The 61761-nt window shown below is 40.0% G+C and overlaps 1 protein-coding gene across 1 annotated transcript; it reads left to right on the forward strand.

Moving 5' to 3' along the window:
* The first annotated feature begins 5883 nt into the window (after window positions 1–5883).
* Window positions 5884–48680, forward strand: SH3BP1 (SH3 domain binding protein 1). The gene is made up of 20 exons (XM_063309317.1): window positions 5884–6311; window positions 12759–12801; window positions 16336–16440; window positions 20381–20457; window positions 25809–25920; window positions 27223–27299; window positions 29177–29312; window positions 29930–29998; window positions 30156–30246; window positions 32689–32831; window positions 32910–33021; window positions 33420–33501; window positions 34740–34820; window positions 35054–35170; window positions 37387–37484; window positions 38725–38851; window positions 40207–40319; window positions 41272–41654; window positions 44744–45428; window positions 46974–48680. Exons 1-20 carry the CDS (start codon window positions 6250–6252, stop codon window positions 47297–47299), a joined length of 3039 nt encoding a protein of 1012 aa, XP_063165387.1. The 5' UTR covers window positions 5884–6249; the 3' UTR covers window positions 47300–48680.
* The last annotated feature ends 13081 nt before the right edge of the window (window positions 48681–61761 follow it).

The raw sequence follows: 61761 nt of genomic DNA on the forward strand, positions 1-61761 counted from the left end.
GAGGTTCTTGAAAATAGGGAATATCTTTTAAGGTATCTTGGTACAGATATTCCTACTGTACAGAATTTTGTATGCTTCTTCCATCTTTATTTGGTCTTCTTGGAATCAGTTACTATCTGTCCACTGGCATTATTTAGTATACCATTTTGAGGTTGGAACCTCTTCCTGAGTTCAGAGATCTTTTGGAAAACTGTTCTTGTTTTTTTGTGTTTGTTTTCATCTTTGATGTCTTTACATTGTCATTGTAGTACTGCTTCTTGTCTCATTCAATTGCTCTTTGAAATTTTTGTTAAGTTCCTTCCTCAGATCTTTGTCTTTTTTGGCTTTAACTTCTCTTCTGTTGGCTATTTCCATCATTTCTTCTGACGTCCATTTTGCCCTCTTCTGTTTCTTGATCTTTGGCAATCTCTTTTCACATTCATCCTTAACTTCTTTGATTTTATTTCATAGTTCCTCTAATTCCCTATCAATGAGGTTCAAGATTTTAAAACAATTCCTGATCTTGAAAATGGTAGGGGTATGCCCAAATCATATTGTGGAAACTGATTGCCTTTCCTCTGCTTTAGCTTGATTTGAAATTTGCATGGTTGTAGTTCATGATCTAGAGCCTCGTGTGGTGTAGAGTGGTAGGCAGCAGTATTGCAGCCAAAAACTCTCCCCACGACCTGAGTTCGATCCCAGTGGAAGCTGGATTCTTGGATATCCGGCTCAGGTCGCCTCAGCCTTCCATCCTTCTGAGGTCGGTAAAATTAGTACCCGGCTTGCTGGGGAAGGTGACGACTGGGGAAGGCAATGGCAAACCACCCCACGGCATCCCCCCAAAGGGTCAGACATGACTCGGTGTTTGCACAGGGGACCTTTCACCTTTCAGTTCATGATCTATTCCACAGTCTGCCACATCTTTGCCGTTACAACTGAGCTCTTCCACCTTCTTGTATCAATAATATACTGTAGTCAATCTGATTTTTGTGCATACCATCTGGTGATGTCCATTTAAACAGGTGTCATTTTGGTTATTTGAAGAATGCATTAGCAAGGGAAAAAATCATTGGATTAGCAGAAACAGGTAAGTTATTCTGCTTCATTTCTGTTTCTTAGACCATACAGTCCAACTATGTTTTTGTCCTTACTATTTCCTACTTTGGCATTCCGTTTCCAACCACAAGCTTGCATGTTCTGTCAACTTCAGATTAAATTTGACCCTAAAACCCATCAATCTCCTCCTCTTCTAAGTCAGTGATTGGAGGATAAACTTATATAACCATCATATTAATAAGTTGTCTGCAAAGTCTAATATTATTCAGTCATTGACTGCACTGTACCCAATTACTCTCTTTGCTACAGTATATCCTTCCTGACTATGAAAGCAACATTGTTTTTTCTTTGTGTTTTGTTTTGAGTAATAAACATTATGAACTTCTGACTGAAACAGTCCAATTCCAGAACATTGCAGTTCACTGATGCCTAAGATTTTAATGTGTAATTGATTCATTTCAATTTTAACTGTACTGAGCTTTCCCATGTTCATATTTCTTGTGTTCTATGCTCCCATTATAATTCTGTATTTCCAGCTTTAGTATTTCTGAACATGGCAATATCAGCAACTGGACATTCCAGGGTCTTTAATCTAGCTGCATTGTAAACACCATTAGTACTCTGAAAGATCCTCAGCTCTTCCTCAGGAGCACATTGAGTGCCATCTGACTTGAAGGGCCCATCTTCTGGCACTATATTGTCAATCACTTTATACTATCTTTCCAAGTGGTTTTCTTGCTAAAATACAGAAATGGTTTACCGTTGCCTTCTGCATAGTATGAAATGATGCCTTTGCCATTGTCACTAAACTGATCATCCACCTCCAGTATTTTCCTGTATCACTGATGCCTGCTTGCTTTAGTTAGACAGCTGGGATGATCTTTACACCTTGAGTGACCCTACTGGGTATAAGTATACCCTGCATCCCAATCACATCACATGATTCCCAGCATTCTTCACTCATCCCTTCCAGGAACACCACCACCACCATGATGAACTATTGTAGCATGATTGCTTCAGCAGAGTTGTATAATGGCTTTCTCTGCCTTGGAAGTCTGCTATATAGGTTATATTTCAGTTCCCATAATTCCCTGGTATTATATAGATTGCAGTCCAATAGATGATTGCTGTAAATGATAAGATCAATGACCAGAATAACTGTTTATACTATCTTGAGCTGGGAAGAATACCTTGCTGTTACTTCCTTACACAATTTACAATAATTAAGCTGTCCATCAGTGGATCAAGAGTTAAGTTTAAAATTTTGCCAGATAATACAAAATCTGTAGTTGGAATAGCACAAATTACTGTTTTTAGCATTATATATTTACTATAAAGTACATCACATGCAACACATTTATGAAGAATTCCATGAGAAATTTATTTAGAAAATACACACCCTGCCTTTCTCTTGAAAATACAGTGCAATCCTAAACATTTCAGAACTTAAATAAAATCCATTTTAGGTAATTAACTCAGAGTAACCCATCCCATGCTTGCTTGCTTCACCTGTTTTTAGGAATTTTTACAAAATTGACAGAATTCCTTGGCAAATGCACTGAAAAACTCTTGACTCTGACCACTGTTATATCTCTAGAACTTTTAAAAAATTGTATTTGCAATCAACCTTTATCACTCCTATTCATTTCATAGATATAATTTCAGCAGCAGCAATAATTTAAGGAACTTTTCCCATAGCCTATGAATCAAAAGTCTTGCTTCCACTGAACTGAAACGAATACTACTATGAACTACTTTCTCATAATAAAGTATTACCCTCTGCTTTTGCAAGATACTAAAGGGTATGTGACAGCACTTGGCTAATCTTGTCTAGGCTGGGATTTAGATGGAATACCTACAGAAAATTCCAGGACTCAAAAAAAAAAATGAAAATTTGCTCAATAATATCAGTTACCTATACAATCCAGAACCTGTGTAGCAGTTCTAATTCAGTTCCTTGAACATCTAGATTTAGGACATTGTAGCTGCCAAGGTATATCTTTCATCCTTTTTCTCATTTATGACTACAGGTAATCTTTGTTTAGCAACCACAATTGGGACGAGCAACTCAGTTGTTAAGCAAAGTGGTCACTAAGTGAAACCATGATTGCACTTACGATCTTACTTCAGCTTTCCTTTGCTTTACAGATCTGCAAAGGTCGTAAATGTGAGCACTAGTCATAAAGTTACTTTTTCATCACTGTCATAACTGAGAATGGTCACTAAATGAGGATTCCCTGTATAGAATTGATTTCTTCTTGAGTGGACTGTGACTGCTTTCCTGCCTTGCTTTTCCTTTAGGTTTCCAGCTTCTCAGGCCATAATTCAAATCAAATTCTTTATTACAGGTCAGCAACCCAAACTAAGTAAAACCTACAGAACACAGCTACAAAACAGAATAAGGCATATACCAGATAAAAAATGAACAATCATGCTTGGACTAGTTGCTATCAGCAATATGCAAGTTTTACACGTCGCAAGAACAAATTTTGCATCTGCTAGTAAAAGGTAAACATAAAATTCTTCAGCCCATCCTGGGAAGGCATCAGTAGCTCTTTATGTATGTCTCAGCAGAAGTTACAATACAACAGAATATGTGTTTTGTTTCAATATTACCATCTTTATGAGGGCAGAGCCTTTCTGCATATGCAGCAAGTGAATGGCACATAGCAGCTATCTAAGGGGATTACCTGTAGGTGAGGAAGAGGAAAGCTGGAGAGGGAAGCCCAGTGGTCAACACTTAGGAAAATAGTTACACTTGTTAGAAGGAAAACAATGAAAGGTGTGTGTATTTTTCTCTAATCATGCAATAAGATTCTTGTTTGACTCTCAGCTGAACATGTGAATGACCTCCAGTGAACATAGTTCAGAGATCCTATCAGATAACAAGACATTTTGCTGGAAGTATATAAGCTATTACAGTTGTTCTCACTTACACAAACAGAATTTAGGGGTGGACAGCAGCTGTATGATGCAGGTATAAGTGTTTCCTGAAGTTATTTCCAGTAGCACCAAGCCAAATGTTTCTGAAAGGTCCCAAGCAAAGGAGATTGCCATTCAGTGCTCATCACCAGGATATGCTCCAGACCTGAGAATCATTTTGCATTGTGAATTATTGCTATTGATAGCTTGAACCTTCAGAGTGTTCTTATCTATTTTAAAAGACAACTGGCCAGCACCACATCCTGTAACACTGAATTTCATAATTTAACCAGATGATACAAAATTAACATATTTTATCAGCTCTGAATCTGTTGTTATAATCAGTATGTGGGTGTGTGGATATGTGTGTACACATTTTGATACATGCATATACAGTTCTGTACAAATATTCAGGCACCATTGGTTAATATTATGATTCAGCATTTGGAAGTGGTTATTTCTGCCAAAGATGGTATTACAAGGTAGTGACTGAAAGGACATCCAATCTTTGGCATTTGCCACATTCACTGTTTTCTTATTCTGAATCTGTAAACCATTGCATGTAAATAGTAAGTGTGCATTCACATTTGCCGAAAGTTGTGTTTACCTTTGTAACAGCTTCTATTCATTCAGGGATTCCTTGAAACATACAGTTTGGTGGTGCCTAAACTTTGGCAAACAGCTGCATGGATTCTGGTATATATTGAGATTGCTTGTACACACATTTACATCTGTATTCCTATTGAAAATTGACTGGCAAACTCGTTTTTAAATACCTGCCTGAACCAGGACAAAAAAAGAAAAATGTAATTATAGAAACATTGGAAAGATTGTTAAATAGTAGGAACATTTGGCCCATGTGACTTAGTATTGATAGGAGTGGAGATGTTTTAAAATGAACATGGAAAGATGAAGATGAAAAAATCATACATTACAAAGTTGTATAATTTACCTTCTTCCCCATAAGCATCAAGGTGGCAAGCATGGCATATGCATGGTTTCATTACTGAGGCTTTACTTTAAAATAAATAAACCACCAAGTTGCTAGCTGTTATAGTTAAGAAGGTTTTGGTAACACAGCATTAAATCTCCAAAACTAAGTAGAGATGATGGAGGATAAATTAGGGGGCAAGTGAGTAAACTCCAGGGTACAACAAGATGTTGCATCTTGCACTCTTCAGAACCTACATTTCCTTAGAGGAGTTTTTGTTCTGATGTTTATTTTCTTTCAGCATAGGAGGTTAATTGGTAGTGTTGGTGCAGGATGCAGCTGAACATTTCCAGAAAGGCAGAATATCAATCATTTATCATTATGAATATTTTTGTGTGGTGGCCGAAACTAAACAGAGTTGGAATCATTGCACATTATTAGTCTTGCCTGAAGAAAGAGGTCCAAGCCTTTGAAAAACCTATTTGTATTTGCCTAGAGGTAATATTGGTCAATTCTGTTTGAGATCCTGTTTGGGAACACCTATCAGTCAGATATGCGTGAGTGTGTATTTTACAGCTAGTCTTCTCTGACCTGTTCACACAACATGCTAAGCCATAAGGTAGCTTGTTCAGCCTTGATACAGCATATTGTGTGAACCTAGCTATGATGGTTTATTTAGTAAATCACAGTTAAAAATCCTGACTTAGACAACAGGGGGGCCACTTTGCATCCTATTATAATCAATAGACTGTCATCTTTGCAGAAACCTTTAACTACGTTAATGTGTCAAACATTACACTCTTAAGCACGGGAGAAGGAAAGAGAGAGAAAGAAAGTAGGAAGTGCACCACATGAGCCCTTGCAGATGAGCTTGTTCTGCCTTGTTTCATATTTGCTGCAATCATATTTCCCCTTTAAGGCTTGGCTGAAGTTGTTTATGCTTTTTTTTTTTAGGGGGTGGTGACAGGAACTGAGAAACAGCCACAGATCTTACCTGACCAACATGAAGGAAGGTAGGGCTAGAGGCTAGAAAGAGCAAGAGAGTTAGGAGGCTGGAAAGTTAGCAAGAAACAGAAGTGAGAGACGCACCCTGAAAAAGATGAGAGAAGATCATTAGTGGAAGGGGAAACTGTGAGAAGGAAGTAGATTTGGGAGGAGAGGCATAAAGACACACAGGGAGGATAGGTGGGGAAGGAAAAGGAGGTCAGACTAGGAGATGACGAAGTGACAAGAATAAGCCTGCAGTGAAGGCGGAGAGAGCGACCGATGGCAGCAAGTGCTGCTGGCTTCTACTGAGGAGGTGCTAAGAGCTCTGGCTGGTTTGCCTGTTGTGGTGGTACCATTTCAGCTTGGCCCACAGGATGATGAAGAGGCAGTTTAACCGGATGCGGCAGCAGCTCAGTTACCCAAGTAGCAGTGGACGGTAAGGACTAGTGGTTTGGCTGCATTGCTAGCCTCTCTTTATATAGGTTAGAGCTGTGTTTCTCAACCTCAGCAACTTTAAGATGGGGGGACTTCAACTCCCAGAATTCCCCAGCCACCCATGCTGGCTGGGGAATTCTGGGTGTTGAAGTCCACCCATCTTAAAGTTGCTGGGGTTGAGAAACACTGGATTAGAGTATCAGCATTTTGTATTTAAAACTTTATCCAGACTTCAGATTGTGTATCTCTAGTTGGAGGGTAGCTACTTTGAAACCTGTCACAGGGTAGCTCTCAATGGATGGAGGGATGTTCCTCTGGAATCTAACAGGGAGTAACCCCAGCTTTTCCCTTCCTTGGGATCATTTAATTAACATTTGTTAATGGTTTACAGACCACCTTTCCATGCCACCAGAACCTCCACTCGCCTGGCTTTTAAAAAGCTCCCATGGTGATTAGCAGCGTGCTGAATTTTCCCACCAACTGATAGCACTCCCTTCTGCAGTCCCTTGGGTCTACCATGGGATGGGGGAGGTAATGATCATGTAGCGAGTGAGACATTCCTGGTTGTGTCTATAACAATTTGATAAAGTCACCTTAGTTGTCTGAATCAAGGGACCCCCAAATCAGGGTGCTGATGTATGGGGAGAATTCAAGTGGCCCTAACACAGCTTTCCCTACCTGCTACCTCCCAATGTATTGAGACTTCAACACCCAGATTTTGTGACCAAAAGGGGAAAGAGTTCTGATTCCCAATTGTTTAACAAGAACAAAATGATCTTACCGCTCTTATCATAGAAGGTGGATGGAGAGATAGATCTCACTGTTGAAATTAAGAGAACCATTGTGGTATCATGTTAAGGTGCTGGAGGAGGGGTGGGGACACTCAGGTTCTAGTCCCCCTTAGGTACAGAAGCCAGCTGGATGACCTTGCACCAGTCATTCCCTCTCAACCATTATCAGCATCAGGCTTTGCAACAAGCCAGCTGATAAACACCCTCCCTTGTTGTATCATGCACTGATAGATTCACTGCAAGAACTAGGTGAGTGCAGGGCAAAAATAAGCAGATCCTGCAGGATAAATGCGAAGAACAGCAACTGCTGCAATTAAGACAGCCTGGGCTAATCAGAAATTGATTTTGGGGTAGAAGACGTGGAATCCAGTTCAGCTGTTATTCCTGTCAGATAAGGAGAGAAAGGCTTTTTAATTATAAGTATATAATAAGTATATAATTATATCTTTTCTATCTAGCTCAGTTGATAGTCTCTGGTGTTAGTGAAACCAAAACTAGATTCTGCAGGACTGAAAGCTGCCTTTCCCTGCTGTAACTAAAACTGGCAAGCCCTTCCGTATCTTGTGAACAGCCACGTGCTTTGAAACCTCATCTAAGGAGGCATAGACACTTGCTTGCTCTTTCCTAAAATGAAAGCAGAGGTTTTCAGATAGGGGGTTCTGTATTTTACTTGTGGGGGATGAGGGAAATTAGTACAACTGAGCCTATGGGTTTTTTTTAAAGTCATACCAGTTTCATGTTTAGTAACTTTCTTGAGCTGTTAAGTAACAGCTATCAATCAAAGGCTCATATTGGTGATCCTACGTATCCCTGAAATAAAATCTGGAGATTGGTAGGCTTCTAAAGTAAGTACTGAAAATGCAAGTAGTAATTTAGAGCTGGCAGGGTAGGGAAAATTAAGGCATTTTCAAGAATGCCATAATTCCTGACCTACAACTAATAAGAAAAAGACCAAGGGTCATGTTTGTATTAGCTCATGTTACCAACCTAGTGTTACTAACCCAGATACCCTGCATCCCAATCCCATCACGCTTAAGCAGCATGGTGCATTTAGTCCAACATGCCTGAAAAGTACAAGGTTGGAAACTTTTTCTTGCCAAATACAAGCAAGAGGATTAACAGGCATCTTTGCTCCGAGAGAAGGCAGTGTTTGTTTGACAGAAGACAGATAAATAACTCTAAAATATAATTGCCATTCAGAAGATTTAAATCCATGTTCAGTTTGACTCTTGATTCTTCTTGTATTCTGGGCTGCTTTGTAATAATTCTGTATTATCCAAAATATTTGAAAGGCACCAAGTTGTTCAGAGTGGGTCTGTATTTCTGACTGGTTACTCAGCCAATCTATAGATGGATAGGATTTTACTTTTGGTCTAGCGGTGACAAAGACATTTCACTAGTCCAAGGATGAACAACTTGGTGCCTCTCAAATATTTTGGATTATAATTCCTGTAATCCCTGGCTGTTGATCATGCTGGATGGGGCTTTTGAAATTGTATTCCAAGACATTAGACCAGTGTTTCTCAACCTTGGCAACTTGAAGGTGTGTGGACTTCAACTCCTAGAATTCCCCAGCCAGTTGCTGAGGAAACACTGCATTAGAAGGACACCAGGCTACCAAATCCTGCACTAAACCGTCAGAAGGAGGATTCCATGAAGGTGGGATGGGGGGTCTCTTCTTAACTTTGTTCCTGTCATTTTTTAGGCAGGAAGTGGAGAAAAATTTGACTGTTTACCATACATCTGAAAACCTGGGCATGACATCAGCAGTAGGGTGGGGTTCTCCTCTCAGGTGTCCTGAAGCTGCTTTTCCTGTCTTCCCTGTCTAGTTGTTGTGAACTTACTCATCCTATTCCAGGATGGGAGCGAGGAGGATCTTTGTAGAATTGCTCACCAAGGCTAATTTCACAAAGGACACTTAAGTATCGCTGCTGTTGCATAAAACAAGCAGCTGGGTAAATAACATGTTTTTAGGTTTAACTATTCTTTGTTTGCACCTTTCACTAAAATGCTATTGAGATCAGTCACAACACAATTAAAGAAAATGTGGGAGAAGAATTAATCATTTCCCCAGGATGGTTGAGGTCATTGCATAACATCATGAAAATTCTCTCAACAATGCAGGAGCAATTAAGGTACCAAACTATTAACATTCTGATGCTTGGGTTTTAGCAGTGCATTTATTTAAAGTGGGACTTTTTTCCCCATAGGATAATGTGTTACAGTCATCCCCACTTGGCACCCTTGGGCTATGAGGGGCTAGAGTTCCATTATCCTCATTAGAAATGGACAACATACTAGCTGGGGATTGTTGGAATTGTAGTCCACCATGCTTGGAGGGTGCCAGATTGTGTGAAATTCAACTAGAGCAATAGACTGGGACTAGAGAAGAAGCCATGAAGCACCTTGGGTCATGCTCAATCCCACTCTGCCTAACTGATCTCACAGGATTCTAGTCCAGATAACCTGGATGGGGAAGAGAAAAAAAATGCATTCACTTGAACTCCTTGGTAGATAAGTATCTCTTTTACTTACTAGTTGTTACCAATGTCCAAGAAACTAGATATTATTATGAGAGGGATACCAGGAAGCTCCAACAGTAATATTCACTGCCCACACGAAACTATGGTTCTCACAATACTCTGAAGAATGCCATCACTCTTAAATTGGATTTTTTCTTCTTTGTAATAAGAGTCCATACAGTCTGTTATAACAGTCATTTTCAGCCCATCAACAACTGGTGAATGGGTCCACAGCTTTTAGAGTCATCTTAGCCGTAAGCTGATGCATCTCCACCTTTTCCTGACTTCCGTTTTTCAGAGAGTTAGGGCTAAAAGTTAAAATACAATAATCCACTTCTTGTGTCAGCAGAACACTATACCGGTATAAGAACTGCTGTCCGCACAGGCCATCACCGGTCCGCAGTATTGCTTCTGTACTGGACATGTTAAGCAAAGCAACTGGTTAAACCCTCTGACTTTGCTGCCCTCCCCCTTTCTGAATGTTACCAACCAGTGGGAAATTATCTATCAATCCCAACAGCAATGCAGGGAGGGTAGAGCTTGGGGAGGTGACAAATTTTCATAGATGGCACAACCCACGTCTCTTGCTTTACTGGGCACAGGGAAGCTCCTTGCAAACTCTGCAAGCCCGTAGCCCATGATCTTTTTCATGTGCCCTGAACAGATTTGGAAAGGTGCAAAGTTTTGAAATATAAAATAAGTGTAAAGTTCTTTAAAAAAAAACCTGGCATTTTCACAAGTCCACTGAATGGCATGTGGAGCTTTTGAAAGTGCCATGCCTTCCTGCATGCACTCTGGAAAGCACGGTGCTTTCAAAATGTGGTACCACCACAAGCCTGCTCCTCAGCACTTTCTGCAGGGAGATGGGAAAAAACAAAGTGGAGGCAAGTGCCCAGGGTAAATGATGTGCCCACACCAGACTGAAGGGACATATAGATACAGGGCTGATCCCATCCGCTCCCTACGTTCATCTGATTGGGCTACCAAAAGACAATTGACAAACTGCATCGGATTTTGTATTTCTTGAAACTGCCACAAGTTGCTCTTAGCTTGAAGGGGGAAACATTATGGTTCACCTAAGGACAAAAGAAGGCTATATTACGCATAATTAGGGACAAGATGAAGGCAACATCTTGGGGAGACAACAGAAAAAAGCACATGTCCCACGATATGCACCAGTGTTTCTCAATCTCAGCAAATTTAAGACGTATGGACTTCAATTTCTAGAATTCCCCAGCCAACTCCTAATTCTGGGAGTTGAATTCCACATGTCTTAGTTGCTGAGGTTGAGAAACACAGATATACACAAATGGGGAAAGGCCTTTAGCTTCCATCTTCTTTGGTTTCCTGGTTTCTATTCATTTCAGTTTGCTGTGAAATCCAAACTGAGCATGTAAAGGTACTAAATGACCATAAATTTCCTCCAGATCAGAGTGTGAAACCTGTTTCTAACCAAATACAGTCATCAGAAGCAAGAGGTGAGAGAGGATATTGTCAGGCATGGGGCTAAGAATAAGAAGAAAGCAACATTTTATGAAGGGCCATTTCCCAGACCGTGAGAAAGTGTTCTCTACAATGTTTTCTCTGGTAGATGCCCTAGTGGTTGTCCAAGAAATGAAAAAGCATTTTACTCTGAACAAAACATCCATTGTAATCTTTTGAGTGAGTTGTGTTCCAGATTTGCGGAACATCTGAAACAATATGGAACAAAACAGCCCATTTTGCCCCAACCTTGGGAAAGAACTCCAGAACATCATCTGAGTTCAGAAAACTCAAAATGGATGTCCTGGTAATATTCTGAGCTTTTGGCATCTTGCATGCTCAGATAGGGCCTCAGCAAATGATGGCAGCTGAGTGACGCTGTGTGGGCTCAAAGGCTAAGCAGAGCCCATCATGGCTAGTAGCTGGATAGGAGACCACCAAAAATACCATGGCAGAAGGCTAGTCTGGAACAGTACCCTGGGAGTAGGTAATAATGGCAAACCACCTCTGCAATCAGGAAAATTCCGAAGTTGTTATATCCGTATAGTCAACTGGAGCCGAGTTTATCCTGAGGGCATCTTTACTATTTTATCTACCAGTGGCAATAGTATGTTGTGGAATCTTGGAAGTTTTCCAATTTCCCCCCAAATAGCATTGTTGAAAATTTAAATAGCAATTTTCAGGCTTTGTGCATTCAGACTGCTGGAAACAATTATTTTCAAAAGGAACCAAGGGTAGATTTTAAGGCCCTTGCAGTTTCCTAATGCTGCCATCTATAGACCTGGGGCCTACATTCAACTTCAAGTTGAATTGTGAGAATTAAACCACATCTAGCATCTGAACATTCTGAGTCTGCATTCGCCTGACATGTTGCAGCTGCCTAAGATCACTTTCGTTGTGCATCAACATGTCTGAATAACTGGGTAGAACTGTCCCAGCCCCTCTCCACAGCTTCTGCTTTTCCTGAATGCTAACCAGGTGCATTGTTAGTGACAACTATCAGCCTGGAAAATCCTGGTTCCAGTCTTCTTTCCCATGGATAAATCAGTCTGTCTTACACACAACCCTACCATTTTGCTGAAGTTATAACACTGACCTAACATGCATGGAGGTGGCTTACAGACATTATTGATATATAATATACACTGCTGCTAAAAACAGTGGTACTCTTAAATCTATTCCACTAGAGCAAATGCTAAATAAGATAGGAGAAAAATTAGGATTATTGGAGAGAGTTTATGTGTCAGAGCCCACAGTTGCTGAGGTCTTGTTAAAAACCAAAAACCAAAAACCTTTGAAATAAATCCAGGAATGGGTGGGTGGTAGGGAGGAAGCAGGTAACACTTTTTATGGAAATTGTTATGTGTCTACCTTATGCTCTCAAAGTTTGCTCCAGAAAGTTGGGAAGGAGGAAGGCAAAGCTTTGTTTTCCTGACAAAAGACTGCTGTTACAATATTGGATTCTGCACACCATAACCTCCCACAGGTGTAGATGCCCTTAGGGCTACCCTCCTATTTTTTCTTAGAGTCATAACTGTTGCATTCGCTTTGCGCTGATGCTCACCTAGAGCCAAAATGAAAATGCTAACTTAAAGTCCATGTATAGTGTGTATTGGTGACCTCTTTTTTCCATTGCTGCTCCTCCTCCTCTAGAGCCCAAGAAACAGCGGAATACTTGACGGAAGACTTGCTCCAGGTGAGGCATTGGGTTTCATCTGTGGGCATGTGCTTACCTGTAGCCCTGTGCTGGCAGAGAAGGAGTCACTTGTCTTAGAGAGCAGTTTGTTTTCTCTCTCTGTCTGAGTCACAGGACAATCTTGGACTGGAATCATCCTCTCCCAACGTAATCCAGGTCTGCTGGTGAGCAGGGTCATTGCAAGCTTGAGAGTACAATCAACTCAGTTGGGTGGGGGAGAAGACATCCCAGAAGGTCCAGAGCACTAATGAAACAACTCAGACTAGCAAAAATTAGGAACATGCAAAGCTGCAGATTCTCAACTAATGGTTCTGCATACATACCACAACTTCTTTTACCATCAACCTCAAAATTGCATCTCTGTGATGTTTTCATATCTCTAAGCCTGCGGGTTATAATGGACAACTTAGCTGAAATGACAAAAGCCACACATGTCAAAATAAAGATGTGTGTTTCTTCCCCTCCTTCTTACATTCAAAGTATACACCCCAAAGCTGCAAGACTTCATGTGCCCCCTGTCTAGAAACTTTGCAGCTGAACCCAAGTCACCTCCATAGAAAGAGTTTGTTGTTGTTGTTTATTCATTCAGTCGCTTCCGACTCTTCGTGACTTCATGGACCAGCCCACGCCAGAGATTCCTGTCAGTCGTCAACACCCCCAGCTCCCCCAGGGACGAGTCCATCACCTCTAGAATGTCATCCATCCACCTTGCCCTTGGTCGGCCCCTCTTCCTTTTGCCCTCCACTCTTCCTAGCATCAGCATCTTCTCCAGGCTGTCCTGTCTTCTCATTGTGTGGCCAAAGTATTTCAGTTTTGCCTTGAATATCATTCCCTCAAGTGAGCAGTCTGGCTTTATTTCCTGGAGGATGGACTGGTTTGATCTTCTGGCAGTCCAAGGCACTCTCAGAATTTTCCTCCAACACCACAGTTCAAAAGCATCGATCTTCCTTCTCTCAGCCTTCCTTATGGTCCAGCTCTCGCAGCCATATGGGGAACACCATTGCGTTAACAATGCGGACCTTTGTTGTCAGTGTGATGTCTCTGCTCTTAACTATATAGAAAGAGTACATGGATGGATTGAGCTCAGCTAATTACTTTTTAATTATCTTTTGAGTCTAAAGGCTGCACTCCAAAGAGTGAGCAAGACTAACAAAACCAAACCTTGATTTAATTTAAACTGAGCTCAGATATGAAATTTGTTGAATTTTGTGCAATTATTCCCTGCCTTTAATAATTTCCCTTTTCTCCCCCTTTATAATTTGGCTCTTCCACTTTACCTGTCACCTTCTCCAGCTCTGGCAATCAGCTGCCAAGCTATTGTGCACAGCCTTGAGCAATTTTTGATGGTTAAATCATCACTCTGTCTATCTGTGAAAACCTCGCCACCTCTCCAGACACCTCATCCCAGTTAAGGAGAGTGATCGGTGGATGTCCCCACACTAGCTGATGACATTTGGTGGGAGGGGAAGAAACAGAGAAGGGGGAATCCATCAAACCTTAACTTGTTTGCATACAATAAATAAGGACGCCACCATTTAGCACTATCCTGCCTGTTGGCAGTGTTGAAATTAATATTAGAGGTAGAAAATGTTATGCTGACGTAGTTTTTTGTTGGCCGAAAGACTGGTGAGTAATGCCTTAATTGAGCCACGGAGTACATTCCTTAAATCTATGCCCTGATTCAGTAGATAGAGGCAAAACCATGATATCTGGGATTAAATGCATCTCATGCATACTAAAATAGAAATATTTCAGTTCTTGGTGCATGTTTTACTAATCTTGACCACCCTTGCTATTATCTGAATTCATTGGGGGTTTTTGATAAAATTAATGTGTTAAATAGGACTATTAGAGGAGGAGATGATTGGCAACTGAGGGTCCCAATGTGATGAAAGAATAGGAAAGAACATTTCTTTAAGAAAAGACCATGAAGAACATAAAAGATTTTAATCAACCATTTCCCCTTGATCTAAAGTTCCTACTGGAGTATTATTCACACTCAACTTATTTTATCATTACTTTTTTACATTTTTTTTGTTTCTTAGACCCACAGTGGGTGTGATAGTAATGCAGGGCTACCGCAAAAGAAATTAGGCTCCCCCCCACCCTGATTTGGAGGCATTTGGTGTGGTTAATAGAAAACAGAAGCATTAAATCATTCTTACTGTCACACATTTTTTAAAAGCGTGAACCATGTGCATCTGAAAATCAGTATTTTTCTGCCAACTTTAAGTGTTGTCATCTTGGGCAGGTTGGAAGTGAATCAGAAATAAGGCTGAGCACTGAACGTATTCAAGGCTATAAGCTGCCACTTGCTGCTGTTAAAAGAATCTGATCTGTAGACCCAAAGATTGCATGTGTTGTGTTTACTGCATAAATACCCAGGCACACGGGACAATTCTACATCCTCTTGCTGCTTTCAAATATCAACCCTGCTATAACATACATTGTTGCCAGGTTCTGTACAGCAGCACTTAAAATTCATTGGAGGATGACCTGTGCCATGAACTAGACTTAATGAGCATCTAGTTCACCAGACTAGAGTGCTCTGTAATTTGATAGACATAGTCTTCTACATGCTAACCTTTATGCTACCCTACAACCATCTAATGCTCCTACCCCACCTTTTAGATTCTTTTAGACTCGTTTTTATATATACTTTCTGTTTCAATTTATTTTTATATCTTCTAGCTTTTCATAATTTTAATTTTAAACTCTGATGTATCTTCTATGCTTTTTAATTGCCAGTACCCCACCCTCCTTATGCTAGTCTATGACCGTGATAAAGATTTGATTTGATTTGATTTGATTTGCATGTGTTGTGTTGTGTTGTGTTGTCTCTTCACTTAAATGAATTGAGAAGTTTTTATGAACAGGGAAGAGGCTTTCAAATGGATGATTCCTAGCGCTATCACTCACAAGATGTTCTAGAGCCATTTGGCCTTTCTTTCCTTAACTTTTTTTTTTTTTTGGCATAAAAAGCCTAGAAAAAAATAGGGGACCACAATATCTGAATTCCATGTAAAATTCTGTCAATGAAAAGGGTAACCTCACAAACAAGCTAATGTCTGGAAGCGCCACAGATGAATGTAATGGAGCACATATATTAGTCGGCAATCTGTCAGACCATTCTCTGTATGCTTTCAAAAATGTCTGCATTTTTTAACTTCAGCCATGTGGTTTTAGTAACAGTACAACATGTTTTAAGCACTACAGGAGTCCTTGATTATTCATTCATTCATTCATTCATTCATTCATTCATTCATTCATTGTATGCGGCCCAACTGCTAAAGACTAAGTGGCTCGCAATAAAACAAGGAGAATACAATAATAACCAGTTAATAATAATTTAACCAAACAAATAAATCAAAGATGTTGAGAATGACAGACTGGACAAGGATGAAGCAAAGGGTGCTCACCAAAGTCCTACATATACATGCATACAGACATATGTATGGGGAACCACAGCGGATGCATAGAAAATACATTTCCTCCTTATTTCTCCTCACCTAACTGTTCCATTTTCTTTTTTAGACTGAACAGAGAATTGAACCAGTCAAACGGGCAGCACACAATGTGCATAAGAGGCTTGTGGCTTGCCTCCAGGGGCAATACGGGGCAGACCTGGACAAGCGGGTGGTAAGTCTCACTTTCCTTCCTTTCTTGTGGTTCTTTCTGGATCTTAGTCCACATTATGGGAAGCACTTTTTTCGGTGCCTCGTACTAATTCCCCTTTCTGCAACACACTTCCTCCCCACGCCTCACCTTTCCCTGAGTCTACTCGACACAGAAAAAAAACACAGTGGGTATAATTTGTGCCTATAAACGTTTCCCCTCTATGGGTGCTGCTTTGGGTGCTGATCTGGACTGTAATGCAGAGTTTGATCCCTTGCTTTGCTTTTCTATAGCTCCTGTATAGATCACTATACAAGATGCTTTTGAGGAGAGCAAAGAAACGGGAATTTAAGTCTCCTCTAGTATGAAACTTGGCCCACGGTTCCATCCGTGGCATTTATGTTAGAATTGGGGAGATTTGAGTTCCTCTGTCCTTGCAGGTAGAGAGACTCTTAAGATAGTCTTCTAGTATCTGACATCCACTGGATATATTGAACTGAACTCCCATAATCTTCAGCCAGTGTTATCGCTGGGCATATTGGCTAAAAGTTATGGAAACCATACTTTAATTTATCTATTGGTGTGCAAAGTCCATTCTAAGATATCAAACGAAGAATGAGGGAAGGTGTCCTGAAGATTAACATATTCAGTATATGAGGGAATATGACATTGAACAGAAATCTTGGATCTTGCCCAAGGAGAAACATAAGTGGATTATATGATCTTTTTATTTATATCCATACTATTTATTTATTTATTTATTTATTTATTTATATCCATGCATATTATAATCTGCTACATATTGAAGCTAAATAGAGGCAAAATTCAAATGTCTTATTTGTTGTTTTTATTTAGCATTCCATTTTTGCTTCTTTTGTGTAAAAAGGAAGGAAGGAAGGCAGGCAGGCAGGCAGGCAGGCAGGACACTACCTAATCACTCTTTTTCAGACTAACATATACAGAACTGAAGATTTAAAAAATAGGAGAATAACAATAGAAGCTACCTGCATTCCTCTGAGGAATGGTAAAATGCAAATGAAAATTGTAAAACATCAAGCAAATTCATTAATCAAGCTTTATAACTCTTTGATTACTTTAATTAATTACTAGTCTACTTCAGATCAGTAATACTTTTGTACTTCATATCCTTTAGAAAGGATTTTTTCATCTTTTTTCTTTTTCTAGCCAGAAGAAACCAGAGGATGCAGTAATGAATCAGTTTCAGTTTGTTCATGTCTTAAGTCTCTAGCTTCTGAGTATATATGCAGTAAATCCAGAATACTAATCACCAAGTTCAACTAGTCAAGCTAAGGACACTTTTTAGAAGCATGCGCCCCCTCATGGGTGCAGCCAGTGGGAGAACATGGGCACATTTGCCATACAGACTTTAGAATAAGGTATAAATTGGGCCACAGTAGAGCCAACAACTATCTATCTTAAAATCCATTGTATTTTTAACTGTGTTCCTTACCTTTACAACCATCAACAATATTTTAAGAAAATAATCTTGAACTTTAAAACAGTTATGCCAAAGCATGTGATTTCCTGCGTAACCTATTTTATTATTTTTTAATATGTATGGGAGTAGAGGAAGCCAACATAATTATGATTTAAAGAAAAGGCTACTAGCTCTGTTATGTTCATACAGTTATTATACAGTTATTATACAGTTGTTGTGGGGAAAATAGGAGGAGGAAGGAGTATTACGTATGTTCACCACCTTGAGTTATTTATAAAAATAATAAAGGTGGGATGGATAAATAAATAAATAAATAAATAAATAAAGAGCTACTGTACCTCCATCATAGCTAACCTCTATACCTCTCACTCTGTTCCCTTTTGGGGTGAACAATACTATGTACCATTCAGAAAAGGAGTAATAAATAATAAGCCAAAGAAATTAAAGAGACAGGTTTGGAACATAGCTAAATCTAGTTTACACCAACACAATTCATTACACCTCTCCATACCTTTCGGTCCTTGCAAAGTATCCTTGTTTCCCCCCTATCCACACATGGCTTCATGTATTACTTTTTGTTCTTTAAACTTCTCAATATTTTTTTAGAAAAAAAGCCTTGGTCTTCCTCTTCCTCTCAGCTCATTCATTCCTCCATCATATATTTGTTTTGCGAGTCAGTCATCATTCATTCTTTGTATATGACCACATCATCTCAGTTTACTTTTCTTGGTCACTCACTTTGGCATTCAGTCAACATTCTTTCATCACCTGTCCATTTCTGACTACACCTCTTCTTCTTTTACCCCACACAATTCTTAACTACCCCATTCCCACTGCGTTCAACTTTTGTTTCTCCTGGTATCTGCAACTCTCAGTGCTCTATAACAAAGCATGCAGATACATGTTCATGTACAAAGATGTTTTTGCTTTGTTTGACAAACGTTCATTCCCCACAAAAGACCACATACTATCTGTTACCTTTCTACCAGTATTTGTACTTCATAAAATTTCTCCATTTGATTTCTCATCTTTAATAACAATTCTACCAAGGTACACAAATTCATCTGTTTGCTGTAGTTTTTCACCATGTATGTATGATGTACAATCTTTCACTCAGTTTTCACTGTCAAACACAACTACCTTGGTCTTTGAAGTATTAATTTTCAGATCCATATTCATCATTGCATGCAATCTGTTTAGCATTTACTAAATATAATTGAGGTTCTCAGACAACAACAAATCTGCATACGAAGGTACACATACAGTATATTCACATCCCCGACCGATGTCTAATGTCATCCCAATATTCCTTATATATTTATTCATAAATATATTTAACCACCAAAAAGCATCTTTTCTAAGCAGAGACTCACCAGGCACCATACCGATTCATTCTTGGGCCTTCAGTGGCCCAATCACATTTTCATCCTTTTCTTTTCTGTACTACTGAAGTCACTTAACAGAATATTTTGCCCCCTTGGACAACATTCATTTAGAATGTTACATAATTTTTTGCCAAAACTTATCACTGGTTCTTCCATTATCACCATTCACTGGAGTATAACATGCAACTATCACCAACCTCTGAACTATTACTTTTTGTGCAACTACAGCAACATAAATGACACTTATGCATACTTTCTGACATGTATCTTGGCCTTTAATTATGAATGAAAAGATATATACCTTCAATTTCCTGCATCGACTTCACAAGATTAGGCTGTCTGCATTCAGAACGACTACATCCTTTCCCTTTCTGTTAATTTTACAGATACACAACATACCTATTTTTCTTTCTTTCATTTCATTAACTCATACACCTTACTATTTACTCTTTTGCATCCCAAATTATAATCTTCTGTATGCCATGGTCATCAGCAGATAGGCCAATTTATCCCTACCACCCATCATGGGTTTGGTCAATTGAACTTTCACACAATAATTTTTAGTAAATTATATAAGCTATAAACTTGGTTACCAAACTCAATCACATCTGTACCACATGCAGCATTCTCTGCTAAAAGTAAGGACAGTACATATCAATTTGGGCATATTTTGGCCAGATGGCACAAGAGAAACTGAAGCTTGGTTTTAACCCATGTGTGTTCCCACCATTCTATGCAAGGTAGGACCCTTAATTTAGACATTGTCTGAAAACCAACATACTCTTGCCCACATTTCACAAACTAGGAAGTATATCCAGTATATGCACATATACTGCCCACAGACTCAGGATTCAATGAAGTACCATTGCCAAAAAATCATTTAAGATAAGGTGTTGGTGGGGAGCAAATCAACTCTCTCTTCAGTTATTACCTGTTAGGTCAATAGGGAAGGAACAGAGGAAAGTCATATGCTCATAAGAACCCATAATGTAGGCAAGAAACCTGAGATTTTATAACTATAAATATTAGCTGTTAGCTGGTATTGGTTTGAAGGATGGTAAGTCTTCTCCTTGTCTATTCATGGTCTCTTCTTATTTTCTCTTGTGTTTTTTTTCTACAGAAAAGGTTACCTTTGATGGCCTTATCAATCACCATGGCTGAAAGTTTTAAGGAATTAGATATGGATTCCAGTCTTGGGTAAGAATTCCTACATTTTATGAGTGAAGGACCACACAGTGTTCTTCATAACTGAGGAACATCTATTCTAGCTTGTTATCTCTGAGGCTCCTATAAAATTTACCCCCTCTGTGTTTTGCATTTTCTTTCTCAATTTGGAAATGTCCTTTGCAGGACTATCCTGACTGAACTGGTTTTGTTTGTTTTTTAGACATTAAAACATTGTTTTCCTGGTGCAGTATCCTTTCCAGCAACAGTGTAATTAATATTAACCTTGACATTCTCTTGCACAGAAGTAGAGGGCAAGTTGAGGCTCCTCTGTTTGCCTTGCCAGTTGTTTTCCACCACATGCTTTTTCTGTTGGCCATGTACTTTAAGAAGCGTACCAGCTATGAAATCCGCATTGGACTCTATACTTTCTGGGGTAGCTTTCTGCACAGCAATAGAAGGAAGGTGCAGAAGAAAACAGCAGAAACAGAGTGCGAAATCCAGGGGTGCACTTCTGTGGTGGGCTTTTTTTTTTTTTTTTTGGTGCTTTCAAGTCAGTTTTGAACTGGTGACTACAGTTTTCTTGGCTAGATTTCAGAAGTGGCTTGCCATTGCCTGCTTCCTAAGGCTGAGAGAGAGTGACTGGCCCAAGGTCACCCAGCTGGCTTCATGCCTAAGGCAGGACTAGAACTCACAGTCTTCCGGTTTCTAGCCCACTGCCTTAACCACAACACCAAACTGGCACTTACACTTCTGTTAGCAGAAGCCATTTCTGGTTGTTGAATGGGAGGGAGGCCATTTCCCTTGCCTCTTGCAGGTGCTTGCTCAACCCTTCAAATCTGTTTCAGAGAAATATCATTCTTCTGAAGCAGACTGTAAGAACGCATAGGAGAGACCTAAAGAAGAGAAAGCCTCATCGCACAAGTGCAAACCTGCTAGTGCAGCCTTAAATTCTATGCTCAACACTTAACAGACACTATTAGTTCTGCTGCCATTCCCTTGGTTTCCTCTATGCAGTGTCACAAAGGGCAGGGTTGTTTTTTTTTAAGTAACAGTCAAACCCTTCAGCAAAGGATCGTTACCTTGTGCTGGAGCTTGAGCACCTCAATGATGCCATGAGCTAAACCATGAAGGGCCACCCAAGGCGGGAAGGTCATGACAGAGAGGTCAGACTAAATGCGATCCCTGGGGAAGGTAATGGCAACCCACCCCAGTATTCTTGCCATGAAAACTCAATGGATCAGGACAACCAGAGATATGTCAGTATACCATCGGAAGATGAGACCCCCGGGTCGGAAGATGGTCAAAATGCTACTGGGGAGGAACAGAGGATGAGTTCAACTAGCCCCAGACGTGATGACGCAGCTAGCTCAAAGCCGAAAGGACGGCTAGCGGCCGACGGTGCTGGTGGTGAATGGCGAATCCGATGTTCTAAGGATCAACAGAGCATTGGAACCTGGAATGTAAGATCTATGAGCCAGGGCAAATTGGATGTGGTTATTGGTGAGATGTCAAGATTAAAGATCGACATTTTGGGCGTCAGTGAACTGAAATGGACTGGAATGGGCCACTTCACATCAAATGACCACCAGATCTACTACTGTGGACAAGAGGACCACAGAAGAAATGGAGTAGCCTTCCTAATTAATAGTAAAGTGGCTAAAGCAGTGTTTGGATACAATCCAAAAAATGATAGAATGATCTCAATTACAATTCAGGGCAAGCCATCTAGCATCACAGTGATCCAAATATACACCCCAACCACAGATGCTGAAGAAGCTGAAGTAGAGCAGTTCTATGAGGATCTGCAGCACCTACTGGACAACAGGCCTAAAAGAGATGTTATTTTCATCACAGGAGACTGGAATGCTAAGGTGGGCAGTCAAATGACACCTGGAATTACAGGTAGGCATGGCCTGGGAGAACAAAACGAAGCAGGACATAGGCTGATAGAATTTTGCCAAGACAACTCACTCTGCATAACAAACACTCTCTTCCAGCAACCTAAGAGATGGCTTTATACATGGACTTCACCAGATGGACAACACCGAAATCAGATGGACTACATCCTTTGCAGCCAAAGGTGGCGGACATCTGTACAGTCGGTAAAAACAAGACCTGGAGCTGACTGTAGTTCAGATCACGAACTTCTTCTTGCACAATTTAGGATCAGACTAAAGAGATTAGGGAAGACCCACAGATCAGCTAGATATGAGCTCACTAATATTTCTAAGGAATATGCAGTGGAGGTGAAGAATAGATTTAAGGGACTGGACTTAGTAGATAGGGTTCCGGAAGAACTCTGGACAGAAGTTCGCAACATTGTTCAGGAGGCGGCAACAAAATACATCCCAAAGAAAGAGAAAACCAAGAAGGCAAAATGGCTGTCTGCTGAGACACTAGAAGTAGCCCAAGAAAGAAGGAAAGCAAAAGGCGACAGTGATAGAGGGAGATATGCCCAATTAAATGCAAATTTCCAGAGGTTAGCCAGAAGAGATAAGGAATTATTTTTAAACAAGCAATGCGCGGAAGTGGAAGAAGACAATAGAATAGGAAGGACAAAAGACCTCTTCCAGAAAATTAGAAACATCGGAGGTAAATTCCGGGCAAAAATGGGCATGGTCAAAAACAAAGATGGCAAGGCCTAACAGAAGAAGAAGAGATCAAGAAAAGGTGGCAAGAATATACAGAAGACCTGTATAGAAAGGATAACAATATCGGGGATAGCTTTGACGGTGTGGTCAGTGAGCTAGAGCCAGACATCCTGAAGAGTGAGGTTGAATGGGCCTTAAGAAGCATTGCTAATAACAAGGCAGCAGGAGATGACGGCATCCCAGCTGAACTGTTCAAAATCTTGCAAGGTGATGCTGTCAAGGTAATGCATGCTAAATGCCAGCAAATTTGGAAAACACAATGGCCATCAGACTGGAAAAAATCAACTTATATCCCCATACCAAAAAAGGGAAACACTAAAGAATGTTCGAACTATCGAACAGTGGCACTCATTTCACATGCCAATAAGGTAATGCTCAAGATCCTGCAAGGTAGACTTCAGCAATTCATGGAGCGAGAATTGCCAGATGCACAAGCTGGGTTTAGAAAAGGCAGAGGAACTAGGGACCCAATTGCCAATATCCGCTGGATAATGGAAAAAGCCAGGGAGTTTCAGAAAAACATCTATTTCTGTTTTATTGACTATTCTAAAGCCTTTGACTGTGTGGACCATAACAAATTGTGGCAAGTTCTTAGTGGTATGGGGATACCAAGTCATCTTGTCTGCCTCCTGAAGAATCTGTATAACGACCAAGTAGCAACAGTAAGAACAGACCACAGAACAACGGACTGGTTTAAGGTTGGGAAAGGAGTACGGCAGGGCTGTATACTCTCACCCTACCTATTCAACTTGTATGCAGAACACATCATGCGACATGCTGGGCTTGAGGAATCCAAGGCTGGAGTTAAAATCGCTGGAAGAAACATTAACAATCTCAGATATGCAGATGATACCACTTTGATGGCTGAAAGCGAAGAGGAACTGAGGAGCCTTATGATGAAAGTGAAAGAAGAAAGTGCAAAAGCTGGCTTGCAGCTAAACCTCAAAAAAACCAAGATTATGGCAACCAGCTTGATTGATAACTGGCAAATAGAGGGAGAAAATGTAGAAGCAGTGAAAGACTTTGTATTTCTAGGTGCAAAGATTACTGCAGATGCTGACTGCAGTCAGGAAATCAGAAGACGCTTCATCCTTGGGAGAAGAGCAATGACAAATCTCGATAAAATAGTTAAGAGCAGAGACATCACAGTGACAACAAAGGTCCACATAGTTAAAGCAATGGTGTTCCCCATAGTAACATATGGCTGCGAGAGCTGGACCATAAGGAAGGCTGAGAGAAGGAAGATTGATGCTTTTGAACTGTGGTGTTGGAGGAAAATTCTGAGAGTGTCTTGGACTGCAAGAAGATCAAACCAGTCCATCCTCCAGGAAATAAAGCCAGACTGCTCCCTTGAGGGAATGGTATTAAAGACAATACTGAAATACTTTGGCCACATAATGAGAAGACAGGACAGCCTGGAAAAGTTGTTGATGCTAAGGAGAGTGGAAGGCAAAAGGAAGAGGGGCCGACCAAGGGCAAGATAGATGGATGATATTCTAGAGGTGACGGACTCGTCCCTGGGGGAGCTGGGGGTGTTGACGACCGACAGGAATCTCTGGCGTGGGCTGGTCCATGAAGTCACGAAGAGTAGGTAGCGACTAAACGAATAAACAACAAACAGTCAAACCAAACCACAAAAACCAAAGTATCTCTTACAGGAGGTCCCACAAGTAATATATGGGTGTTGCATTATTGTTATCAACTGAAGCTGAGTCAAGATGACTATTTGGCCAACCTGAAACTGCAGTGCAGTCTTTCGGGGTTATCAGGTATCAGGTACATATGTCTGCCACTCAACAAACATATTATTTAGAAAAGGAATTTTTGGAAAGGAGCTGCTGGCTTCATAAAACTGTCTGTTTAGAATTTTATATCTCGAAGCATCATAATTCCACATTCTGGAGAGTATTTGGAAATTGTTCTCAGGCCTCCACCCTTTATCATTTCCAGTTGGAATGAGTTAATTGTGATTTCACCCTTTTTAACCAGATTTTTAAACTGCTTATTTTTACTTTTAGTGGCCTTATATGCCCTCTGGGCAAAAAGATGGGATACATATCAAATAAATTAAAGTACACCTATTACTAATTGCAAGGGACACGGTGGTGCTGTGGGTTAAACTGCTGAGCTGCTGAGCTTGCCGATCGGAAGGTCGGCGGTTCGAATCCGCGTGACGGGGTGAGCTCCCGTTGCTAGTCCCAGCTCCTGCCAACCTAGCAGTTTGAAAACATGCCAATGTGAGTAGATTAATAGGTACCGCTTTGGCGGGCAGGTAACGGCGTTTCGTGTAGTCATGCTGGCCACATGACCACAGAAGTGTCTACGGACAAACGCCGGCTCTTCGGCTTTGAAACGGAGATGAGCACCGCCCCCTAGAGTCGGACACGACTGGACTTAATGTCAAGGGAAACCTTTACCTTTACCTATTACTAATTGCAGAGGTTAGATTTTGTTGCAAACTAATTGAAACAAATTGTTTTTGTTTTTGTTTTCCAATTTGGTGCCCTCAATTCCAGCACATGACTTGCAGTACAACACATCTAGAAAGTGCTGGGTTAGAGAAAAGTGCTATTGCTTGTTGTTTGGGAAAAAACACTGTAGGGGGATCCAAATCAGGACTGTGGAAGCAAAAGAAGAAAAAACTGTACTGTATGTTGGTAGCCAGAGGTCTTCTGGTAGATTGATACTCCAAGTCAGGTTTTCAACTCTTTCTTTCTTCTTTGCTTCCAGGAAAGCTCTAGAAATGAGCTGCTGCATTCAAAGCACGCTGGCCAGGATCCTTGCAGAGTTTGAAATTACCCTTGAACGAGATGTCCTACAACCCCTGAATAAACTGAGTGAGGTATCTTCAATCTCTGATCAAATCAAATCTTTATTACGATCATAGACCAGCATAATCTTTAATCTCTTTTCTCTTCAGTCCTATTTCTATTTTACTTAACCCCAGCATTATCACGATTTGTTCAGCCACACAGCAGTTTATTCAGTAAACTATGATTAAATGATGGATGGTAGAATGTTCCATGAACCCAGCCATGTAGTTCCTTCCTAACAAACGGGCAAAACTGCTGTAATTTCGGAGCTATGGGAACTTTGGCTGTAATGTGCATTTACAAGAAAGAACAAAGTTAAAAGGTTGTTCAGATGTTGTAAGGTTGCTCACAACTGTAGTTAAGTGTCAGTGTGCATTGGAAATAACTTTTTTGTCATGCTTGACTTTCTAACTTGAACAAAATCAGGAAACAGGCATTTCTTGTCAGGGTACCAGAAGAAAGACCACTAAACTGCTTCTGCTGTTCAAGTGTAACAAAAGTACAATAGGTAAAATGCCAGCCTAGGCCCAGGCAAAGCCAAACCCACCCCCAGTCACTGGAAGCTCACTGAATGCCTCTATACCAATCACTGTCTCTCAACTCAACATACTTCATGGAATGGTTGTAGGAAAAAATGGAAGGAGTAATATGTAGCCTCCCTTGACCTCCTGGAGGAAAGGTGGGATATTAATCTAACGAACAAATAACAAACCTGTCCACAGTGCAAATTCTCATATAGTGCCCTTACAAGGGCCACCATAATATTAAAGCCAGAAAAATAATGGAATGGACAGAAATCCCGGAAACACAAGAAATAAGCTATTGTTTTGCATGGATTACAAACAAACTGGACCTTAAATTAATGGCATTTCCTCACTGGTCACTTAAAGCATTTTCTAGTGCCATCTAGCCATCACTGAAGTGATATAAAGCTGGTTGTTGTTGTTGTTGTTGTTATTATTATTATTATTATATCTGGATGTATCTAAAGAACACTAAAAAGTTACTAGTTAAAACTTACTAATGGGGATGTTGCTTATGGGAGCCGATGATAGTATGAACAGGCCCAATTCCTTCTGTGGAGTCCTTGGTGCTCTTTGAGCTTGGTTGTTTTCTTATAGACATTTCATTGCCCGACTGAACAATGAAACATTTGCAAGAAAACAACCAAGCTCAGAGAGCACCAAGGACTCCACAGAAGGAGTTGGGCCTGTTCATACTATCATTGGCTCCCGTAAGCACCATCCCCACCAAGAACTCCACAGTTAAACTCTGAGTTACAGATCTTTTCTTCAATTAGTACCTGATTCCTTCATCCCAACCTCTTCTAGGAGGAGCTGCCTATCATCCTGAAACACAAAAAGAATCTTCAGAAACTTATTCTGGACTGGAACACCATCAAGAGCCGGTACTGGGGGAATAGGAATGAAATGGAAAAATGGGGAGGGCTTAATTAAACCTTTGAAAAGGAATGGTGGGGAAAAGTCTCTTAAGATGCAGCTCATGCTCTGTCAGAGGCTGGTTGTGTTTTCGATAAAATCACCTTGGCAACAAGTCCTCTGCTATCCAAAGCCTTCAAGCACTGACTAATTTAACATCATGCTGAACTATAATGTACTTTGATTTTGGGCTTAGGGTTTGTGCGAACCAGCCACAGTGGTTTCTAAATGATGGTTTAGAGCTTATGATATATTGCAATCCCTGACAACTGAAAGAAGTTATCTTTGAACAAAACACATTTTAGCACAGTGCTTCAGTCCTTCAAAACTTCCTCACGCCTTTAATACAGTGTTTCTCAACCTTGGCAACTTTAAGATGTGTGGACTTCAACTCCCAGAATTCCACAGCCAGCAAATCTACACATCTTAAAGTTGCCACGGTTGAGAAACACTGCTCTAAGGTTTAGATTCGTGTGTACTGCCCCTTTCAAGTATCCCAGGAAAAAGTGATGTTATTTATGGCATTTCCAAGAGTCCGCTGTCAGTGCAAAGCAGTGCCCCTAAAGGGGCAAGGGTATATACACACATACATGACAGAGAGTGACAGAGACTGTATCATTGTTCTTCTTTCAGGTTTCTCAATCACCAAATTATTTTTTATGGAGAGACCTTCCACCGCAACATTTTCATCTTTGTGTTCAAGTAGATACATGTATTTTGGGACATAAGAATTGTACAGGTGTACATATAGATATTGTAATGTGAATGGTATAAAACACACTCACTCTCCTACTTAATTGTGACCTGCTCTAATCACTGCATTGGGATGAACTAAGGAATTATTCAGATAATAACATAATACTGAGGCATTAGAAATAATACTGACTAGCTGCAACTTTCCCTCTATAGATAAATATAGTTCACACTCCAGTTACTATATTACCACGTGCAGTTAAAAAAAACGTGACTGTCCAGCAATGCCCATAATGCTCTTACGACATCCAAGCCATGCCAAAGGCTAAAAAAGAAGAGTGGTTGCCAGCTTGATGGCTTGACTAGGAACAATGTTATGTTCATATGTGTTGAAGGAATCTCTAAGCATCCCAGTCCTAACTCGTTTTTATCCTGCCTTATTTCTAAGTAATTAAAAGTAGCATACAGATTTCTTCCCATCTCCCATTTTATCCTCACAACAACAGTGTGAAGTAAGTTAGACTAAAGAAAGCAATCAACCCAAAGCCACTCAGTAAGGTAGGGGTGAGCAAGATTTTTGGGATTAGCGTTTCTATCCAAGTGTCACAAGGATGTGATAGTGATGTTACTGGAAGAGGTGGGACTGAAATTCTTGGCTTGTTTTATGTCTGAGAAATTAAAGAATATATAGGTATGTTGAGCTTCTACCCCTTACTTTTATTTTATTTTAAAAAGGGCCTACAAAAATTGTACCACCCAAATTTGGTGATTTACCCTAAATTTAGATTGCATGAAATTGCCTGGCTCTGGAGAATAAATAAGCTGCATATTATAGGTTGTTCACCAATGCAGTAAGCTTTATGAATGAGCCAAGATTTGAACTCAAGCCTCCCTAGTCCTATTCCAACACTCTAAGCATTACACTACACAAACTGCTATTAAAATAGTTTGGGCTTCCCACACCACAAGAAACATAGCATTGTGTGGGTGCTTGCATATGGTGTGCCAGTCCCAGGGCCTCACGTGTAAGAATAACAGCTCAGACCTGATTATTAAGAAAGCTTTCTATAACAGACATATAATCAAACATAATATCCTATTCCCTAATTTTGAAATACCGCCAATCTACCTGGCTCTTTTTTTTAATTTGCAGCCTAAACCAAGCTGCCAAGAATTCCAGTAACAGCACCAGCGCTGTCACAACTTCAGCAGCCTCATCAGCTGCCTTAAAGTTGGAGAATCTGAAGGAGGAAGAGGAAGAGATGAAGAGGAGGGTTGAGCAGAGTAAGGTACTTATACATGGAAACAGCTTGATCAGGAATTTATTGATTTATTTTTGTCCCTCTTCAGTTCTGGAAAAAAGAAACATGTTGTCTAAGAAATTCATCAAATAGAGGAGGGCTGAGAAATAATTAAAAAGTATAATGGAAAGAATGGAGTGTTGATGCAGACTGTCACAGAGTTCACCAGATTAACTGTGTTTAGATTTTCTAGTGGTATAATCAGTCTCTACAATCAATTCTATTGTGTGTTGGATAGTTTCCACAAATGAGGTCAAAATGCCAAATTAGTTTGATGTGATTGTCACCCCAAAACCTACCTGAGTGCTAGACTAAGATCATTCCAAAACTCCTGCATCACATTATTCTAGGTTAGAAAGTCACCATGGATCCTATAGCAGCTACCAATGGGAAGCATAAGAATTTGTTGGCTCCCATTAGTTGCACACATGCATCCTGAGATCCATGCAGCTACATTCTGGAAGTATACCACACATATTAAGTCTGCTCTATGAGGAGCTTGTTGATGCTGTAATGAATGTATGACAAGGCGATATAATGATGGATTTTTATGTTTAACTCTTTGTGACTGTATCAAAGTATAATACTTCCCAATACTTTTCTAGGATGAGTATATGGCAGACTTATATCATTTTTCAACCAAGGAGGATAGCTATGCCAAGTACTTTATCAAAGTAAGATTTGATTCCTTTGATTCCTTTCCTTGCCTATCCTACTGATATTTTAAGAACCACATCATATCTTCTGAAAATTTCATCTCTGCTATAGACAAGACTTGTAGGAAAAATACTAATTAGAATAAAATTCTGTTTCCATGTTTCTCTGTGGCAGTTGTTGGAAATCCAGTCAGAGTATCATCAGAAGTCTCTGGAATCTCTAAATTCTACCTTGGCAGAGCTAACTGGTTTTCACAACCAATCAGGTACAATCTGAGCTACATTCTTTGGTATAACACATTAGCGATAAATAAGTTCTTGCATATTCAGCTAGAGCATTGGTGATATTAACGAGAAAGGACTGCAAATACAATGTATAGAACTGAACATCAGTATTTTTGGCAGGGGCACTCTCTGCTCATCTGCTTAGATGTGGTCCTCTTTAACTGATGTTTGCATTTACCTGTGGTAGTCAGCTAGGATTGGCTTCAGCTTTCTGTTCTGTGACACATCCTAGTGTACATCATGCATTAAAAGTGGATAAAACACACTACTGTTTACACATAAATATACTATGGGGCTGTTTGCAGTCACTGCTATATATTTATGTGTTTACAGAGGCCACAATACTTAGCAAGTTGCCTTCAAATGCTAAGGTGTTTGTAACACAAGATAGATACTGCATGATGTAGAAGAGACATAATTCTGTAACTGAATTTCTAGAAACTAAGATTAATATGCATACTACACTGTCTGCGCTTTTCTCAGGTTGTGATACTCAGTATGAACAAGCTTAATACATTATTTAAGTTTAAGATTCTATAATTTTCTTAATTGTTTATGTTGCAACAAACTAATACTGCTAACTCTCTAAAACACATACATGCAAAGACACTAATTTCTTTAGGGATTCAAAGTAGATTGACTCCTAAGAACAACTTTTGACCAGGTCCCTGAAATACGTTATGGATAAAATGTTGGATCAAAGGAATCTGGGATCAAGACCTCATTGAGTCCAGAAATGCTCATGGATGACCTTGAACCTGTAACCTAGTCCTTAGTCTATCCTGCCTTGCATGTTTCTTATAGGGTGTAGGTCCACAACCCTAAGCCCATATATAACTCTTTGGAAGAGTCAGGTTAGGCCTCTGATCACAGTTGGAAGGGATCTCAGAGATCATTTACTCCAAAGCCCTGATGCTGCCCAGGTTTTGGCACTGCATTTCAGCAGCATGAAAAAGCTACTGTATTGCTTTCCCCATATCCATAACTCTGTTTTCTTCTGCCAGTTCATGGGATACCATAACCTACTTGCCAAAATTTCACAATAAAAAAGAAGGCTATTTCAGTCCATCTTGAATACAAAAGTTGCACACATTTTTTTTTCCCCCACTCTCCTCCCAGGCATGTATTTTGTCTCTCAGGCTCTAAAGAGATAATTTTATATAGATCCTATCAAATAAATCCAAATAAAGTTTTTGTTAGGAATTCATTAATGAGAATTTGAATACCTTGTAAGGCCCAGTTCTCTCCTATTATCAGGACAGAACCTCTCCTCAAAGACCATTAGTTGTATCTATCTTCATGCCTTCTTAGATGTAAGCAAAGCATCAGCTGAACAGCTTGTTCCTCTGCATGTTAATTCAAAAGGGAAACTTACCAGATTCAGTGTGGCTTATTCCCAGATAGACATATATAACATTTTAGCTTCCTTAAAGATAAATAATAAACTTATTGCACATATAGCATGGTAGCAAATTCTTTTAATGCCCCTGTTTTTGTTCTGCCAATGCAAACATAACTATGGAAGATTTTTTCAATAGGATAGATTGTTCTCTGGACAGTGCAATTCCATACTTGCCTATTCAGATGTGAATCCAGTTGATATCAGTGCAAGGATAGATAAAAAGCACAAGAATTAAACAGTACCAGCAATGATCACAACTTTCCAGCAGCTTTTGAAAAAAGACAAACATTCCTTCATCTCTTTTACCTCCTTCTGTTACACATGCTTTCTTTCCTTTCTCTCTCTTTCTCTCTCTCTCACACACACACTTCTGATCATTAATTTTTAATGAACGAAGTATTATCAGGAAAAACACACTTCTAATTTGTATCTCATGTTGCTTGAATCAGTAATTTATGAAAGATGGTTGCTCTGGTCCATTCCTACTTGTTGTTCAAGCTCATAATAAACTCCTATGGTCCTAGATGCAAAGGAGTAGCCACCCTAAGCTGCTGAAGAAAGTCAATTTGCTAAGGTTGTTATTTTATTATTTTTACTATTAGCAAGTTGATTTGGCCCTTAACTGGTTGCAGAAATGTTCTTGCTTCTATCAGTAGGAGGAAAATATTTATTCCATTGATAAAATGGGCATCAAGTAAGAATGTCAAAGAGAAGCTCCACAGAGGAGCTGAATATAAATAAATAAAATGGAGCCTAGGAAGAAGAACATGAAGCTCTTCAAAATAAGTGTATTGATTTCAGCTGTTTGGAGCTTGGGATTGTTCCAGGGTTGGGATTTGTTGAAACATGTGGCATTCTAGATAATTTTGTCACCATTAGTAGATATGGGATAGGTGGGCCTTCTTTTTGCTTCAGAGGACAAAAACCCCTGGATTAGCCCAGACAGTAGAGATGAGATAACTCTGGAAATTAACAAATATGCTTTATTCTTTGTCATTTCTCTTCCTTCTTCCTTGTTTAGATGCCCCTTTTCCATCAGATGCAGCCATGCCAGGGGTGTATGGAATGCCATTAGAGACTCACCTGAAGGCTTCTGGGCGAGAGATTGCACTTCCCATTGAAGCCTGTGTTATGATGCTGCTGACCGCAGGTATGCAGGAAGAGGTAGGTGCCACCCTCTGCCCAGCTCTTTGTTTGCTGTAGACCTCCTGGCTTCTCTCTTATTTTTGTTTCTTCTTTTAGGGGCTCTTCCGCCTGGCAGCTGGAGCTTCTGTGCTGAAGAAACTAAAGTACTGTCTTGACAGTGGCTCAAATATTCTGGATGAGTTCTATGCAGACCCTCATGCTGTGGCGGGTAGGTAATCAGCAGGGCATACAGATCTTCAAAGAGGCTTTTCGGTGAAATCTGAGTAAAGCATGCCCTTGAAGCAAAATAGGGAAGCAAACCACTCTCCCCCCACCTCCAAGCTTCTAAGTAGCCTTACCTTGATGCTTCACAGGGAGAGCAAAGGATTTACTTGGAACATCTTTAGATGTGACAAGTTTAGGTAGCATCACTCCATCTTTCTCTCAGACAGCAGTAAACAACTTGATGTTCTTTACACAGTTTGGAATACAGCTCCCAAACTCTGGCCATTGGCTAGAGTAGTGGTTCTGATAACATTGAAACATTTGACAGATACCAGGCAGCTTACATCTTGTTTAAAGCTAGGCATGTTGTGCTGTGTCAGAAACATGGTTCCTTGCTTCCAGGTGCACTAAAATGTTACCTGCGAGAATTGCCACAGCCTTTGATGACCTTTGAACTCTACGATGATTGGCTCAAAGCTGCCAGGTGAGTTGGAAATAGAAAGGTGGGCTTAAGCACAGTATAATTGTGTCAGTTCTTAGTTGAGTTTTATTTATCTGACAAACTATTACTTATACCATTGTTTATGCTGGAAAAATAATAATACAACCTGTTTTATCTCCAGATATATACATTGACACAGGTCAGGCTGCACAGCCATTAAGAAGGTGCAAATATTCTCATCATAAGTTAATAAATACAGTAAAAAAACTGAAAGGAAATTCAATATTTCAACAGGGATTTAAAAAAGAAAAAAGAAATGTACCCAATTTTGTTTCTAACTCAGCTTATTCTTACAGTTCTAATACCTGGTCCTATTCAGTTTCTCATAGGCAGATAGATAGAACAATAACAACCCTATTAATAAGCCAGAAATACTGTATATCCTACAGTTTGTATGTAATTGTTTATCTCCAGATAAATATTCATAGGACTGGTGATTAATTTTTAATTTAATTTTTATTGCGAACTGCCCAGAGTCACTCTTTGAGTGAGATGGGTGGTGACTAAATTTGAAACATAAATAGATAAATAAATAAATAAATAAATAAATAAATATTTTTCCTTAGAGATCATGGGAAAAAGTCTTCCTCGCTTGACATAGGGTGCAGAAGAACATATAGTACACTGCGTTCCATGAAACACAGTGACATACGGTGGTTGGAGTTTAGGACAAACCGAGGAAATCTGGGTTTGAATCTCAGCTCACGCAATAAACTCTGACAATCAGATCTACTTTCAAGTCAAGACTCCTTTGCATTGAGCTGACTTCTGCCGACTTCATGGACCTGTCTATGTAATTCCTTGGCAACAATATGAAGTGGTTTGCCATTGCCTTATTCCAATTTTTTTTTTAAAAACCCAATCTAAGAAATAGCCTTAGTATTCCCAGATGGTCCCCCATGCAAATATTAACCAGACCCACCCAATTTTGTTTGGCTTCTACACCCAGAGAAGCTCAGCCAGATGCTGCCACCAACCGTGATTTACAGGGTAGCTGAAGAGGATGTCTCCATCCGTATGTGCACACTGAGATCTTTGGAGGATGTAAATGAGAGGAAATGCAGTCAGACTCTGATTGCATTGTCCTTGACTATTAGAAAATAAGAAATAATATGAGCAACTCTCCCAAGAGCTGGATTCCTTTTTATTTTCAAATTGTTCTGGCCTTCCTTTTCTCCCTTAAAAAGACACCCTATTTTTTCTGCACTCTTCCTTTTCAGTGCCAAAGAGTCAGAAATTCGACTAGAGTACCTCAAGGATGCTTGCAATCATCTCCCCAAGGACAACTACAACAATCTGAGGTGCGGCACAGCTCTAAATATTTAGAACTTTCTAGGATCAATTTTAATGTTTTACTATAATGTGTAATAATATTCTTGAACGTTTGGATTTTTATTTGTTCACTGCCTTAGTTCAGAAAGTCGGCTCATAGGCTTTTACATAAATGAAGACATAAAACTTCATGAGAAACATGAGAATCCTAAGAAAATCAGGGCACTGTATTTTGCTTTTACAAATCACTCTTTCTTTGTAGGTATCTGATTCGTTTTTTAGCCAAGCTGGCTGAACAACAGGAAGTGAATAAAATGTCCCCTAGCAACATTGCCATTGTCCTAGGGCCCAACCTATTGTGGCCCCAACAGAATGAAAGGTAAAGTATAGAGTTCCCAGGAGACAATCTACTCCATTTGTTTTATACAGTACATACTGTATTCAGTAATGGAATTATTGAGAAATACCTCACTTATTTCTCTCTCCCTCTCTCCCTCTGTAATATATTGTACCAAAAATGATATATGGTACTCTTTTCCAGGCTTGATAGTGCCCATCAGATGTATCAAACTGTAATGCCCATTATTCCCCAGCCAGTAGTGTTACTGCTGGGAACTGTAGCACAAAACAGCTGGAGAACCACAGGATGGGTAAAGCTAAGTCATCCAGGGCAAATTCTTTTAGAACTTCGGCAGGTACAACTTTTTTCATCACTGCAGCCATGTGATTACAGAAGTTCAGTTTTTGTGGTTTCACATTCATCCAAAGTTCTCAAGAAACCAAATCCAGGTAAAACACAGCAAATGTCACATCTTGTTTATGAGGAGTGGATGAGTTCTCAGAACCCAGTCAAACTCCAGCATTCAAACACCTTATTGGGAACTTTTTTTTCTTTATTTGTAATGTAGTTAGGAAAGTCTTAATTTCTTTTTCAGCCATGCCAAACGAATCAAGTAAGTGGCTTGTAGCTTAAGCAGATACATAAACAGATCTCCTTCCCAACAACCTCTCACAGGTTCAGCTATCAAAGAATTAGATATGCAGTAAAAAGCAGTAAATAACTTCATAATGTTCTGTTCCCACTATTAAGCAGTTAACTAATTCCTTGCCTACAAAAGTAATGATACTGTCAGTATATTTATTATAGAATATATCTCTATATGTAACCTTGGGTAAATTCTCCCTTAATTTGGGAGTTAATCAGGGGCATTTATTACTGTTAGCGGGCAATCTTTTGTGGCTAGTAGAACACTGCTGGTCTTCTTTCTTCCAATCAGCTTCTGCCTCTGGCCATCAGTACAGAGTAGACATGATCCTGTGTCACATCCTTCTCCATCTTTGGTGATCTTCCTATTCAGTTTGGAAGTCTTCGGTGGTCTTCCTCAATCCATTTTATAATCTGCAGATCTTCAGCAACCAAAACTACCTAAATCCAACTTAGTTTGACAGCCATCATCTTCTTCTGCATCTCTACAACCACAGCTCCAAAACAGCCATCTTTTACTGTCAGGCCTTCAACTGTTTTCAACTTTCTTTCTCACCACCTGTTCTCCCAGTGTGTGAGAAACTGTGTATGTGCTTATGTGTGAAAAGTTTATCTATTTCACTATTTTTCCAAACAGCTTACATGTCTGGGGGATCATGCAACAAGATGGCAGCCAGTGCTTAGGCTGCACCATTGCATCATAGCAAGACTAGTAGTATATATATAATTAATAATAATATATATAATAAAATCCTCTCAACTGGCTCCGGTTTGGTCTAGTGGTTAAGGCAACGGGCTAGAAACCAGGACACTGAGAGTTCTAGTCCTGCCTTAGGCATGAAAGCTGGCTGGGTGACCTTGGGCCAGTCACTCTCCCTCAGCCCAACTCACCACACAGGGTGGTTGTTGTGGGGAAAATAGGAGGAGGGAGGAGTATTAGGTATGTCCGCTGCCCTGAGTTATTTATAAAAATAATAAAGGCAGGATAAAAATAAGTAAATAATAAAATATTGCATTTTTCAGACTTCCCAAGAAATGGAAGAAACTGAGGGGCATTCACTGCCAAAATGAAGGGAAAAGATCCAATTGCTTTCCCTCCTAAATCAGTTCTTAATACCTTCTAAATTAGGTTTTAATCATTTCTCCAGTAAACACATATGAACAGAGTGCTGTTCAGCTTAGTATTCTATTCCTGAAGTAGCCAAGCAGAAACAGATGAGAATCTCATGTGAAGGACATGATTGAACAACCCTTTCCTACACATTTTCAGGAGCAACTGATATTGTGAGATATATTGCCTCTGATCAGGGGGTTAAATAGAGCATTATATCTTGTAGCTATGATAGCCTTATCTTACCACCTCCTGTTTAGTACCATATGAATATATAAAGCAATCACCCCGGTGGAGAGGATAGTATTGTTACATTATTTATGTGCAGTTGTAGTAATCAGGTCAAGTCTGATTAGATGTTCAGAGATCAAGAAGCAGAAGAGTCTAATGTGTATATGCTGACATTATTGGTAAAGCATACCTGTGATAGTGAACAAGGGAGATATAGGATGTTGGCTTCAGAATCTGCTCAATTTTGTTCTTGACTTCTTTCTCCCAGGTCCCAAGTGCAGCTAGATATAGCTTCTGTATCCTCCATCCAAGTTGTGGGAGTTGTGGAGCCTCTCATACAAAATGCTGAGATCCTCTTTCCAGGAGGTAGTTAACTAACTGTTAGCTTGAATTCTTTTTTCTCAGTTCAAATTGGATTCTTCCACATAGCTTATAAGCAGACATGTGTAGCTGCCACCCGGTTGAAAAAGATTGCTTTAGTGAGACTGGAAAATGGAGTTAGCAAATGACTCTATGGGTTCGTTAGTCATTATGGAAAAAAAAGCTTTACGTGCCTAATGGAGTAATCGTGCGTTGCAATAGTATCATTCCATGTACAGTATTACTCTTTCTTTGTCATGCAAGTTTCAATAGCAAGAATTTTAATCCTTAGGATTCTTGCTATCCAGGGTTAGAATAAGAGCTGCAAAATGTTTGGGGGGGGGTCCTTAATTTGTGCTTCTTTGGAGCAAAGAAAATATACAACTTATATTAATGATATTTAGTATTTAAAAAACAAGGTACTGTATAATGGTGGATAGAGAGATAGGTTTAAAAATACTTCACACTTTCAAAAATGTAGGGATAAAAAAACTGAGTAAATCTGAACCATTTTTTGGGGGGTAGGGAGAACTCAGGTCAGTGGTAGTTCCAGAAGCTGCATGTGGATGATTTAATCAGGCATGTTTTAAATGCCACTCTACCAAAACTTCTCAAAGGAACCTCCAAGGCACTTCATTAAAATATGCATTGAATGCCTTCATGGCATCCCATCCAAATGCATCTCCTTTCTCCAGAGCTAAACCTAGATCTTAGAGGGGAGGAGTGCTGCTTTTTTAATCAAAAAGGAGATAAATGAACATAGTGTCTTTTAGAAATTTAAACATGTATGTTGTGACATTAGCTTTTAAGGGGTTTGTAGGGAAGACTAGTCAGATCAAAGTCAACCTTCCTGGGGCATAAGTTAGCCTTAGGAGTAAATCTGCATTTAATTTGCTGGTAATGTATCTATGAAATAACAAAGGGACAAGGGAGGAATACCCCTACTTGTCTGAGGGTCCTGCAGTGAATTCTCATGTTATATTATTTGTGTCTTCACCGCCATATTACCGTGGTGTTTCCAGAGAAAACTTAATATATTCACGTACCTCTGACTTTTAGCCAGGCTGCCTCTTCTTGACTTCACATGAATTGACTGTTCTGTATTAGAGCACTGACAACACTTATGAAACATAGAGGTGGAAGGGATCAAAAGATGAACTTTCTGCTGCTAGAGAGGACTGTAAAATATTATAATAGCTTTTAAACACTCAGAATGCCTCATGCATTTTTTTTCTTTGTCCTTAAGATATTGACTTCAGTGTCTCCAGTCTGTTCACTCCTCCATTAGACATCAAAAATCAAAACATTCCCACAACAGAAGAAACCACATCAGTGTTCCTGCTTTCTGAACCTAACTCCCCTTTGCCTGAAAGGTAAACATAAGCAAATATAACGTTCAGCTACGTTCCTTATCTGTCTCTACCTTTTTCTCCTAATTTTAATTTTTAAAAGTTTTCACTCAGCCTTCCAACTAGAGTGGTATCCATCTGAAGACATCTTCTACTTGAAGGGCTGTCTGGTCCACGTCTGAATTCAGAGTAAAGAACTAGGTATTGATAAAGCCTACCAGTCTTCCTCTGTACCATATCAACACAGTTATACTGAAATGGAATTGTACCATCTTTTGAACATCACAAATTGCTTCTAGTTTGGAGGATTAATTTCTGGGAAACTGCTAGCCCACTTTTAGGATGGCTAGGACACTGTGGCCCAAAGGAGGAATGGAAGTTTTTGCATATTCCTACAAAGAATGTTGAGAATGAAAAGAAAAGGCCTTGACAGCATTCATCTGACTTAGCATCTGGACAGCAACATGAATATACATGCAGGTCATGTGGCCACAGTTGCCCTAATATGGATTAAACACATTGTACTTCCTTTTCAGTTATATCAGTTCTTCAAAAAAAATGTACTGATACATTTCAACTAGAAAATACGGATCTTTTTATCCTGATACGATTGTTTTTGGCAATGCAATGTCCCCATCTAGCTTCTATTACTTTAATAGGACACTCCTGCCTTGTTTATTTAATACACCAGTTACAAGTAGTCTGGGTACAAGTCTAAGCCTGGCTTAATAAAACATAACTGCTATATCCACAATAACATGCTATACCTAAGCAAATAAATCATCATACAGCTTAACGTAATGATCTGGTTTATACACTATTCTAAGACAACGGCTGGGTTTCTAACAAAAAAACTACCCAACAAATCACAAGCTACGCTGTCTTACTTTAGCCTGATCTAGTGTGTTCTGCTTGTGCAGCCATAGTGTTGATGCTTACAGGAAAAAATTCCAGAGAAGAATTTCCACAACCATTATATGATTTAATGCATTTTAACCTTACATTTGTAGTAACAACATTCAGCAGCTCATAAAAAGCAGGACTAATAGTTCCTCCCTCAAGCTTACATTAAAAAATAACCCCAAAAGAAAACAGATTAGGAAAAGAGAGGAGGAGAAAACACAACTTAGGAACCAGTTTTTAATACTTATTCTTCTGTGGAATGTGAGAAACAAACTTCAGCTGTTCTTCACTGGTCAACGAATGGGGTGAAGACTTCCCTGTAGTAAAATCAGGGTTACCACTGTTTTAGTGGTTCCTGGTTAATATTAGAGGATCAAGTCTGAAAAGTCTGGGATGAGTTCTCTGTATACTAACTGCTGGCATGCCACCTTTGGGAAGCCTACAAACGAGTTTACAAGACTTTTCCACATTGGCAGGAAAAATGCTGAGGTGATTCCAGAAACAGTGTCCTCAAAAGTGACCCAGCCTTCTACTGAAACAACAGTCTGCCCCCCTACCTCTCCTCCTGCCGATGAGGCCTCACGAAAAAGTAAGTTTCATAGTACTCCCATATTAATCATTTTCTCTCTGCTATTGACACCAGCTGCCAAATGTTCCCAAATCACTGCATGTTTTGATTTCTCCCATAGTGCTTGTTTGTGTGTTTGTTGTATATTGTGTCCTCACAAGTTCTCATTTTGTGCTATTAAAGAAATGCTTCATATGGGATTGCAGCACAACACTTGCATTAAGTACATCGATACAGTGCTACTATTTTATATTCTGGAAACATGGCTAGTGCCATGGGAGCTTCAGTAGGCTTAGATGTGCAATCAGTGTGCCTCAGAATAGAGACCTGAAGATAACATCTTACATTAATAGTTTTCCTACTCCTTCCATTTTTTTTTCTTACCATAGAAAATCAGCTAAACAAGGAACAATGGCACAATGTATTTTGATTGACAGGGCTAGAAGCTATCTGACTGGAAGCGTGCAGTGCCATACTAGCTGTTGGTTGTGTTACCTTGTTTACCTCCCTGTCATTCTGCTATTCATAGTTGTCTTTTGTTTTGCTGTTCTGTTCAGAAAATCAGCTCTGTATGTGCTTTGAAGTGACAGGAATAGATAAAGGCAGACATAAGTATGTACAAAATTCATAGTGCAGTTGGATAAGCCTGAGCATAATTTATCTTCAATATAGATTTCAGATTAGAGTTTATTCCACTTCTCTGGTATTGTTAGGAGCCACATTGTGCAGTTAACCACATACAAGTAATACACATTCAAGCCCAGCACTTTTAGAAATAATTTTATTTCAATTTTGAAAAAGAAATACAGAGAAAACGATATGTACAAACAACATTTTAAAAAGAGAGTTATATACCAAATATGCCAGCACTTTTCTGGATTCATGCAGAGCTGAGACATACACAAGGGGAGTTAGAGTAACAAATGTCTCAAATAATGGATTTTGTTTCTTTTTCTTTCATTCTCCTTTGCAGCAAAGCGGGTTGCTCCACCCCGACCTGCCATGCCTCCACCCCATCCTCAAACCACACCACCTGTTCACATCTCTCCTGCCCCAGAGTCTCCCTCCATCCCTAAAGCCCTGCCTCGAAGAACAGGAGGGGGGGCAGTGCGAGCTCCAGTTGGGCCACCTCCACTTCCTCCCCAGCCAACCAGACGCCAGAGTCACAAAGCTCCGCCATCACCCAGGCCTCCTTCAGAAGCGATGAACAATAAGGCAGCTGCCACTGAAGATGCTGCTACTAATGCTTGCAGTATAGAAATGTGCAAAGATTCCATCCCTACAGAAAAAGAGGCCAACATGGGAGAAAACAGCTCTCCATCTGCTGCCGATCAGAAGGCAGAAACTCTGGAGAATGTCTGAGAGGCGGAATTTTACTAGCTTTGTTTTTGCCTATCCAATTTGTTGCAATTCTTTTCTCCTCACTGGTATTTTATTAGGCATTCCCAAAATGCATCAAGGTGCAGGGCCACCTTTCTTGGGACCCATATGAATGCTCCCTATTTAAAATAAACAACTCCCCGACAAAAAGAAATAAAAAACCCACCCCTCCTGTTAACAGACATTAATACATCAGTTGGCATAGGATGTCCTTCATGCAGTATTTCACTACAAGCCCTGTCCCAAACCAGCAGTCTGATATTATATAGTCCACATTCCTACTATTCTGTTATCAGCCTATAAAGCACAAAATAGCTTTTCATTAACAGTGCTCTGCTTTTTTTTTACTATTTTTGACAAGACATTTGTGGAAGCTTGTGAATAAATGTTCAAAGAAGAGAGACTATGTTGTCTTTTCTTTAGTGCAGTTACACCATAAATCTTGCATTAATCCAATCAACTACAAGAACTATTTTTACCCTTTAAAAAATGTGATGTTACTCTGCTGGGGTAGATTTATTTTATCTATAAATCAACTTTAAGTATGTACCCGTTTCATGTAAGATGTTTCAAACAGTTCATATAGGCAGAAGGCAAATCAAAGAATCTTTGGTGCTTCAATGTCATTCTTAAAAGCACAGGAATTGTCTTTAGGGTTGGATTCAAGTTATAGGGTATAGATTTATATTACAGATGAATTTGCCCTAATCTGGTGATTTCCAGGTATATCTGACTTCAATTCCAGGGTCTGTTTGAAGATGACAGGAATTTTAAAAACTGGGAAAGAGTGCTCTAGATATAAGGTCTGGCCATGTGCAAGGATATCCATTTCTTCACATAATTATTAGTAACTGAATATGGGAACTGACCAACTGAAGAGTTCAGTGTTGATAATGCGATTGGGGGGGGGGGTCTGGACCCTACTCATACAATACCATATTGAACTACATAAATATACATTGAACCTCATCTGACTTTGCAAACATATAGGGAGTAATGGATTGTGGACTATTTTCCACAAGGAATGACTTGTTATATTAGGGACCAGTTTCACTGCTGCAACATATCTACTCTATAAGCATTAATCAAGACAATCTGACTTCTCTAAGAAACTAATTTTGTTTTATAAAAATACTTGGAAAGAAATTTGTATTAGCACTACCAAAGGACAGTTCTCAAGATCCCTTGGAAGAAAAAGTGCAATGTAAATATATCCCAAGAATATAAATTTCACACTTGTACCCTCGGGGATAGAGACTACTCCTAAATTATTTTTAAATGTAAGGTCACAATTATGATTAAAGAAAGAAGGAACATATTCCTTAATTTTTAAAACTATGCATCTGCTTTGCCTGCATCATGGAGAAATACAGCTCTTGCTTTATTGGAAAAAACCTGTTAGATGATAAGAGTGTTTGTTCAGTCGCTTCCGACTCGTGACTTCATGGACCAGCCCACGCCAGAGCTTCCTGTCAGTCAACACCCCCAGCTCCCCCAGGGACGAGTCCATCATCTCTAAAATATCATCTATCCATCTTGCCCTTGGTTGGCCTCTCTTCCTTTTGCCTTCCACTCTCCTTAGCATCTATCTTCTCCAGGCATTACCTTACTGGCATGTGAAATGAGTGCCACTGTTCAATAGTTTGAACATTCTTTAGTGTTTCCCTTTTTTGGTATAGGGATATAAGTTGATTTTTTCCAATCTGATGGCCATTCTTGTGTTTTCCAAATTTGCTGGCATATAGCATGTGTTACCTTTACAGCATCATCTCGCAAGATTTTGAACAGTTCAGCTGGGATACCGTCATCTCCTGCTGCCTTGTTGTTAGCAATGCTTCTTAAGGCCCATTCAACCTCACTCTTCAAGATGTCTGGCTCTAGCTCACTGACCACACCGTCAAAGCCACCCCTGATATTGTTATCTTTCCTATATAGGTCTTCCATATATTCTTGCCACCTTTTCTTGATCTCTTCTTCTTCTGTTAGGTCCTTGCCATCTTTGTTTTTGACCATGCCCATTTTTGCCCGGAATTTACCTCCGATGTTTCTAATTTTCTGGAAGAGGTCTCTTGTCCTTCCTATTCTATTGTCTTCTTCCACTTCCGCGCATTGCTTGTTTAAAAATAATTCCTTATCTCTTCTGGCTAGCCTCTGGAATCTTGCATTTAATTGGGCATATCTCCCCCTATCGCTGTTGCCTTTTGCTTTCCTTCTTTCTTGGGCTACTTCTAGTGTCTCAGCAGACAGCCATTTTCCTTCTTGGTTTTCTCTTTCTTTGGGATGTATTTTGTTGCCGCCTCCTGAACAATGTTGCGAACTTCTGTCCAATCTGTAACATTATAAAGGCTAATAAATACATTGTGGGATGAAGACCCTTTTTATCAATTTTCAGTTTTAGGTACTGATTCAGGAAAAAAAAATGAAAGGAACAGGCAAATAAGATTGCAGTTGGAAGACACATCCCCCCATAAAATCAAAAGTGGAGGCAACTTTTCATTGTTTCAACACTGAACTTGAAAACAAAAGATAAATGCACTATTTCATAATTCAATCAGTGAACTTTTTTCTTTAAAAAAGAAAAAACTCCTGCTCTTCACCATTCCTTTCACTGGTCGTAACGTGAGATTGTCAAACGCTCATTCGTAAGAAAGGCTTATCTCTTTATCCTTCTATCTAACAGGTTTACAACATGTGCCACTTTATTTTGACTCGCCTCTCCCTTGTTTCCTTCCACCAATAGGCTAAAGCCACAGAGGCGGGCGTTTTATTGTTGCTATACTTCCTTCTTCACGCTCCTAGGTTAGAAAGGAAAACGAGCGCCCCCTTACGGGTCCTGCTCAGAACGCGCGCCTTTATTCTCTCTCCCTTGCAAACGGGTTGTCATGGCGCACGCAGCCCGCCTCCGCTTCTAACACCCGGGGAGAATACTCCCGTCTCCGCCTTTTGATGTGTTAATCGTACCAACGCCTGTGATTGGACGACGACCCTCCGATCTCCCCTGTTTTGTTCTAACCGCGGCGAGCCCCCGGCTCAGCTGGCGTCCGATTGGTACTTTTTCCGTCAAGGGAACGGTGCGCTTCCGATTGGCTGCGTCGCCGCGAGGAAGACGGGGGCGGGCTGGCGAGTGCGGTTCCAGCATGGCGGGCTGCAGGCGGTTGAGTGGCGCTTGCCTGCGCGAGGTGCTGGGGGAGGCGCAGGGGCTGCTCTTCGACTGCGACGGGGTTCTGTGGACCGGCGACCGGGCGGTTCCGGGCGCGCCGGAGCTGCTGGAGCGCCTCAGCCAGAACGGGAAGACCACCCTGTTCGTATCCAACAACAGCCGCCGCTCCGTGGCCGAGCTGGAGCGTCGCTTCTCCCGCCTGGGCTTCCGCGGCGTCCGCGGCGAGCAGGTGTTCAGCTCCGCTCTCTGCTCCGCGCTCTACCTCCGCCAGCGCCTTCTGGGCGGGGAAGCTGGCGCCGGCGATTCGCCCGCGTCGACCCCGGGCCGCGTCTTCGTGCTGGGCGGGGAAGGGCTGCGCGGGGAGCTGCGCGACGCGGGGCTGCGCCTGGCCGGAGAAGAAGGGGACGGCGATGAAGAGCCGCCGGGCCAGGAGGCCCCCCCGGTGCGCGCCGTCGTCGTCGGCTACGACGACCAGTTCACCTTCGCTAAGCTGTCAGAGGCCTGCGCCTATTTGCGCGACCCGCAGTGCCTGTTGGTAGCCACCGATCCAGACCCTTGGCACCCGCTTAGCAGTGGGCAGCGCACCCCTGGTGAGTGCAGGCGGCGGGCCGAAGGGGCCAGGCTCTGGAGCCCCGCTTGCTAGCTCCTACGGGGCGTTGAGGCCCAGTCCCCGGCCCTCTGGCCTGTTAGGTCCTGCCGCCTGTTAGGCAGTCTATATAATAGAATTACCTGCATTTCCAGGAATTAAGAAAAAGCAAACAAGCATCCAGAAGTATTCAAATAATAACAAGTGATGATTTTCACTTGTTAAATCTATTCCAGTCTTCGAGATCTTGCTTTCTGTACCGTTTAATAAATTTCCCATAGTGAGACTGAAACTGACCAATATTTGGTTCAGATAACACCATACAGTATAGAAGTACACACCATAATTTATTTGAAGAATCCTGATAGGCTGAGCAAAGGTTTGAACCAAATCAATGTGGTGTGAGAAGAAAGGTTCTCAGGGTCGAGCATGCCTTCTCCTAAAATCCTGAAGAATGTAGCTTTTCTGTCGCATTTCTTTTCTCTGTTTCCCATTTGATGGTTCCTCCTGGGAGTATTATACTTGCAGTGATAGCATTATTTGTTGGAAGAACGCTTGGTGTATTAACACTGCCAGTGATCAAATAACCTTGTGGAGGTTCTTGTGTGTTGCTGTGTGATGCTAGCTTGTATACTGGCATAGCTTGTATATTCAGATTTTTTGATAGCCCCTTTTGAGTAAGGGAGATTTGGTTGTTCATTATTAGCAATTCCAAAGTGATTTGCAAGTAGAAAGTAATGTCTGGTAGTCAGCTGTACAGTTCTTCAAATAAGATGACTCAGTATCTACTTGTTTTCTCCTGGGCAAGCAAGCTACTTTTAGGATTTTATGAGCTTTAAGTTGTTTCTTGTGGAGTTTTATAAACACCCTTGCACTGAACCAGACGTTCTCCATGGTTGGTAAGAGAACTGGAAAAAATCTCAATCTCTATTGATAAAGATTTGTCTATGAATCTTCAAACATCCTAGTCTTTCCCACATAAAAAAGGTGTCTCTCTCTCCTACTTTTTTTGAAAACTTTGCTCCATAGTTGGTTGACCTCAGTTATACATCACTATTAGCAATACCACTGAGAAGAAGTATTGAAGCACAGATAATTCAGGTTATATATGGGATTAGTTACATTGTACAGTAAAATAACTATCGTATCTAATGCTAGCTTTGAAATGTCATATACTCAGGTGTATCTGTTTCTGAACCACTGGGAAGCTTGTGTTTACAAGACCTTGGAATCAGCTCTGAGTATTCTCAGCCTGGATCACAACTTTGCTGATAGTTTCTTGGATGTATAGTGTTATTTGCAGTAATTATTAGAATCCTTACAATCATGTGAGTCTGTTTCACATAAATAGTAACATTAGATACAAGCTTTCCATCTAAGTGAAAGTTAAGTTTACTTAGTCCCACTACTTTGAACCCAAAGTGACCCATTTCACTCATCCTTTACTGAGACAATTAATTTTGATTACCTAAATGTGTCTGGCAGTGCCTGGATTGCTTTTGTTCATGGAGGTCACTCTTTTGATTTGTGGTTGTCTTTTCTCTTCCAGGGACAGGGAGTCTCACTGCTGCAGTTGAAACAGCATCTGGTCGCAAGGCAACAGTAATTGGAAAGCCTAACACATACATGTTTGAATGCATTGTGGAGCGCTTTGGTGTAGATCCATCCCGCATGCTCATGGTGGGTGATCGGCTGGAGACGGATATCCTGTTTGGCAAGAACTGTGGCCTTGATACAGTCTTGACCCTGACAGGTGTCTCATATTTAGAGGAGGCACAGGCTTACATGGCCAGTGACAGCCCTTCAGCTAAGGACCTGGTGCCTCACTACTATGTGGACAGCATTGCAGACTTGATACCAGGCCTGGATGAATAAGGGCAGAAGTGGGTGGCTAACAGTCCTGTTCCCATTCCAGACTGCCAACCTTTCCTCCTCCTGCCTCCCCCCTTGAATCTGGGCTCATCACATTCCAGTGTTTCTTCAAGAATGAAGGGAGTGGGGCTAATTCCCCTCTCATTCTTTAAGCTTCATCGGCTTTATTTTAGACAGCAGTAGGGGAGCAGGGAATCTAATGTGAAAAAGTAGGTTGTTTACAGGCCAAACCAGTATTTATTTATTTATTACTATTTTTCATCACTTGCCATGGTAATTATTTATTTAAATTATTTTTGTCTTACTGTAGCCAATAGTGGTGGTCTTACTGTTGGCCTCTGCTTTCCTTTGAAGCACAATGATGAGCTTGATGTGCTTTTATAGTGTTTGTCCCCGGGTTTAAATATAACCACTGCCATTCCATGCCAGTTTTGGAGTTCTTCTCCAAGGACTCAGTGCTGTGCAAAAGGAAACATCAGATACCAGTTCAGAAAATGTAGCATCGTGCCTCCACAAAATGGTCCTTTGGGTTTTTTCCTGCGGGTGTATATGTGGCTGAAGTTCATTCAAGCAATTTAGCTTATCCAAGAGTCGTAAGAGCTAAGACTAGTTTCTTAATGCGAACTAAATATAGGAGCCATTCTAGCAGAGTTGAGTAAATTCTTCCACAGGATTTGCTCCAAAGCACTTTGTTTTGTGCAGGAAAGAAAATGCCCGCTGTCATAAGGAACTCAGTATCCACAGTATGTATAAATTGGATTACATTTTAATAACTTTTTTCTGTCTTGAGTTTTATCAAGTTAATTTTTTTTTAACCAATCCTATTTCATTTTGGTGTGTGGAATTGCTACTGCTGCAACAAACTAAGTTGCATATAACTATATTTTGTGCCACAGTGTTTAGAACTGACTGTGACTTCATCTTGGTAATCCTTCCGTAGTCACAGCCTCCAGACATTCTTGCCTAAGAACGTGATGCTTTTTCTTTTCTTTTCCCTAACTGGGCAAACTGATAGACTTCGTCAGTAAATAATTTAGCTCCTCTCTGTGCCTGATACTGATACAATACACCACTATTCTAGGGGAGGGATGAATGTGTGTTCTCTCCTCCTCCTGCCCTGCCATGGTGTGCTTGACTTGTGGGATAATGTTGGCATTTCCAGTGCTGTCAGTGTGCCACAGCATTCCCAAATCAGTCCTTGCTACTTTTCTTCTAATGGTTTATTATGTATTTATTAATGTGTTTGTATAAATTATGCTAATCAATTGTGCCAAGGTGGTATGTTGCCTCTGGGCTTATTCACTAACTGTACCTCCATGATGTTGTGCTTTTTCTGACACTTGCTGTCATTCTGCATATAATAAATCACAGGCACAAGATGGAATTTGATTGTATTTATTTAACTACTTTGTGAGATTGCTCTATGATTATTTCTAATTTCATGTAATGCTTTTCATTAGGAATATGCAGAAATCACTGTTAGGGGAACAGAATTTTCCAGAGAACTCCAGAATGTTCCATTTCCCTTAGGATCATGTTGAACCTCCTTTTGGACCATGTCTTTCTGAAGAGGGTTTGTCAGTTTTCAGAAGTAAATCCTCCAATCCAGAAGTGCTTCAGTGTAGGGGTGGTATTTAGGGGTGGTATTTTATTACAGTCATTGATCAGCCAACGTAAAACAACACATTAAAGAATAATAATAAACAATAAAACAGTGAACAATAAAGAATTAAGGTGGCCTGTGCTCTCACAATAGCTCGTTAACCTTTGCCAAATTTTTAAAACAAAAAGAGGAGAAGTGGCAACTTGGAAATGAGTTGTTTTAAAGTGTTCCCCCAAATTTTAAGTAAATACTAAAAAAAAATATTTTAATGCTTTGAGTTCTATTTCTGCTCAAACTTTCTCATGCTTTGTAAATTGCTTTTGGTTCAGGAAAAGATTTGGCATAGTTCAGAAACACAACCTTCTAGCATTCTTAGAACTTTCTTTTCACAGATTGACAAATGTTGTATATTCCTTATTCCCATCCTAGCCACCCAAATCCTGTTGAATAGGGTACAGGGCAAGGAAAACAACACTAGATTAATAGTCCTCATACCAGCCTGAGGTGATTTTTGTTAAATTATTAATGGTCTTTATTGTCATTTTTTTAAAAAATCAGCCTGCTGACATTATCACTGAGATTAAATATAGATCAACATGATGCTACAATATTTATTACTCTCCATTTATCATAAGGCTTAAAGTGCCAGGTTAAAAGAATACTAGATAATAATGTGAGTTAGATGGAACTATAATGATATTGTACTGAAAAGCCATTAAATGCCCTTACAATTAAAGTATTTAGCAAGCAGCAGACCTTTGACCAAGTTACCTGTTCATTTATTATCATGCATAATAAATTTGGGTTAACTGATCAGTCTGCTTCAGATAAATCCTATAAAATTTGTTAGAACTTTTAAAACTGGGCCAAAGAGAGAGGAAAGTTTGCAGCTATGAGTTACCAGAATGCAAATGCTTGCAAAGTTTAGGTGCAAAAGAAAACTTGCTAGAGAGCAGTATTTCCAGAATAAATAAAAACTATAATAGATAATTGCACATTATTCACTGGTATCCAATATTACCCCTGTGTATAGTGCCAAAAGAAATTGCATACCATATTAAAGGTACTCTGCTCAGTAGTAACGAGCCCTGCCCCTCTCCCTGAGATGCTTTTTCCAAAATTGCTATAGGATGAGACATAGGAGGTGGTTATGAATACACCCATTCATGGCATCTCTGCCACACCTTTCCCACAAGCATAACTTAAACTCACTTAAGCTCTCTTCCAGCTGGAGGCACCTTAATAATCCTGAAGGCAGACATGGTGGTCGTGGCAAGCCCCCAAACATCCATCCATCAGAAGATTAAAAAAAAACCGTAAGGTTGCTCCTTTGTTGGATGCCCTCTATCCAACCCCTCCACTCCCAGCTTACTGTTATCTTTCCTGGTCATTCATTTCCAAATAAAAGACCCTGATACTATCGTGCACCCTTTTGCGTTCTTTTCAAAGTGTCTTCTGGACCTATGTGAATTCCAGAAGTATCCTTGGAAAGAAAGGCAATACAAGTGGCTGGCACTTTGAAGTATGTCCATTTCCAATCTCTCTCTCATATTATAAAAATGTTTTCAAAGTTCACAGAGCAGAAATTGGCCAGAAGACCTACCTCTGATTAGGCATATTTTTCACTGGGAATGCTCTTGTTGGTGCAACAGTTTCTTGTGTATTGTGCCATTAACATGCTATAGATCAGCGTTTCTCAACCTTGGCAACTTCAAGATAAGTGGACGTCAACTCCCAGAATTCCCCAGCCAGTGCAAGTTGACGTCCACCTGTCTTAAAGTTGCCAAGGTTGAGAAACAGCTTCTCTTTCCAGCTTGCTGTGAATTTTACAGTGTGGGATATTGTTCTGCAGTGGGGTGAGTAGCACCGAGCAGGAGGCAATTAGCAAGTTTTTAATGGTTTTATTACTTTGATCATAAATCAGTCAAGGGCTCATGCTAGAGTTGCAAGCTGTAAATTAGGCAGAAGAAATGGAAAAAGACAGAGAAAGTATATCTTACCTCTTGCCTCATAGCTATAGCTTAATACAGCAAAAAGAGCATATCCTATTCTGGGAACCCAAATTAAAGATCTATTTGCAGAGCAAGGAATCAGGAGGGACCAGGAGTGAGACCAAAGGAACACAGGCCGCATAGTGGAAAGTTGTTTCCAATAACGAGTGAGTCCCAGGAGTGCTCATAAATAGCAGGAATTCAGGGCCTTGCCTAATTAAAAGAGCAGATGCTCCCTGCTCTCTAGGAGATATGCCACTCCTTAGTCTGCCTTAGCTGACCATGTGATTTAAGACTGGGTACTCTCTCAAGTTCAGGATCTGACCCCTTGTTCCCCAAATCAGCAACACCTGCGCTGGGTCTGAGTCATTGGTTGACTCCCCATCTACAGGCCAGGTTCTCCTCTTCAGCCTTAGAGACAGGCGAGTCCATCACAATGACTAAATAAGAAAGCTCCATTATTCTGCTTGTGTAAGAGGAATTTCACCTTACTCAGAATTTTATTGGGTAGAATATTAGTCTTACAATTCAAGACTGAAGCAGCATTCTATAGCATTGTAGAGTAAAAGGCTTAAACCTATTATTTCAAGGGTAAGAAAGAAAACATCTGATCATAGATTTGGAAGAGGCTCTTCTGGCCATCTAGTCAACCTGGCTACCAGTTCCAGGAATTCAAGCAACCCCAATTCATTGAACAGCCTGTCAAGGACAGATCATCAGTGTTGATTCTTGAATCCACTGTCCTACTGAAGTTTTCTTAATATTCAACTGGAATTTTTCTTGTTTGCCACTTACTATTCTGTGTAACAAGAGTGAATGGGTATTGATCTTTGGGGTGTCATCCATTTAGGTACTTGAAATGTGCTGTGATACCTCCTTTCTACCACCTTTTTTAAGGCTACGTATTACAGATACGCAGATCTCCAACAGGATGGATCATTCTGAAATAGGTTCAGAGCTGCTTTGCACAATAATGTAATCCCTTTCCAAAAGTTTTATCTCTCTCTCTCTCTCTCTCCCTCCCACACACACAAGTCCTGCTATGCTGCTATACTATACACACACACACACACTTGCAAGATTGATGTTAGCCTCACTACGTAAACCAAACCAAGAAATCAACTCCACAAGAAAGCTAAAACTACTTTTATTAATATTTGCTATAGTAACAGAATTTTGCAAGTCTGACTCTGCTTTACTTCCCCTCTCCTCACATCCCCTTATACTCATGTGAATTAGTGAGGTTTCTTCCTGAGTTGCTTGCACATACCATCTTGTTTGGGACTTAAGCCATGTTTCTCCCTTTGTCATTTTGGTAGCAGATCTGGCCTATCTCTGTGTAGTCATCTTCCTTACTCTCTAAACCAAACTTAAGTAAGAAGTTTGCTAATCAGAATATCAAAGGATACTTTGTCAAAGGCTTTGATGACCTGAAGATTATTTTATTTTATTTTATTTGGCTGGCCTTGAAAGTTGCTGGAAAATACAAACTTTTCAATAAGGGATTTTAGCAGTAGAGGGTGCTCTAATGCAATACAGTAACTGACTTAATAAGTAAGACTGTAGTAGAATACTGTTCTGTGAAATAACTATACTGTTGATGTACAAAACCATTGTAGGTAAAACAGGTAAAACATATCATTTGGTACTTTGACAAATGTTCTATTAGTCAAGTTCTGTTATGCCTACAGTATTCCCACACTCTATTAAGGAAGTTATCTAATCAAAAAATGAGATAAGTTTATCTTCTTGACAAATCCATGCTGATTTCATGTAATTACTGCATTGTTTTCAAGATGCTTGCAAAGTCATCTCTTCATGATCTGTTCTAGCCCAAGTACCGATGCCAGACTGACTGGTCTGTAGTTTGCTGGATCCTTCTTTTTCCACTTTTTGAAGATAGGAGCAACATTTGTTATCCTCCAGTCATCTGGTGTTTCACCAGTTTCCCCAATATGTCTAAAATATAATAATAATGATTCAGACATATAATCAGCTAGTTTCTTTAGTACCCTAGAAATGGAATTAATCTGCCCTGAAGGTCAGACTCATTCAGGGAGTGCAATTATTCAGATATGAAACAGAAAAGGTATTTCAGAGAGGCCATAGGCATGGCCACTGCACCTGTTAGTGCCTCCTTAAAGAAGCCACACCTTTTCCTGAGGCCTCAAATGCGTATTTTTCTGGGATCACACATCTAAATTAAGAATTTTTAATCCTTTTATATCTTCCTCCACCCTCTGAAGAAGAAAACATGTTAGCAAACGTATCAGGAATTTCCTGCCAAGATTATGCTTGGAAGAGTTTGTCTCCCAACATATTTTATTTGTTTGATTGTATCTCGCCTTTGGTACAAAGGGTCAAGGTAGCATACATCATTCTCACTCTAATCTGGTCCTTCCTGGTGCCAGTCCAACACTTTAAACACACCACCACACTGGCTACAACAGATGCTGGAATACTTAGATTCTCCCATCATTACAAAGTCAAGTCTCTTTGAAAACTCTGCTATTCTCTTTTAGAAGACATCATCCACATTGTCTTCTTGGTTGAGAAGGCAATAATAGATGCTGACAATAGTATTTCTTTTATTACCTGAAATCATGTGCTACCTATAGCATTGCCAGGATCATTCATTTGGATTTCTGAGCAAGAATGGATGTTTTTAACATACAGTGCAACTCCTCTCCTATTCCTTTTGGGAAAAAAATCGCTGTATTCTAATGGGGGGCTCTGGTATATATTAAATCATATCTATCCTCCTGTACTAAGAGCTGAAGCTCATCTTGGCTTTTGTGCATATATCAGTGTACAGATAATAGAGCCATGAGCTTTATAAACCTGTTCTTACCCCCAGTAAATCAGCAGAAAGCATTATAGTTAGTATTGAGCATATGAAAAACAAGCCTTGCTCATGAAAAAAAAAAATCAAGGCACATGTTAGTATTTATTATGTTTTCAATCTGACCAGTAATATAAATTCTTTGGATAAAAGCAGAAAGCTATCCTTTAACAATAATAGACAATCTTTCCCTTTGCTTTTTTTTTTTATGAGCTTGTTGGACAAATGTGGAGCTCTTGTACCAGTCAGATTCATGACCCTCAAGAACAAAACAAATTCTGTAATCAGGAAAGAAGATGGGAGATAATGCTTTACAGATGACATTGTATGAGTTGAATCTTAATGTGCACTGTAGAATATATGTGGAAGCCAAAAAGATACATCTACTGATTATTTTCATTGCAGTCCACTCACGTAAGTAACAGACTCAATACAGGCAACTTTCTGTAGAGTTTGTCCTGTGTTTGTGCCTCTTGTAATTCCAGTTGTGTGCCTCTACCACAAGCTTGAGGAGAATATGTTGCTTGTGTTCCAGTGAAGAGGGAATCAGAGGTGCTTTAAAAGACATCTAGAAGCAACAGATAGCCAGTGCAATTAACTATTCAGTCATAACATTGGGGAAAAAAGGCCAGACACCCAGAAGGCTATAGTTTCTCAATTAATGCAGATGATAGGCAGTGATGCAATTCTTAGCAATAAAGCTTTCTATTACTGTTGCTACGTTCAACCTACATGGAGGTTTTCTTGCTGGCAGGTAGCTGCCAAACTAGCTTACCTTGACAAATACAGCTGTCTTTTTCCCACTATCTGCCCAAACTAAGACTTCAGGTTTGGGGTCTCACAACAAGGAGGTGTGGTAAGAAATATTTCCCACACTTCTCAGCCACAGATCTCCTAAAATCCTGCTCCAATGGAAGCCAACTTTGAGTAGAAGGAAAGCTTGTGATCCTTTAACGGAGAAGATAATGGCTGATCAGAACCAATCTTCCGTGTTATGCCAGTTAAAGGAAACAAATCCATAAACCCAATCATTTGCTCCTGGGCCTGTAAAAGAGCAGGGAAATTGCACTTCCGTATTTCTTTTTCTCTCTGTGTGTGTATATATATGTATATGTACTGTATATATAAGCTACATTAGCATGGATTGAACTGAGTTGTGATTTACTTTACAAAACTAACTTAGAATGTATCTCTGCAAGGCTGTTAGTCCCCAAGCTCTTTTCCACTGGCAGGATTTCAACTAAATAACAAAGCCAGAATTCAGAGAGCTGTATCAGGCGTCTAGACATGTGAGAGTCTTGATTTACTTTGATCAGCAGATTCCTGGGTCAGTATCACAAGCTACTATGAGAAGTCCCCTTGGCTTCAAAAGCAGTTGCATTCTGTAACAACCACACTGTGGGCAGGAATCTAAGTGTGATTTCATTGTTCAATTTCAAATTGTTTATGATAATGGTAATTTTATTTTTGGTTACCCTGGAAGGGAGGGAGGGAGGAAATGTACATGGAACATGTTTTTTCTGCATCATTATTTTCATGAAATTAACTAACCCAACTTTCTGGTTAGCCAGTTCAGCCTCCATACAAGTGAAATTGAATTCTCTTTGTGGCCCAGTGTGCACCAATTTTCACTTGCTTCCACTGAACCATATTTATTATTTAATGTGCATCCCTGCAGATCCTTTCAGAGTTCTTGGTTATCGCCTTTTGTTTTAATTGCTGCCCTAAATAACTTAATGGCATCAGTACTCATGAGCACTTTACTTCTCCAGAATATTTAGGAACAACTTAAAACATTGCCCATTACAAATTCCTTGGGGGATCTCCTGTTTATATCCATCCATTATGACATGAGAACCATCCATTCAATAAGTTACTAGGTCATTCAGTTTGCTCCCTCCCTCCTTTCTACCTCTGTGATGTCCTTCTGATAAACGGAACAAAACCTGTATACAGTATCTCAGATTTTGTGCCTACGTGTCCCTGATTTGCTTTCAGTCTATTTCCTAATATTTGTAAGCATGGAATTTTTTTACTGTTGCTGCATATTCTAAGGCTGGGTGAACTAAGTATGACCTTTTGTAGCAATTCTGCCCTTTTCACAAAATTGGGTTATTGACAGCCCTGTCCTATTCATGTCCACTCAGAATTAAATGTTGTATTCAAAAAACGTTATTTCCAAATAAATATGACAACAACCCCAGTCTTAAAGTTTATTTCAAGAGAGAGCATGGAAACTCCATGAGAAGCAAAGGAACTTCTCATATATAGGCAGCAGCTCTCATGTGGCTGGAAGAATGTCTAGAGTGTTCAGCAGATTATAGAGCAAGATAGAGGTTTAAGGTGCACAGACTGAGTCTAACGATATTTCCAAACAAAAGAGCAAGAGACTAGTTGCCTTTAGAGGTGTTCTTCTTGTGAAATCACCTTCGCTCCTTCATTCATATTACTGGAGGATCCAGAGAACTCTGCTGATTATTTGAAACACTGTGGTTTACCCACTGTTTCCTCCATCTTTTGTCCTTACCACAAGAATGAGAAACACAGTTGGAAGAGGGCTTGCCCACTGCAAGAATCCATGATAAAGAATCTCGGACAAAGGGCCATCCAGCTGCCTCTTAAACAGATCCAGTGGCTGGAAACCCACTACTTCACTGGGTAAATGGTTCCACTGTTGAGCTGTTTTCACTGTTATGATGTTTTCCCTAACATTCACTTTAATTTAAATCCATTACTTCTTGCACTCTAGAATGATGGAGAATGAGTATTTTAAAAAGCAGTGAAAAGGGGAAGAGCTGCAGAGCAGAGGGCTAGGAGTGGTCTGCCTGCTGCTACTCTGGAAGCCTATTTTCAGGTGCCTGCTTGTAAAATGTGACCTATGGCCTGAGCCCAGGGCACATGATGCTCAGGCTGATTACTAGTTCACGGATCCTTTTTTATGTTAAAATTCAAAACACAATTCAAGCAATAAACTAACTAGAACTTTAATTTTGTATATCCCTGCACCACAAAAAAGATGCTTTGGATAATCTCCTTTCACTTACTTCTTTCCTAGGAAAGAGTCTCTTTCCAAGTTCAACAAAAATTATTTCCAAACACAATCAACTGTTTCTGCACAACTTGCATGCTCCAAGGTCCCAATGAAAGAATTATATGACAACAGGCAGACCCACCTATAGCAGATTTCTTGATAGTGTCCCCCATTTGTTCTTAAAATTTCAGACACGTCTATTGCCCTAAAAATGTTGTCTACTCATAATTTGTTGTTTATTTATTTATTTGATTTGATTTATATGGCCACTCATCTTAAATATGTAATTCTGGGCAGCTAACAATATTAAAAATAATAACATATACAAAGACAGTTTTAGCATAGCTGACCTGTTCAAATCCTTCAATTTGCATGTATCCCTAAAAATATAATAGTAATATATTTTAGAAAGCATCCTTCCCCAATCTGACATTCTCCAGATATGTTCAATAACAAAGCCTAGCATGGTCTACAAACCAACCATGTTGGTGAAGAGTTGTAATCCAACTATTCTGCAATGTGTCAGTAGTGTTAATTATAACTGTATTCTTATCCTTAGATATATTTAATTGAATTGAATTGAATAAAAAAATGCAAAAGTATCTGTAAGAAAATACAAAAACAAATTTAAATTCATTGCTATATCCTATTGGCTGTACAGGTAGTCCTCAGTTAACAACCATTGGTTTAGTGATAGTTCAGACTTATGACAGTGCTGAAAAACTGACTTACAACTGGTCCTCACACAGCCATCGCAGCGACCCTGCAGTCACATAATCACAATTCAGGTGCTTGGCAACCAGTTTGTATTTATGATCATCGCAGCATCCCATGGTCACATGATCACCGTTTTCGACCTTCCCAGCCAGCTTCCAGCAAGCAAAGTCAATGGGGAACCATGTGATTCACTTAAAGATATGGTTTGTTAACAATTGCGGTGATTCACTTAATGACCACCGCAAAAAAGATTGTAAAATCAGGTCGGATTCATTTAATGATCACTTCACTTAGAAATCAAAATTCGAGTCCCAATTGTGGTCATTAAGCGAGAACTACTTATAGAAATACTGCTGCTTAATTATGGAATTCACCGCCACAAAATGTAGTAATGTCCTCCAATGTAGATGCATTAAAGACAATTAGAGAAATTATGGAGGAAAAACTATCAGTAACTGTGGTGTCTATATGGCAGCTTCATCAGAGGTGAGTACATTGTGGCCTTCCAGATATTGCTGAATTATCATTCTCAGAAGCACAGACAATAGCCAGTGGTGAGGAATATTGAGAACTGTAGTTCAGCAATAGTTAGAGGGCTTGCTTATTCCTTCTGAACACCAATTTCTGGGGAACAGCAGCAAGTAAGTGCTGTTATCTCCAGGTCCTGTCTTTGACTCGATAGGCTAATAAACTGCTTCAGTGTAAAGTATTTTTGTGGGATACCTAGACTAGAAGAAAGGTACAAAGATGCCCCAGAGGATGGCAGGTGTGGGATGTCTACAAGCTAAGTGCTTTTCTTGTATGCAAACAGGTGGGAAGACAGGCCCAACAGGATCCTCCATTTTACATATTCTGAGCTCAGTGTGGAAGCTTGAGAATCTAGAGTTTGTGTGGACTTGCCAAGCTGTAGGCAAGAACAACTACAAGCACATCAAATAGGGAGAGGGTGTGGCCTTCCATGTTACATTGGACTGACAGCATCAGTCATCTTATAGCAATTAAAAGCATATCCTAGCCAATTACTCTGAAAATTTTCCACTGCTAAAGACAGAGATAGTACTCTTTATATATCAGTGTGGATGTTTGATGGTGGATTGTCCTTCTGGAGATAGCCATGGAGGCATTTTCACTTCCTTTTTCTGTTGAACCTTTTTTGTCTAGTGAGAGCAACTCATTGGCCTTTTTGGTCCATTGTTTTCAAATCTCTTAAGCCAACTTCTCTTTCTCTCTGAGTTATTAGGCAACAGAATTTCCTGTATCATAATTCCAGAATGGCCTCACACTGACATTTCTTAACTGCATATTTCTGATGTATCCCTTCTATTAGATCACTTCCCCAGTCTGGTACCCTCCACATATGTTGGGACTACAACTTCACAGCCAGCACTGGCCAGCTAATCCTATATTTAGTCACTCCTGCACACACATTTTGCTCCCTTTTTTCTTACTTGTAGAGGTGCAACTTCCTACCAGCTCTGATGGGTTTTCATTAAAAAAAAAACCTCAACAAACATTGATGTTCTTGAATGGTTAGGGAAAAAAACAAGAAATGTTTAATTGGCACCAAAGAGGTCACAGTATAGCTTCTAGCAAACTATTTTGGAGAAGGCACTCTACAGTCCTTTTCTTCTGTTTCCACTTACTTTGCTTCTTTGTATAGGGACACCTAGAAAAGAGACGGAGGTGAAGAAACGTAAGATCCTGATCCATAAATAGGGAAGGAAAGACTTGTTCAAGTATCTTTGCCTGAGACATTTAAAAGTCCAAGGCTTCCCAGATAAATGAGGGAAAGACTTTCTATAATGACTAAAGACTGTAAATAAAGGAAAGACTTCATGCTGAGGTTCCATAGTTTCAGTAGCAATACTGAAGTGGTTTGCCAGTGCCTTCTCCTAGAATGATTTTTCAGCTTCCCAGTTTAGCTTACAGACAGTTCTCTGGTGGCTTTCAACCCACTTAATAACTAGGTTTGACCCTGCTCAGCTTCTGAGTTTGAACAAAATTAGTCAGGAGCTGCCATCTGATGAGACTCCTGTTAATACCACCACTTTGATTTGGGCCAGAAAACAGACTGGCAGCCAGTTCAGATAGCAAGGAGGAGTTAGATGATGTAGTCCCTCTCCCACAATATCCTGCCTTTTCCTAGGAGTAGGATTATCCATATGGGGAGAGAACCATCACTTTTTATAGAACTTCTATTTTACAATTATGTTTAATGTTCAAAGCAGGAAGTGTTAACTTGTAGCTCTAAGCACACAGGCAGGCCCCACTTCAATTTCCAAGGTCCATGGTCTTCATTTCAAAAGCCTTATACTGTGCAAGGGATCAATTCAATATCTAACAGAAGTGATTTTTCTCTTCTCTGGCAGCCTACAGTGGGGAGGTATAGGGGTGGAAAAGCAAAGGAGAATTTTTGGTTTTGATTTTATCAAGGGTCCTCATGTAACCCTCTGCAAATTCTCCTGACTGAGCAATTTTGCCATACTCCACCAGAGCCGGAGTGTTGATCTTGGGTTGCATTGAAGAGACCAAAATGCTGCTTTTTTAAAAACAGCATGGGCTTCCCAGGATAATTTCTTATGATGTTGCCCTTGCCAATAACTCTGCCAACATGCATGGCTGCTGCAACATCTAGTGCTCAAGATGCAGCTGGACTGTTTCTATACTGTGTGGGGGCGTGGTGGAATAGTGCATTGTGAACTAGGTTTTTGTGCAGTTGGGAATATGGGGTTTAACTTTTAAAAATTGTGGAAGTATGTGATCAAAAATGAAATAAATAGAAATGTCATACTTTCTTATTAATTATCAGTTTAACTTCTCATGGTTATCCTTTTTTTTTTTTAGTTAGAAAACATTTGGAAGGTGATCATGCTGTACAGTGAATGGCAGTCAACATCACCATCTTGTAAGGTTGGAAAAAAGGCTTAGAGTAAACCCAGTTAGCTGGAACTTTATTGACATCATAGACTTGTTAATATACTCCCTGTTCAAAAAAGAGCCTGATGTTGCCAGATACTTTAGGACCAGTTTATAAGGATGAGTCATCCAAGGAGTGGCAGGCTAGCTAGCATCAAATTCTAGTACATTTGCAATCTGATGCAATCTCCACTATAGGCAAAATCTGGTGCCAAATGGAATGAAACCATTTGGGCTAAGGAGTAAGTTTTGATCTATTTTAGTTCTTGCTGTTCCTCCCTGTTCCTAACCAGATGGATTCCACTGTTTCTCACCTGTTAAATCCACCCCTAGTGGAGCTGAGGACAAGAACAGATTATAGTAGAGGTGTATGTGCAACCCTAGGAGTGTCCCTTGGTCCAAAAAAGTTGTATCTACCAGGTTCATGGTCAGAACAGATCTCCTACTATATAGACCATGGCTGGGGAGAATGTAATTTGAGATTACAAACCAGTAAATTTCAGTGGTTTGCTGTACTGTAGATATCTGAGTTTCTGACTCCCAGTTGTTTAACAAAACCAAAGCATCTTCTTCTCCATTCCTAAATTATAGTGTCAAGATGAAAGAAAGCTTTGGATGAAAAGTAGGAGTGGTTTTTATAAGTGTCTGAACTATAAGATCAGTTCTGGTACAGAAAACACATTCTGATCTGAAAGTGCATTCAGAGGCATGGTTGTTCCTCAACTAAGGTTGAGATTTCTTTGCAGCCTCTCAAGCCACTATTTTGTATCTGATTTTGTTGTTGAAGAAAAAAATGAAACTAGATCCTGCAGGCTTAGAGTCTCTCCATCCCCAGCTCAGGCTGGCTTGAACCCCAAGCTTTTGCCTTACCTGGTCTCCCTGCCTTGCCCTCTACTGGGCTAATTGATTTAACATTCCATAAGTCTAGTTCGGTGGTGATGTAGCTCTTAAGCCCCCTCATTTTAAACTAGTTGGAGTTTCTTATTTTAAGGAGCCTTTCTATAACCCCTTCTTCCTCATTTACAGGGTTTTGCGCCTGTGCTTTAGCACCCTAATAAATAAGAGGTCTCATAAAAGTAATCTTCCTCAATTTGAGCTTCTCTCCTGAGGGCACTTCACGCAAATCCATGTAGTTTTCATCCTGGTTAGCTTTGTGAATGGATGCAAAAAGCAAAGGTGATTCAGCAGCCATACCAGGTTTTGTTATTCAGGATTTAGCAAGACACAGTGGAAATTGACTGCAAAATGGTTGTTAGCATGCTGTAAAATATAGGTAGACATAATTTATAATTCACCTGTCTCTAGAATCCTAACAGATGAACTACATTTAGAACATCTGAACTGTATTAAACAGCAGGGATTCCC

Source organism: Candoia aspera, chromosome 7 (assembly GCF_035149785.1).
Source record: "Candoia aspera isolate rCanAsp1 chromosome 7, rCanAsp1.hap2, whole genome shotgun sequence".
NCBI lineage: Eukaryota > Metazoa > Chordata > Lepidosauria > Squamata > Boidae > Candoia > Candoia aspera.

Bases quoted from the DNA above. Each gene is read 5' to 3' on its own strand.
- SH3BP1 (XM_063309317.1), top strand. From the start codon at position 6,250: ATGATGAAGAGGCAGTTTAACCGGATGCGGCAGCAGCTCAGTTACCCA. The intron at 25,921-27,222 runs GTATCTTCAATC...AACCTCTTCTAG, and splicing joins CCCTGAATAAACTGAGTGAG to GAGGAGCTGCCTATCATCCT. The intron at 32,832-32,909 runs GTAGGTGCCACC...TTCTTCTTTTAG, and splicing joins CCGCAGGTATGCAGGAAGAG to GGGCTCTTCCGCCTGGCAGC.